At 40.0% G+C, this 58,231-nt stretch overlaps 2 protein-coding genes across 9 annotated transcripts; both read right to left on the minus strand.

Moving 5' to 3' along the window:
• Positions 1-5,936: 5,936 nt before the first annotated feature.
• uckl1b (uridine-cytidine kinase 1-like 1b) lies at positions 5,937-24,591 on the minus strand (the record flags this gene model as incomplete). Of its 4 annotated transcripts, none has more annotated exons than XM_083919463.1 (15): positions 5,937-7,597; positions 7,913-8,069; positions 8,161-8,268; positions 8,514-8,636; positions 8,760-8,822; positions 9,295-9,388; positions 9,510-9,608; positions 10,869-10,888; positions 12,986-13,047; positions 13,155-13,344; positions 14,695-14,766; positions 15,047-15,217; positions 16,887-16,993; positions 17,624-17,823; positions 24,518-24,591. In XM_083919463.1, 15 exons carry the CDS (start codon positions 24,589-24,591, stop codon positions 7,518-7,520), a joined length of 1,620 nt encoding a protein of 539 aa, XP_083775589.1. In that variant the 3' UTR covers positions 5,937-7,517. The 4 variants fall into 4 exon arrangements, with proteins under 4 accessions (XP_083775589.1, XP_083775590.1, XP_083775591.1 ...); XM_083919464.1 differs by lacking the exon at positions 10,869-10,888 and adding an exon at positions 12,059-12,075; XM_083919465.1 differs by lacking the exon at positions 24,518-24,591 and adding an exon at positions 21,320-21,663.
• A 663-nt stretch (positions 24,592-25,254) lies between these two features.
• znf512b (zinc finger protein 512B) lies at positions 25,255-53,959 on the minus strand. 5 transcript variants are annotated; one of them, XM_083920349.1, is made up of 18 exons: positions 53,942-53,959; positions 52,795-53,011; positions 51,169-51,303; positions 42,027-42,106; positions 41,742-41,870; positions 41,237-41,412; positions 40,859-41,136; positions 40,688-40,759; positions 39,061-39,195; positions 37,790-37,911; positions 36,642-36,734; positions 32,983-33,081; positions 32,209-32,481; positions 31,715-32,062; positions 31,288-31,389; positions 31,033-31,095; positions 30,287-30,385; positions 25,255-29,175 (listed from the first exon to the last, which is right to left on the minus strand). In XM_083920349.1, exons 3-18 carry the CDS (start codon positions 51,299-51,301, stop codon positions 28,957-28,959), a joined length of 2,421 nt encoding a protein of 806 aa, XP_083776475.1. In that variant the 5' UTR covers positions 51,302-51,303; positions 52,795-53,011; positions 53,942-53,959; the 3' UTR covers positions 25,255-28,956. The 5 variants fall into 5 exon arrangements, with proteins under 5 accessions (XP_083776475.1, XP_083776474.1, XP_083776473.1 ...); XM_083920348.1 differs by lacking the exon at positions 53,942-53,959 and adding an exon at positions 53,517-53,724; XM_083920347.1 differs by lacking the exon at positions 53,942-53,959 and adding an exon at positions 53,117-53,724.
• Between the last annotated feature and the right edge of the window lie 4,272 nt (positions 53,960-58,231).

Here is a 58,231-nt window from a genome sequence, read left to right on the forward strand (position 1 = left end):
GCTGCATATGCACAATTCTTCCTTATAACATCCTCCAAAACCTGACTGCTTTATAATAAGTGCCCCTTAAAGCAGCAGCAAAATATCTGATCAATTGTTTTTGCTTATAAACCAGCAATACTTTGACAAAGATATGATGTAATTGAGGTCTTTTAAGTCAAGCACCTTTGCCATTCCTCCTGGACAGAAGATGACCCGGACTTCCCCTCTGAGCCTCAGACTGCGCTGTATGCCAGCCGCCTTGGCTCACACTTAGCCACCGTGATGTGGCTTTTCATTCCACGCACATGTTCATTCAGCTCATTCATCTCGAGCCAACTGACCCCAGGCGACATGGCTCAAAACCCTTCAACCCGCGGTCGGCTGACTGACAAACAGAATGCTGTGGGGCAACAAAGGTTAAAGCTTGGAGAGCAAGCGTGAAAACACACAAACACACACACACATACACACACACACATGCATGCATGCACGCATGCACGCACGCACACACGCACGCATGCACACACACACGCATGCACACACGCATAGACACACACATACACTCAATGTACTAGTAAGTAATGCAAAAATGTATTATTAATTTAGGTAAACAGAGTAACATGTGAACACAGATGTTGAAAGGAAACCATTCCCTTCTTCACCCATAAGATATTAGTCAGTGTAATATAATATAACAGTCACCAATTTGACCCTGGTCATCCTGGTTGCACATGGTGTTACCTTGGTGACCGGGTATAATCTCTCCACAGAGAGCTGGATCCCAATCTGACCTTTAACCCAGATGAAAAGAAAGGTCACAGAGGGTCGCACACTCCTCTGGTTCATTTTCGACACGATCATTTTCCTCTGAAAGGGCGTTTGTATAATCAGTTTTCATGGGTAACAGAAAGCTAATGTGGTATTTGTTTCATTGAAACAAAGTTTTCCTGATACGATTACTGAAAACCAGACTAAAGATACTGTGAGTTCCAGGTGGGAGGGGCACACAAATAACAAAGATAGCGACACTCCATTGTCCTTTAAATATCGGCAGGGGTGTGACAGGGTGCACCTGCTGTCTCTGAGCTAAGACAATACCTGAAAACCAATACAAGCCAATATTACCAATGTCAGTTATAGCACACAATCAAACCAGGAGGACATGGCATACACCACAGCAACAGCTTACATCCAGTTAGTTTTTATTTCCACATCAATATTTACAGCATCTATAAAACTCATGAGATGCCTCATTTCTAATCCAGTCTTTGCAGAAAAAAAAATGAGTGGCGAAAGGCAAAATTGTCAGAGATGCCAAGTTGTATTGATCTTACTGTTACTTGTCTTTTTTTTCCTTTTCGTCCATCAACGGTATGCTTTTCTCATGTCTGAATATGGGCCATACATACTCTCTGAGGAGTAGCATAATCTGGAAATCGTAAAGTGCTTTCTTATCTTGTATGGAAGCAGTTGCAAGAATAGTTAGTGGAAAATAGATTTGATTGGATTTGATATGTTACCTCAAGGTTCCTCCATTTCATTTCGCACATAATTTTATACCTGTGATTTTTTTAGAGTGAATTATATATTTATCTCAGTGAGAGGTCAAAATGTAATTATTGCATTATATTCTGCTGAAAGAGGGTGCACAGGCCACTGTACAGATCGCACCTGTCCTTCCTGTGAATGAATGCTGTTTTGTTCAATTTCTTTGCACACAATATTTTCACAGAATTTTAGATTTTAATAAAAAACCAACCCACCCCCACCCAAAAAAAAAACCACGAGGTTGTAACAAGCGATGAATCTTACAGGCTGACAAAGCTGAGCGACCAGAAAAGTCTAGAAGTCGTGTTTCCGAGAGAAAAGGGAAACTGAAGTGCTACATCTGAGATGCGCTTCAATGCTTCTGACAGCATCATCTCTGGATTGTTTTAAGAAAAAAAAGGTTATACCTTTCTGTCTCTGACAGTATCTCAATGGAGTAAAATTGTCTTATTTTATCTTCATTTTAAATAGGGTTATATTCTATGCATCACATATTTTATACCCTTACTGCTAAGTTTTTTTTCTCATTTATAATTGCTGGTAATTATTAAATTACATTTGGAATTGCAAACTGCCAAAAACAACAGAAAAATAATTCAATTGATTTTCATTTTAAGATTTTTAATATTTGGGGCACTAACTGTATAATCTACAAGAGGAAATGACTGTATGTGTGCAGCACATATTAAAATCCGGAAACAGTGAACAGTTTCCTAAAACCAAATCAAATATAAAGTACTCTAAATGTGCAATCAAAATACTAGTTTTGTAATGTATGCAAAAAGTTCCACATAATTTGGCCAAATTAGATTACAAAGTAACAGAAAGAGTACAATATTGTGCAGTTAGCCTATATATATATATGCAAGCATGAATATACTTAATATATGCACCTGCACCTTCTAATTTCTTAGGCACATGAACATTATGATTATTAACAGAAATGGCTTCTGCGGATGTCAAATAAGAACAGCAGAACTAATTAACGGCTTTTTATTTAAATGAGATCAAACAACAGTCTTAGCATGGGTAAATACAGCATTACAAAAAAAACAATACTTTGTCTTAGTGTTTTAAAATAACATCCCATTTTGTGTCAGCGTGTGTGCGCCCGTTGTTACGATGTGAAAGCAGCATGTGAGATGACCTTCGACTATTTTCTGTAATGAAGGAGACGTTCTTAAAATCCTTGAACGGGTGATTACGATGATTTAGCTTTGAGATTAAAAATGTAAATTAAATTCCACAAGCAGCAACTGTCTCTGCTGTTTGGTTAGTGTGTACACTGCTCCCTCTACTGGGAAATAGGCAGTATTATGTTGGAGAGGGTTGCTCTCTGCATCTCAACATTAAAACTATAGTTCTATGTGAGGACGGGCTCATTTATTGTGTACATAGGCTTTATAATAAGTGGAATATGTCTGTTTCTGTATGTTTTTGCCCCCATAGCTCTGATGTGCAATATTGAACTTGTTTCAATATATCAGAGAGGAACTGGAAATTTATATTTTGCAGCTGAGCAAATTTTAGGAATGAAACTAAATATTTATAGATAGCACAGTTGATAAACTAGTTGTCAATCAGATGAGCAGATAAATCAAAACCTTGCTTTACTAGATATCAAAACATATTCCAGTGTAGTCCAGGCATGATTTCTGTGCTTGCGTGCATGCGTGCATGCGTGCATGCGTGCATGCGTGCGTGCGTGCGTGTGTGTGTCTGTGTGTCTGTGTTCCTCCTCATAATCTGCTGAGGTGAGATAGCTTTTCATGGGCTGACGAACCTGAGATTGAGCCTGAATTCACCATTCTCAGGTTGGACAGTCCTAGAAAGAACCACTCAAGAGTTACAGCAAGACTTCATGACTCCATGAGCCCCAGCACAGAGTGTCCACACAGAGTGCAACTCCTCTGACAAAAAAAACAACCAAAAAATCACTTGATTATAAACTAAAAACTTGATGTAACATCAGTTGTGTGTCTGAGAATGTGAACCTTCTGGTCGATACACTGGTGGGTGTTACTGTTTCCTGCATAATACAAATGCTGAGATGCACAAAGGTTCACTTTAGAGAGTCTTATAATAAGATAATACTGTTGGTCACACTGTGTCGGTTGCTCAAATAAAATGTAGTGTTTTTTTCCATTTTTTGACCAAAAGGAATTTAAATTTTGTTTTTTCTAACAAATGAAACTATAAATCCAGTTAATCCATCATTCACAATGTAATATACAATTGTGATTTTGGCACCAAAAAAACCCAACATCCGTTCAATTAGAAGAATTGAGAAAATGCCCTTTAATTAAAAAAAAGCCATTGATTAAAGCAACAATAATAATTTTTGTTTATTCTGGTTATATCATTTTTTTTTAAATGTCACTATGTCTTTATGTCCTCTTACCATGACATTTGCGAAGCTGTACAATGAAGTGTTTCCAAAATATCACATCTCATTTCACCAAAATGTAGCTTTGAATCTAATGGCAAACTCCTATAGCCCCAGTTAAATGCATAAAAACAGTATATTTGGCAAACATGTGCGCAAATATTTTCATTCAGAAAATTCAGAGTAAAATGTAAGAAGTTTAACACCACACTTTGCTCTCTGTTGTTAGCTAACCTGCACTGAAACCACTCAGAGAGCAATTAAACACTCCCACGGAGCCTAATGCAAAAACTGCATCTCATACTAAAAACATCTAAATCACCCGACCCTGACTTGATGAGGATAGTCCAGTCTATTAGAAATGTTACTCTTGTGATAAACTATGCAGATGGAGAGCACAGGATAACACACAGAGTGAAAAGAGGGAGAGAAAGGGAAAGACAATACTTTACCCTCTTCAACAGACTAATCCAAACCCTCTTCTCGTGATTCAGAATTACTTCACCTTCTGAATTATTTATCCTCAACTATCTGCATTAAGCCTCTGTGCTGGGTTGACCTACTCACACCATCACTTCAACATTTACAACCCAGGAACAATCACCGCCAGATAGCACATTAAAATCACACAAATAACAACCATAAATACATAGTTACTTCCCATGTTTCCTCACTTTCATCTCACAACTATCATTACAATAATGGAGTTTTGTGAAGTCTCCTTCCTTCTAAGAGCTTTTCAAAGTCTACGCTGCATACGTCTTACCCACACAGCAGACCCTCTGACTCCTCAGACCCAGTCGAGGCAGACAGGGAAACAATCTTCATCATTGTGAAGTCAGGACCAAAAGAAGGCACACAGGAAGAGAGCAGAGCAACCTGGAGACAAGCTAGTGACAGGAGGATGAAAAAGAAACACAGCTCGCTGAGTTAGAAAAGGCCACTCCTGCTGCTCTCTTTACTAAGCTGTGACCTCATCGTGCTTTGCGCACACACACACACACACACTCACACTCACACACACACACACACACACACACACACACACACACACACACACACACACACACACACACACACACACACACACACACACACACACACACACACACACACACACACACACACACACACACACACACTACCTTCCTGTTTGTCAGTGCTGATGGTAAACTTTCCACTCACATCTCCATTCAAAGGACCAATATGACATTTTAATGCATTTTGACATTGAAAATAGAGTACATCCGCATTGAATTGAAATACTCTATTGAGGCAAATGTTATCCTGCAGTGGAAGATATAACGTGTGTATGTGTGGGTGTGTGTGTGTGTGTGTGGGCAGGGAATAATACAAAAAGGCTGTGACTTAAAAATGTGCAGGCAAACTGAAAAATGTAAGGCAATACAGCAAATTAAAATGAAGTCATTATATCCATTTAATCAAAAGAAAAGTAAGTTTTTTTTAACTGTATGGCATCTGCGTATTGAATCCTGAACTCGAGCAGTACAAGAATAAAAACGCTGCTGCTGAGTTTTCTGATATTCTTAGCGCTTGCTTGTCTTTTTACTGTCCCTCTCAAGCCTTCTCCCTCTCTCCCTCCCTCCAAAAAAAATAAAAGATGCCTCGTGGGTCAATATCCGTCTAATAGCCTGCTTGTTTGTAATTGTCCATCAGACTCATCAAATGTGTGTCAATCATACCTTACCGTGGCTGGCGTCTTGACAGCTGTCAGAGTGATAATTATGGAAAGAGATGGAAGATGTCAAGCTTTTCTTTCCATGAAAAGAGGACAACCACAATATCCTTCCTGTTCATTTTCAAAGTGTGGGTAATGTCGTCTGCATTAAAGTGTTCAAAATAAAACATATGCAGGTAATGGTGACAAATTTACGTTATGTGCGTAGAGTTGTGTTTTAATAAGTATATTTTATAAATAAGACATGACCTTTTAACCGGTGTGAGCTTGCAGAACACTGGATCATACACTTCACATTTGAATAAAATACTACACCGTACGCCATTTATAAGCTTTACTGCACTTTTATTAAATATATAAAAAAAACATGCAGCAGCAGTGGTAAACACAAAACAGCACAGTCAAACATTGAGGCTGCAAACACAATCGGATTTTCAGTACGGAGTGACTCACTGACAGTTGTATTCAGCGTTAAGCACACAATATACCGCACAGTAGCAGGTGACTAAATGGAAAAGTAGTACAGTAAGTGTAGCTAATAAGGCTACAAGTTGCATTTTCAACATCTCACTTCATGTTTTTTTTCCCCTTCATATTGTACATTTTTTTCCAAATAACTTTTTTGTTTGTTTTTCAAATTAACCTTTGAAATCTGTAAAATATATATATATATATCTGTATAATTAATTAACTTAAATACAACATTCTTTGAATGAAACCACATTATCATACCAAAAATAAAAATGACACTCCTTTGCTTTTATCTCATTGCATCATTTCTAATAACTATATGGATGAACTGTGGATGAATTGTGGAGTCACACTCAACGTCCTACAAACTGTCAACATTCTTCTGAAAAGAACAAGGCAATTTATCAAATAGGCACCAACTTTAAGATCTCATTTGTTTCAATACTAACACCAAGTATAAAGATCTGTTGCTAGCAGGGCTTCATGAAAACATGTGCAGTGGATGCTCTGAGTTCATCATCCACTCAATAACCCCTTTTAAAAAAACAAAACAAAAAACCCATCTACTGTATGAAAAACATAGGCACAAATCAGGACGTGCGAGACTGATATAAACATGTAATCTGTGTTTGTTAAATGCAGATGCATGACTTGTCTGCTGACTGGCCAGGTCTATCCATAGAATAACATATGTAAATGTAGGACAGGCTGCATAAATATACATCACAAGTGTATACTTTTAGCTGTATAATGAAAAACAGTTTTTCAACACCCATTTCAACGGTTTCAACTGGTTAGGTCAGCATCCACAAAAAGGAAGAGTGAAACAGTGAGATAAAAAAAAAAAAGACAGATACACCCACGCGTTTTCCGATTGAATGGTCCTTCAGAAACTGCTCTTGGCGATGGAAGTTGAGCTGCACAAGTTCATGTTCCGATTTTACGGCTGTGAAAGTTCTGAGGAAGGTATGTGGTAAAAGAATAACCTTAAAAGCTTGATGTCTTTCTTTTTTACGGCACGTGCAGATTAACATTCAGTTGTGTCGTCCAAAGCACATGGCTTAAGGCTAGATATATCTTTTCAAAGCGTCATGCCGGCAAATTTCAGAGATTGTCACAGTTTAAACACTGAAATAAAAACATTTTGGACTTAATAACATACTGTACATATAAAAATATCTCATACTTCATAGGACAACTTTTCACAACATCATTTACATAAGATAAAATAATATATTTCAACAAGATGACTGTACATTAGCAATGCTTTGTCCTGTTTTCAGTTGATTTTTTTTTTTTGCAGTTGGCAGCTTGTTTGGCCCTTGAAGGACGCACGTTACGGCCAAACAGAGGCAAAGAGTTTGTCCTCATATTGTTCTCTGAGGGGCACAGTCCTGAATCAACCAAAAAGTTGCACTGCCAATTATTCAGTCAGTAACTGGGCTCATCCATCTCCTCGTCGCTCCAGTCAGGGGGTGCGTCTGTTCCAAAGTATCGATCCCCGAAGTTTCCTACAAGTACAAAAAACCATCAGCATCAGTTGAAACAGAAGAAAATCCTTGTTGACATCATGTATAGATCAAGCACACCATGTGGAGAAAAAAAAAAGTCAATATAATAAACTGTGTAAATGTTTATGTTTATTTCTGCTGTAAAATTGGGGATTTTATCATGGGGGTCAATAAGGAGTGACTCGCTTTTGGAACCAGCCTCAGGTGGTCATTCAAGGAACTGCAGCTTTTGGCACTATTGTGTTGGCTTCATTTTTCCGCACCGAAGGTTGCTGCTCGATAAATATAATGTTTCCTCTTTTTACCATTACTCACCTATGCCAGGTATGATGTGGAAAAGATCATTGACCTTCTTGTCAACAGCTGTGGTGATGATTTTGACCTGTGGGAACGCGTAGGCCACCGAATGGACTCCCATTTCTGCCATTAGCAAAGACACCAGCAGGATCTTGTCCTCCTGAACATCATGGTCCTGAAAGTGAAAACACAAAAAAAGATAGGTTCCATGAAGAATGCGATTTATTGCAGGCGACGTGGATCTTTGAACAATCACCAGCACTCACCAGGAGGACTCGAACAGCCATCATGGCAGCAGCTCCAGTGGACACAGTACAGTCCATCAAGATCACATGATCTTCACTGATGTCTTTCGGCAGACGCAGGTAATGAAGCTGAAAATGTGTGGGTTAATACAAACTTGCAATAAACATGACCAGTACCATCCTGTTGCTATATCATGGGCAGCATTCAGCAGAAATGCCCCAACCTGCCATTTTCCTATTAAGGACATGTAAATAAGCAAAAAGTATAAGAAAGAAAATCTCACATTTATTTCAAAGTGACAATAAAGATGTCTGTAGGGCAAAAATGTTTTACATAAATTCTATAACCCACAAGTCACAATTTCGATCTGTACCTCTGGTTCTCCTGTGTCCTGGTTGGTCTGGATTAGGATCTTGCCAATGCGGACGTCTTTGCAGACGGCCCTCAGAGCTGGCTCCATGGTTTCCCCGGCTCGGAGGATAGACACCCCTGTGATCTAAAGAAAAACAAAAAGAGGAGAAATAGATTAAACAGAGGTTAATTGCATCAGTTTAGGTAGAGACAAAACTCTTGTGAATGGTCTTTAAAATAAGGCAGGAAGTATAAGAAGTTCACTCACCCTCTTCCCGTGGAAAGTCCGGCCTTCATAATCCTCTCCCTGCGGCGTGTGGACTACATGGACCTGAGAGAATATTAAAAATAATAACTGTGAGTGCAATGCTGAGCAAACAGTGCTATAGTACTATAGGAATCAATAACTTCATTTTCAAATTTCAGTCACGTGTATTTGTGTCATGCAAACCTGTATCTTATGGTTAAGGTATGGAAACTTTCCATTGTGGTGACTCGATAAGTTTCCATGCTCCTGCTGCGTCTATCTGATTCTCTTTTTTAGCAAATACAAGCACTTATTCTTTTTCCATTCATCTTTATTTGTCCCCATTTCAAGGCTACATTATGTACTGCTCACTCACTCTCACTCTGTTGCTGTGTCTATCCATTGGTTATCTCACACTTTCTTTCTCCTACAAGTGACTCCTCTACAGCCTGGTATCTAATGGTTCAGAGTCAATCTCCTACTTAACACAAAAGATTACATGTAACCCCTACGCAGCGCTATGAATTAATTAACAGTGTGTCTCAGTGTTTGGCACCTGCGAGGGCAGGAAAGAGAGTGCTCGCTCGATCAACAGACGCATCAACCTCTTTGAGTAGAAGATGAACTCGTCACGGCTGGTTTCCTTGTTTCTAAATGTGGTGATTAGGAAAAGAAAGATGCACGATTTATTAATGATGCTAGCTGCTGTGTACATGCAGTTTCTCCATGGAAACAGAATGTAGTTGTTAATGTGGGTTTCTTAGCACATACCTGATGATGGTGTGCATGCCCCTGACCTGGGGTGTACTCTCCAGTACACTGAGGGTCTGGGGGAGGGGTTGGGCCTGGTGTGCAGAAGCCAGGGCTGCCCTGTAACCACGGCAACAAATAGTAGAGTGGGGGCGGTGCGGGTGAGAGGAGCGGAAAGAGGGAAGATGGACACATGAATACAATACACATAAATATGAATGCAATGCAACACTTCTCTACAAATGTGCAGGTTTACACACAAGCGTGCACACATGTATAGCCCGATCGATTCATTTGATCAGCTGATATTGGCCTATCACAGACATATTGCTATGTCTATTGGTATCTGCGTATATATTGTCCGATACAAACCCTGATGAAAATGATGCTTGCGAGGAATTAGAAATGGTGTCATAAAGCTTTCATTTTATTTGTATTTATTCTTTATTTAAAGGGTCAGCAATTGACTGATACTGAACACACAGTACTGGTGTTTATTTAGCTTTTTATGTAAAGTAGTGTCTTTACATAATTCTTTACTCTCTCAGTGTTGATTTCTAAAATTGGTTGACAATGTAATACATTGTACTTTGTGTATAATAATGAATATTAATGATATTCTTATTTTCTTAAGAAATCAGCCTTCTGAGATTGTTGGTGCACAATCCACACAAAAAAAGTCTGTTATCATTCCAGCTTAAAAATTCACGATATCAGCCACCATGTCGGTGGTCTTTGAATTTCTCTTCCCTAAAAATCAGCATCGGTCTCAAAAACTCCATATGGGTCGGGCTTTAACATGTACTGCATGGACACACAGAAAACACACACACTACACACACACAGAAGTGTTAAGTACATGCAAAAAACACAATACCTCAAAATGAATTTTTCAGTAGTAGTTAGAGAAAAACTGATAATGGTAGTGTGCAACCACTGTAATAGGATTGCTTGGGAAAAGGCAGATACACATAATTGCAAAGCACACAGGGCCAGTGTTGAGTATTTCAATGGAAAATTACAACAGCACAGAGACCATGATAATGGAAAATACATTAAAATAGATCAGTTTAAAAATGTAACAACATAACAACTAACACAATATACTGTAAATGAATTTGAAATCTCAGCATGTCATATAAATATATGCATGATGGATATTTTCCATGATAGGCCTCTACTACTTAGTAGTAATTCCTCAGGACTCCACACATGAACATTAGCTTTGAGTATCTAGTTAGCCTAGGTCTACCTCGGGCTCTAGAGAATCAGACACACTGTTACAAATACTCAGTGATGCAGTCATGTTGACACTACAGGTCTCTGAGATACACGTTATCCAGATGCATAGAAAAGAGAAATCATAGCAAATCTGCTCACATATCCCAGCGAAGTTTCCTCTATAGGGAGATTTTTTTTCGACGAAACCCAACAACACAGTCACAACAGAGGGGACACAGAAAGACGAAAACAACAGATAAGAGGAAGGAAAAATGAGAAGAGACAAAACATCAGGTGGATGAGAAGATGAGGGAATTATTACACACAGCGAAAAGTGTGACAGCCGAGACATGGAAATGTCAAATGTCTCAGACATGTGCTTAAAAAACACGTAGACTGCCATTTTAATTGAAATAAAATGCCCTGGTTATCAATAAGTGTATGTATCATGATTCAGGGAATAAATTAAGTAACAGGTCATGCTTTAAAAAGATCTTTACCGATACTAGGGTAAAAGAGAGAAGTTTCTGATCAGATGTTTGATATACACGTGCATCCATTGTGTGTGTGCGTGGGAGGCTCACAAGCTATCGTGCGGCTGTCACTTTTTCACCGTGTAGAACAGTAGAGGTTGGTATTTCAGCTCACAGGCCCCAGCACATCCTGTGTCTAAAGACAGGCACCAAGCTCACTTCCTCTCTCTCTGTCTCAGATGCTGTGGCCGACATTCAATGGAAAAACTCAGCACTTTGTAGTAGCGTATTGGAAACTTTCTCTGTGGCTGAGGTATGTGATAGTCAACAAAAGCTGTAGCAAGAGCTTCCTCTCTCTCGCTTTCTGTTATAGTCACTCTCTCTCCTATTCTTGCTGCCGCTGAAGGGAGAGGTCAGTGACTTGACTCATTGGTGTATTTTTAGACACAGAAGGCAGGAAGAGTGTAAGTTGTCATTTCTCTACAAGGTAGAGACAAGGAAAACCAACATCTTAACATTAAATGCTGGCTGCACCACACCACACCATAACTTTAGATCTTGGTTTGATATTCAAATGTCGGCTTTCATGCAGTTTTTATTCTGTATTTATTCCATGCCGGTGCGGACTAGGTCTTTACAATAATTTTGGCAGTCTCCTGCTCGTATGACTGATAACTAATTAGCCATATTTGCTCTACAGATACAACAGTGCCGCCTGGTGATGTGCCATGGCAGCCAGCAGATGAGTGGAAGGTAGTGGCTGGTTTTGCTGGCCTCTTTTCCTTTCTCTTCCAGAATGAAGTTGGAGCAGTTGGGGGAACTGGACAGTTCAGGATAGTGAGGAGAGAATGATAGACAGGATAAAGGCTACTCTACCTGACGCTGAGCTCGCGCTGTGAGCCATGGAGGGATTTGGGGTAGTGGAGTGAGAGAGGGTGAGAAAGCAGTCCATCATTCAGAAGTGTGTGTGTGTGTGTGTGTGTGTGTACAGTGGGGAGAAAACAAAGTAAAATGCATTGTGGTACAAGTACTCCACAAGAACAAAAATGTGCCTTTGGTGACAGTAAGCGCATGTGGCTCAACAAATCCAAAAGTCAAAGCAGCACACTCTAGTTCAGTATTAAAATTCTTAGTCTGAAGAGAATCAGAATAAACCATGGAGATTTCTATTAGTGCCATGCAATTAATGCCACCTCTTTATGTATCAGGATCAAAGTATTTAATGATAATAAATGTTATGTGATATTTTTAATGGAGCAGGTACAGCAGTCACCTAACTCTGTTCTGAATATTAAATATATATTATATTATATTTATGGACTATATTCACATTTATAACAGTTGGACATGTAGGACACATCAACTTAAGATGGAAAAGTCAAGAATAAGGTCTGTGTCCTTAGGACTGCAACTTAAAAAAAAGTTCAAACTTGGAAGATTAAAACCCCGATAAGACAGACAGCAAGATTGTAGACCAAACAGTTTCTACTTTGCAACCAATAATAATAATATTCTGATCAAAATTGCGTCTTTTGCTGAAACAAGAGTGACCACCAGAGGGAGTGATGGAGCTTGTAATTTCTGACAAAAAGATTTCAGGGCTGGTTGCAGCTATACCCTTTCTGATAGCCGATCTTCCCAACAGTATACTTGAAAAATAGTAAGATGCACTGGGTTAACCTCCCCCAAACAAATTAAATAACAAAACACCAGAAGGATGTAGGGTCCAAATGCTCCACTAACATGACACGTTCTATGTGTGAGTGTGTACGTATTTAGATGTGTAAGTTGGACCTCTCCTACCTCCTCTAGTTGACTGTGGACGTGCTGGACGATCAAATCGATAGCCACCATGTTGCCACCACCTGATGGGATGATAAACAGAAACACAAAGTGGAATATTTTCATATCACTGGTGTCATAGTAGCATTAACCTGTATAGTACATGTAAAAATGTAGTGTATGCACGCACCACGTGGCACCACAATATCAGCCAGGCGCATGGTGGGTTCAATGTACTGCTCAAACGCTGGCTTGACAAACTTGTTGTACTGTTTGATGACACCCTCAAGGTCTCGGCCCCTATCTGAAATATCTCTCCTCAACCGACGCACCAGCCGGATGTCAGAGTCTGTGTCCACAAATATCTTCATGTCCAGTAACTGACAGGAGAACATGAAACAGAGAGAAAAAGGTGAGGTGAACATGAAGCTTTGCATCACACCTTCAGAAAAAGATGACATGACTCTTAATTCTATTTGCAGCTTCTTTGATGTGTTTTAGGTAAAAGCATATTTGTGTTATGTGTTATGATATATAAATTATGTCAAGACATTTGTTTTTATGTTAAATTTTACCTTGCTTGAACTTGATATTTCTTATTTTCTTGGTAACAACTGTGAAATGCTCAGAAATAATATAATACAAAACTATAACCCACTAAGGTTTTCTTTTTAAGGGGCGGCAGTAGCTCAGTCCGTAGGTGACTCGGCTGTTGTCCAAGTCCCTGTGTGGACCATGAATGGAGCGTGGACTGGTGGCTGGAGAGGTGCCACTTCATCTCCTGGGCACTGCCGAGGTGCTATTGAGCAAGGCACCGAACCCCCAACCACTCGGGGCGCTGAGCCATTGGCAGCCCCCTCGCTCCTCTCCATTAATTGTATATAGGTCCTGTTTGTGCATGTGTGTATTTCGGGCCTGTGTGTGTGTAACCTGAATAATAATGACAGAGTGAAGAAATTGAATTCCCCTTGCGGGATTAATAAAGGAATTCTTCTTCTTCTTAAATAAAGGATCATACTTTATTTTTCATTATTTTTTTTTTTAATGTTTTCTGTTTATTTTTATCAGCCTGCATCTTATTACAAAAGGTGTGTCCAACCTAATTCTGTCCTGAAAGGAAGATTAAAGGGCAAATGTGTTTTTAAAACACATTGCAATAAATAGGTATATTCATATTAACAAGTGTAGTATGTCCAACATTAGGACTTTTGTGGTTTCACAGCACTGTTGATCCCCAACGTTTATAATCACCTTTGATATCAATAAATCTTTAATAACACCTGAAAACTATACATTTTTGCATTTGTATGTGTATTTAAAATTCCTCTCAATCAATTTAGAAATAATAGGTACGGATAAGTTAGAAATTGTTAATTGTTTACATTTTACAAAATAAAGAGTGCTCTTTGGTGAACAAATGATGCCACTTCAAACATATCTTTGGCATTTCTGAGATGCAATTTCTTTGCACTTATTAGCCAACATATATGCAGATATCATTTCCAATCCAGTGTTTTGAATTTGTTTACATTTTAATCATGGATTGTCCATTTATAACACTTGATAAGCTTATCTTTGCAAAGACACCTCTGGTTGGTGAATACAACTGAAAAAAGTTCCCTTCCTCATACGCACAGAAAGACACGTTTGACCACAGGCACAGATAAACATCTGATACCAGCATGAATGCTCTACAGACAAGAAGTTGGAGGACAATAATCTCAACCTACCTGCAAGAGCTTTTTATCTGTGAAGGCCATGATCCCCTCGAAGATGATAACACTGGCTCCATATACCGTTTTCTGTGGTGGACACAAGTGCATGTATTATTACACTACAATATGCATACACAGTACATGCCTATTGCACAGTCATAAGTGAACATAAAAACAAGAAATCACAATAATGGCTTGGCCATCTGTAATAGCAGATTTGCAATGTGACTCTAAACCTCTGGTGAGGGAGATTACAAACCTCTTAGGTAATCGAGAAACTGAGATTGTATGCAGTATCTCTGGCATGCTTACTCATTAACTCACAAAGTACTTTGCCATGTGGGTGGATGTGCAAATTCATCCTTACCCACTCCTTCTGTCTCCCATGAGTTGTAAAGTCATACACAGGGATTTTCACGCTCTTGCCCTGTTTGAGTTTGCGAAGGGTGTGTGTCAGCAAATCAAAGTCAAAGGCGTCGGGGTGGTCAAAGTTATAGTCGTTACTGGCAGCCAAAGTCTGCTGTTCTGGGGACAGGACCTGGGAATCACAACAATGCAGGATTTTTTTTTACAGCAAACTCGCCACAACAGTGATGCAAGGGATGACAAGAAATTATTTCCTGAAAAAAAAAAACATACTTCCTCTATCTGTTTCTGGCTTCTGCTACAACACACACATTAAAAGAGTAATTTCTGTATTCTTTCTTTTTTTTTTTAATGAATCCTATTTCCCTATGTATTTCTGTGTAAGTGACTAATGGCAACAACCCCTTTTTTTTTTTTTTAAATCGGTCCAGTATTGAGCATGAGTGCTGCAGCCTGGCTAAAATGCTTGTTTTTGCAACTGACAGGCTCAGGTTGTTATCATAAGTGTCTGACTGTATTATAGAAAGATGGTGAAGTCTTGTTCTCGAAGCCTGGATTTTTTACTTCAGAGAACGAGAGTACTGTGAAGCATAGCTTTGTGTCATCTAAACAATTTTTTTAATAAAATAATGCTTCCAACAATATGTGGAGCTTCACTTTACATAGCTTTCATAGATGAACCAGGCTGCAGAGCTCACTTACACAGAAAAGCATGTGGAAATAGGGTCCAGGTTGAAAATTACCAAAATTCACCTTTAATGTTGGAATATCAAGAATTAAAAAAAAAAAAAATCTTACCTAAAGGCAGTCTAATAAAACAATCACACATCCTCTAATAAGAGTTTGCTACATAATTTACATAAGCTTGTCCAAAAACACTTGCAGTTAAAGCAGTTGAAGTTAGGAGGCCTAAATTTAGGAGAACATCATGCGCCACTGTGACGTCTGTACCAGGTGGTTGGTGTATGTGTGTGTGGGTGTGTGTGTGTGTGTGTGTGTGTGTGTGTGTTTGCGAGCACCCTTAGGGTTGTTGAACATTAAAACCCCAGACCTGGTATTTGGCAGTTTCAGAAGAGCGACACCCCCTTCTCAAGTGAACTGATCACACACTTAGTATGATAAACTGGTGTTACAGGTTCTCTGGGGGCCTCAAGCAAAAATGGGAGTGCTTTTGTGTAGATATACACTTAAAAAGACACAAATTCTGGACTAAATGTTTTGAATGCCTTCCTCTGTTATTGCAGTGTGAAAACTGGCCCCTTGCTGAGGGCCACTAGTACATTCCTCCTACTCTGCACAGCCTGAACCACTGCTGTCAGATTGGGACAGGATTACATAACCCGAGAGTGGGTGGAGGTATAGAGGGGCAAGAACGATGGCTCTTGCTTGATTGCTCTTCACCACTCTTGTTCTCTCCCCAATTTCGCTCGCCCCTGTGCTTCTCTTTTGACTCATCCGCCTTCTACTATTGTATCCTTGCTTTCTATTTTTCTTTCCACTCTTATATTCATTTCCCCTCTGGGATTCAAGTGTGATCCTATTCTCTCTTTCCCTCTGTCTTCTGCACTCAGTCTCACTCTTTCCCTACCTTCAGGGGAAATTATAAGTAATAATAAAGGAAGGAGTGATTTATTGAACTTATCTGATGTCAAGATTCTAATCTGTAGAATCTGAAAGCATTTGGATCCATGTCTCAACATGTTAAATTCTGGTAAGCTCTGTTTTAAGTAATAGGCATTCAGTATTTTAACCTCACAATTCAACATTCGTAAACAGATGCGTGGCTGCGTGCAAATGGACCCACAATATCAATACATACAACCCACACTACACACACGCACCTTGTAAAAAGAGTCCATTGAGAGTAGTACAACCCATGGAACATCTAGAGCTTCAATGATTTTCCTGGCTACGGTTGTCTTTCCTGAAGCGCTGCCACCACACAGACCTGTGACAGAATATTAACAAAGACACATTAGGTAATGTTTAATAGTAAAGGTAATTATGAAATACCTTTGCTTGGTGAGAAGGCACTGTACTAGTGCTAGCTTGACAGGGCAGACGATTACGTGCATGTTAAGATCGCTTTAGGCTATTTTTTGCATGTAGACAGGCAGGCAGAAACAGATACCAGGGCTTTCTTCGAGGTAAACATCCCCAATAACAGATGAAGGTAGCAGAGCAGAGACACCTCTAACTCAGTAAAAATGTCAATAATGACACTGAATGATCTCGTCAATACACATTAGCAGTAAAGCGGTGACCGCTTATTTCTGCAAAATACACTTTACATTTGCTTATACAGGCTATCAGTTAATTTACTTTTCAACACATATATATTCCTGTGTTGAAAGTGTAATAGTTAGGTAGTCAATTCTTTAGATTTAGACTTTGGACTCAATTCTTGATCTAGTCAAGGGCTACCTTTTCCTTCAGTGTTGAGATCTCACTCTTAGACAAGAGTACAATACTGACACTATGTGTTTATATGTATTCTAATGTACAACTTTGCAACTTTATGGGAGAATGTAAATGAAACACAGATATAGCGTAGGGTAAGAAAACATCAGTGTCCTACCAATGACAAAGGCTTCTTTGGACTGTGCTCCGTGTTCGTTGTACCAGGGTGGGCGGCCAGCAGTGTAGATGGTTCGTTTGGAGGTGCGGAGGAGAGGTGGCTCAGATTTACACTGACTGGTAGTCCTTTTTCTGGGTGAAGGAAGGCCTGTGCCTACCGAGGGGAGAAGCCGGTCTAGTGATCCCTCACCACTACCACCACTGTAAAGCAACAAACACAGAACAAAGCATGCCATCACTATTTTAGTCCTTTTGTCGGGCTAGACCTTATCAAAGTGAATTATCTTATCATGTGAATAGCATCAGCTGACATGAAGGCAACAAGGACCATGGCTGTTGCCAAGCAATGGAATACCATTAAAAAGGTCAATATCTATAGAACTGGACATATAACTGGTTTCAGCTCAGCTGATACAGCTCTATACCTTTAAAAATAAGCAATTTCTTGACTGCTGTTTTTTTTGGGCAAGCATAAATCACCATCTTTATAAGAAATCTCATCAAATCATGTGCTATATAACACAACAGCTTGTGGTCACAGTATGCCAGGGATTTAATTTGCCCTAGTGTCAGTAGTTGCATTTGAACAGTGGTGAAAGTCGGTGTCACAACAGCCAGTACAGCATGGCAAGAACAATATAGCATGACAACCCAAATGTAATCTACAGGAACCTCTCCAAGAAAAGAAAAAGCTAACTTCCTGTGTCTCTCCAGTGACAAAACAAACACACAGTCATTTTGAGTGTGTAACTGTGGGATAGAAACGCTAATGGACTTACAATAGTGACCCAGTTAACTGACAATAAACAAGACTGGGGTAGTGTTGCCTCCTTGCATGGGTTAATGTTTAGTAGTATCTTCAACAAGTGAGCTTTGTCCAATCTTGTATAGTACGGCTGCAGGTACAAAAGTACAAATATGGTAGAAAAATGTTAACTCAATTACATGGCTACAGTCCTCTGATGGTTTGTGAAACTGGATTTTGCATGTTGTACATGCAATATATGTTACCAGTGACAAAGACCATTGTTGTTGTGCTTTGACAGATTGCAAAATAAAAAACTTCACATAAACAAATAACAGGAAGCTCATTCAAAACAGGTATGACACACTCATGGGAGCCAGGTACAGAGTGAATTTGCATGGACTCATCTCATATTCTGCGATCAAAATAAAAAGCACTGATGAATTTCCTCTAGGATGAACTAACTTCTTGTATTTCAACACCAACAAATTACATTTACAGACTTGTGTAAGAGTACAGGCAATATAGTTGGTAATTGCTCCACCCAGATTACAAGAGTTAATGTTGTGACATGACATTAACATTCAGATAATGGTTGTGACGAATTGCGATTCAGAGCAGAGAATGAAAATAGAACAAGCTGGTTTAACCCATTGCTGAGTAACCCGTCTAGAATTCAACTTCCCTGGGAAACCTGCTTCTCCTCTCTTACAAAAGAATTATCTGAAAAAGCCTGCGGCATTTGTGGTAAATTATCTATACAACTGCTAGTTGGACATTGTCAGTAAAGCAATCACCAAAACAAATGCTGCCTTAGTTGTTTTACAAACACAAGTTTCTATGCGTGATCAGTCTAACCAGGTAACAGTTGCTAGCAACACTTACTGCAGTATTCGAGACATCCACACTTCACCCAGTGAGGCTTGTAAAGAGCCAAATGCCATAACTTGAGTATGCTGTCTAAAAGAGCAGTCCTAGATGTACAGTACCTCTGTCTATTTCTCAGTTATTCAGTCAACTCTCAGCTTCCACATCTTTACCATACAACTCTCCAGGTGGGGTGTCAAGAGGTCAGATAAAAAGCAAACCAGAGAGAGCAAAGATATTTCGTATCGCACCAGGGTCACTGGAGCTATGACTGAGAGAACACATGGACCGTGAGGCACAGCACACCCCACAGGATTATCAGTTAAAGCCACACCAGGGTGCAATAAAAGATTAGCCTAGTCAACTGTGCTGAATCATACACTTGTGGAGTGAGTGTACAGTGAGAGGACAGTCAAAGTACTCAGTGCTCATAAACATTACATACACACATTTATAAATGCAACTTTGTGAAAAGAAAAGGTTCTCAAGAGGTGGGAAGACCAGACATGGGGACCTATCTGTCTGAGCCCCAAAGGTCTGCATTGGTCAATGATAATAATAGCAGTAAATAAGACAAAGTTAACTAATGGGGAAAGGTACTTTAAAAAGTTAAGTGTTAACAACCCAAAAATATGTTTTTATAGGCTGCTAAACTGAAAAACTGAACCTCTAGGAAGAAGAAAGTGGATACAGGCAATACGATGTGAGACACACAAGGTTCTAAGACAATCCACTGACATGAAAAACAGGATCACAGGAGCGCTACTGGTGTCCCTCAAACCAACGGTGCTCTTGCAAACGGTAACAGATAAGAAAAAAAAAGTGCAGGCACTCAGGTGGGTTTAAAAAAAGTTCAAAACCCTTTATTTTAGTGGGTATGATTTAAAAAAACACCAACAGCTTGTGCCTTCCCATACACCCTGAGGAAGGCGTAAGCCGACATGCTTTGGTGTTTTTGCTTTTTGTTTTGTTTATTTTAAATTGTACCCCCTGCATTTTTTTCCTTCTAATCCATTGACTGACATGCTTAAATCTAATGCTTTAGCTAGCTGCAGACTTTTGATAGTGTTTCAGCCATGGGTTGCATATTGTGGCACCAATTGTTTTCCCCTCCGTTTTTCCTTTGGCTCCGATCATGCAGTAGTTTGGGTAGTAGTGTTGGCTGCACATGTAATGGGAGGATGCACTGTGCATGCAGAAAGTTATCATTTTACTGAATTCCTATTTAATGGGATGCTGGCAAATGATCTGATATGTTTTGGAAGAGCACAATGCCAAATTAAAAAAAGTTCCGTATTTTTAAGGCCATGATTTACAAGATGGTTTTAACAAACCCTTTTGACAGAAACATACCATAAGACATAGTATTGCTTTTTATAAATATCTGACATTCCCAAGCTTAACATTCCGTGGAAATTGTCCAAGCTTTTGCAACCCTAGTCACAGTTTACTCTAGATGTTGTTTCTTTTTCCCTCGCTAGAAAACCCAGGACTCTTGGATTAAAAGGAGACACATGGCATTCATTTGACAAAACCAAACCTCAAATCTAAGGAGCATGACTACAGCTTCTCAGTTTGAAACAGTTGAAAACAATGTAACAGTATTTATAGGATTTCCCCCCCAATATTAATACAGATATGATGACATATTTCTGAACTAAATATAAAAAAGTAAAATGTTCTCATCTAAATGAACTGAACACATTCATCACACCTAAAACAAGACATAACCAACTCTTTACTTTGTTTGGCAAAACTGTGTCATATCATCACAATATTTCACCAAAATTTAGGGTATCGGCCACAGAGTACAGTCTATGGTAGCAGCAAAAAAGAACCATAACAGTCACTTGCACGTAATTGACAGATGCAAACTTTCCCAAAGCATGTCAACAAAAACCTGAGGGCTATATCAAAGAGACCTAGAGACTGCAGTTGTCTCTCCTGTTTAACCACTTTTTGAAAAGAGAGGCTATGGAAACTTACAGTAAAACACCCACAGTTGTTTAGTACACCTGATGATACTAGAATGAAAAAAAGCAAGTTTAAGTATATAAATAAAAAATAAAAATAAAATGCACTTACCTGCCATCAGATCTTAGAGTCCAACAGCCAGATATTCTAGCTCCTGAGTAAGATGGTTGATAGTTCATAACTGGTGAAAATATAAGGGAGTGTGTATACTCCGCAAGTTGTGTTTTAATATTGCTAGCTAACAGGTATATTCAGTGTATATACACTCTAAAACAGAATAAAGCACTTAACAGCACTGCCCTCTGGTACAATACATCCAGAGAGAGTGAGAGGATGGGCAATATAGAGGGGATTCAGATTAAATGAGAAACGAAACTTTAAACATCTGTTTAGCTTTCTGTTTCTTCCATTCAATGGAGCAATAGAGGGAGAGAGAAGGCACTGCAGATTGGTAGAGAGAGCGCACTCAGTGTGAAACTACAGCACAGCTTTTCCCTCCTCTTTACTCGTTCTCCACTCCTCCCCTCAGCCGTCCAGCCAACAAATGTAAGAGGATAACCTACCCAACAGATTATGTTCATTAGGTGGTATTAATAGCATCAGGTTAGAGCCAGACCTTCCAACTACTGGCACACACACACACACACACACACACGCACACGCACACGCACACGCATACGCACACGCACACGCACACGCACACGGCCAGCTTGGGTCATCTGTTTATGACAGTCAGTGTCGCAATATGTGGCTGGAGGTGAAAGAGGGACCAGAAGGGAGCGACAGAGACACGGATAAACAAACTGGGAAAAAAAAAACTCCTCCTCCTCGGCTTCAGGCTGTGTTGGGGAGGTGAAGAGAGGGAGAAATGGAGAGGGGGGGAGGGAGAGAGAGAGAGAGAGAGAGAGAAGACACGAAAGGGAAGGGCAAAAAGAAGAGGCAATGTGCTTTTTCCCCTGCAGGGACTTGTCTCTATGAGCCTTACACCAGAGTCTGGAGACGTCAGCAGACACACAGACACAGACACATACACACACAGCGAGGTCCCCTCCCTAACTTCACTCACAGCGACGGGTGGAGGAATAAACAGCATGATGAAACCCAACACTGCCTCTACTGCTCTATCAGCTGACAGAGGAACAGCCCATAGGCAATACCACACATAAACAACACACAAATGCACTCACACGCCTCCCAGTCCAGAACTTGCAAAGACAAACAAATCATTATTCTCAGAGATCAGAGGAGACAGACAAATTGTTTCCCAGTGCAACAAAAACAAACCCAAGAACGGAGCAGGCCACAGCTCAAGAATCACACCGCTTAGAGAAAGCTAGATTAGATTTAAACGGGTTTCCAAATATTTAAATTACGTTAAATCAGTGTTTTTCTCTAATTTTCACTGTAGTTTTGGTACTGTCACTGTTGCTTTAAAATGCAGTCAGATGACAGCTGCAAAGCAAGAAAGTCACATAGAAACAAGAAGCCTGAACTTGTCGCTATGCCAAACATTCAGCTCTCTCTAATGGCTACAGAGACGAGACACTCAGGAGGGCCACAGGCCCGGGCTTAAGTCAAATTTACTTATATTGTAAGTACAGCAAGAGAAATGTTAGACTATTTAATAGCAGCATATAATGTGGTACAAATCTGTTTGCGTGTCATTTATACTTTTATATTTACATTATCAAATAAACTGACTTAAATAGTGAATTGTCACATTTCACAGAGGCCATAAAGGTGCATGATATTTCAACATGATCCAAATTCCTATCTATTTTTTAAAACTAGGACAGAGTTATGAAAGCCATATGTCATATATGATGAATGGACTTGTACTTACACCTTTCTAGTCTTCTGACTTCTCAAGGCTCTTTCACACTTCTTGTCACATACACCCATTCACACAGACGGCAGTGGACATCTACATACCATCTAATCTAACAATTCACACACGCAGCACAGGTAGCAATTCAGGGTTCAGTGTCTTGCTCAAGGACACTTCGACATGTGGACCAGGGGAGCTGGGGATCGAACAGGCGATCTCTCGAATAGAGGACGACCCACTTGAGCACTATCATATATATATATATATATATATATATATATATATATATATATATACACACACACATACAGTCAGAAAGAGAGAGAGAGGCTACAGGACAAAACAACTAACCATAACTGTAAAGCTAAAGAAAATATTTGCAAAGCTTATAAGGTTTAATGTATCTTCTGAATGTGTCAGGAAGTTGTTGATTCATCCGGTAAGTCTTGAGACTATAGTTTGTAGTACTTTGAGTTTGGTTAGTTAACATTATTATCATCCACTTAAAGTGCTGTCTGTAAGTTATGTTCATAAATTTCTGCCAATTTCACACCAAAATATAGTTAGAAGCCTCTCGCAGCTCTCAATCAAGTTTATCTCACAGCTCCACCTTGAATATTGGTAGCAATATTACTGTCAACCAGGCTTTGCTATGTTAAACGGAGTAGTGTGACTATTACTTTAAAGCTTGTGAGGGCCGTTTATAGTCAGACGACCAAAACAGGAAGAAGCCCTCAGTGGATAAGACCAATACAACAAGGCCCTCTTGTGGCGAAGTAGCGTACCAAGTCCAAGGCTTGTTTTTACTGTAGAGGGGTACAGATAGCTGTCTAACTGGGTCAATATCGAGTATTGTTGAGCTACAGTATTAGTCACCTAAAGCATAATCTTTTCTGTAGCATGTCCCCTGAGAGGAGGACATTTCTCACGAGTACTTCACACATGATGCAGTACTAGCAGACATACCCTGCTTCTTCTTCTCTGTCCTCAATTAAAGCTGTATTTTACTGCTTTATTCGGGCTTTTCATTTATCTATAGCTACACGTTAACACAGAGCATTTAAGGTGCCGTTTGGTGTTTTTTTTTAAATATTCTTGTGTTTTTCTGGTTAGAGAAGATGACTGAAGTTATATCAGGAGGGAACCTCGTGTAAAACATGTCAACTGGAACCCAGTAAAAGAGTGGGCAAAACGACGGGAAAAAAAATTAAACCTGCGTTAATATTACATCTGTCATAAACTAACAATTGCGCTGTTACCTTGTGGGTGCCATTACAGCGACATGGTACTTTTATTTTCAGGCTAACGGTTACAGTAAGTTACAGTGACTGCTACCCATGAAGGCACACAGGGTGACAGCTCGTGTTTCCGTTGAGATGCTTTAAACCAGCTGACTGCAAGTTAATGTTTTATAGCAAATGTCGGCCACAAAATGAAGTCAATGTTTTCCCGAAAAACACCGAACATTTTCACTGTTTTACCTGTTTGACACAGAGGAAGTTCTCTCTTCGGTCTCCATCTTTGAGAGCCTTTCTTCCCTGCTAACGGCAGACATTGCTACTGTGTTGACAGTCAGGTGTGGGAAGTACAGTTAACGCTGAGGCATCATGGGGCTTGTAGGCGTGTTGCATTTCCTAATCGAAAGGCATTGACTGCGTTCTTCCCCTTGATGGACTTCAAGCCCCAGAATGCATCTGTTCAGTTCTTTCATGTTTAAGCTCTTCACATCCAATAGCATGTCCCACAGCTGTTAACTGGGCGAGGTTCAACCATTAGGCCACGTGTGAAATTTTAGATCAGTTTATTCAATCCAAATACTAACTTTTATAATTTTGGTGCATACATAGACATATTTTATTATACTTTTGTGGGGAAGGGGTTCAATTATATCATAATCATAAATATATATATATTTCTTTAACTAAACTATTGTAAAATTATACAGTAATCTTAATTAAAAGTTAGTTACTAACTAAAGTAGGTTAATACATGTAATAGATCATACATTAGAATGATGAAAGTCAGCATCAAATTGTGAAATACCTTACACAATCATAACACTCTCAAAAACCCTTCTATATATAATGAAAAATAATCATTTTATTGCTCCCTTCCATTAATTAGTGGGAGTGAGCCAGCATTCACAAAGCACAAAGACGTACTGCCTTTATTATTCGTATAGGCACACCTTTGTTTGACAACTCAAGATGTCCACGGTGAGTAAAGTATTTACATTCATTGTAGCCTATGTATAACAGACATCAATACCTGCTTAAAAGTTGATACAGTTGACACAATTTTAGTCAACAAACTTTTATTAATTAGTTGAGAGATACTAATGCACAGGTAATACAACAAGTCTGGGAGAAAAATTGTAACAGTTCAGACTCAAAGGAGGTGTTGATGCCTCCTATGTTAGGTTCTATACAGCTTAATTTCAGATATGGAAATCTTTAATACATCATTAGCCTCATTTCGTCTGTTACCTATATATCATACCAGTTATGAGCTACAACATCATCTCTTAAAACTGTCAACAGTTTCATCACAATGGAGGCAGATGCCATTTTCTGCTTCTGAAGTAGGCCTAGGTAGCATACAAAACGAACAACTGTTGTCCAAATAAAAGGGTAAAATTCTCAGGCTGTCTAAGGGGATTTCTAAGGATTAACTTTGATTTTGGAAATAACATTGCTGACAAAGGGAAGACGCTTGAGCCTGCTGTTTCCCCAGGTACAAAAGTCACACCACACACAGTCAGGGTAACTAGAAAGCTCCAACAACACTCCTATTTCAAGCCTATTTCATGGTATAGTAAGTGCACTAAATACAGAAACAAAACACACATACATATGCCTTGTTGTCCCATATTGAATAGATAATAATAAAGGACTCTCTCAATGTGTTTGTTATCGTGTACTGAAAAAGCTCAATTTATGTGCATCATCAAAATGGATAAAATAACAGTGTATGCCAACACATTGGCCTACAATGTTCTTTGTGGTCTACAAATTTTTTCAACTTTTTTTTTCTTTTTTCTTTTCAATTTCATAATATGTAAAAAGAATTTTCAAAGCAAACAAAAAAAGTAGGGGGAGTGAAAAAAGCCATACAATTTTGAGAAGACATCAATATCAAAATATCAGCAAGCCAACAAAACCAGCTAAATATTGTGTATTGCTGTACTCTCTAAAGATGTTGCAGTTAGCTCACACTGCGGGATAGATATGTTTTCCACATCATAGGAAGACAGATAGTAAAGGGTGTGATAAAATATAAAATACCCACTGTTAAAAGCAGTGCCTAACTATCATATTGCAACACCAAAGCTTGTCAGGTAAACACAGTCAATGTGACGTTATTAATGAAACGAGTAACAAGCGACTGATGAACTGATTCTGTGCCACAGCATAACACTCAACGAAAGGTGTCCTGACATCCAGTCATTACAAAGGTGCTAACTGTTTTGTACACACACACACACACACACACACACGCACGCACACACACGCACACACACGCACACACATACACACAAGGTCTGGACAACTTATATCGAAAAGGTCAGAGGACCGATCAGTGCTTGTCTAACTTATCCTCTCTGTCAGTTAAAACCTGGATAGAAGATAAAGGTCCATCCCACTAATAGAGACGGACGCATGCATAATCATCCCCACCTGAATAAACTCCATCAGTTGATTAATAATCGAGGAATTCAGCTCAAAACTTTGCTTTACAATATAAAAGGTCACGTCGTAGGGATGACACCACCTGGGACACATACATTTCAAATTCAATCTTTTTTTTTTTGAAAATGTTCTGCTGACATCAGTGCTTGATTTACATGACGACATTGACGTTTGTTGGTGCAAATTTCAGAAGACTTGCCACTAAGGAGAAAATGGTAGGATGGATGAGTGGACTCGCTGAGTTCAGGTCCTTAAGGTAGAGTGGCAAGTAAAGCACCCTTATTATCTCACCATAATAATCCCCACATCACAACTTAATCCAAAATTATCAGATTGCTATTTGGGTAATACACACAAGAGAATATAAAATAGATTTATGATCTGTCTGTTTTTTTTTGTAAGCAAGCAATTCATTATTTTTATGGACAAAGACTCCAAATATAAATCAAATATCAATGGAGTTTAAATCGTTAATATAACTGTGGTTCAAGTATCTACTTTAAACGTGTTAAAGTGAAAATATTCTCTGATTGCACACATTTTAGATTTGAAAAGTAATTTAATAATAATGGATTATTCCTTTTTAATCTGAAGCTAAATTAACTTTAAGTGGTAGAGCAGCCTTAAACTTCAACAAGACCTGTTATGGCTTTGTGTGTTGAGTCATAATTATTACAGATACTATCTAGAAAGAGTTAACCACACTGCTCAATACCCATGTAAAGACGAACTTTACTTTTCTCTATTTTTCATCAGAGTAAAATATTCCTGCTCCTGTGCTAAACAGCCACTAGGTTAGGTTGAATACTCCTGGAGTGCAAAAATACAAGAGGGGAGCGAGAGGGGTTAAGGGTTAAAGTGCAAGGCAATAACTTTTGAGCATCCAGGAATTAATTCATATACATCATTATAAGTGAATCTTCATTTGCATTTTTTTCTGTTTCATAAAAGATTATTTCCCTCAACCTCTCTATAAAAGATATTTGTTTTCTCTCCTCAGCTCTTTGATTCAAGCTAAAGCCTTTAAAATGGTGTCACATCATTTGATTGTGCTGCAATGGTGCAACAAGCTTCACATAAAGTTCATCCCTCTGTCCAACATTTAGCTCTGCCAGTCCTATTTTTGACATAATGCTTCAAGTTTTTTTTTTGTTTAAAATCAATTAAACGATGCCATATTAAGTTTTAACTTATACCTTACAGATGTAACTCAAACCATCACTTTTTTTTAGGTATTCTGCTTGTTAACTTCAGTGTAAAAGAATTGTGGAAATAATCTTTTGACACTTAATTATGGTCGTCAAAGCAGTCGTCTTTCACCGCCATGTGATGCGGATAAAATAAAAAACAACTGTCATTGAAGTGATAGCCACATAGCTGTAGGAAAAACCAAGTAGAACATGATAAACAACTGACCAACATTTTAGCTTATATGACATTTGCCTACTTGAAAAATGAAAAGTAAAAAAACAAGAACAAACAAAAAGAAATGTAAAGAAAAGTTCAAGACAGTTCACTACAGGACACACTGCAAAAATTCTGACTGCTCATGATCCAATTGGATGTGTCTGGCTTTAAAATGACAGATGGCATCATTGCTTTGAGTATATAGATATATAGATATAGATATTGTTTATGTACACAGTACAGTATATCTGTGGAAAAAATGTGAAAACACTAGCTATCATTAAATGACTTCACCATGCTAATAGAATATCCTTTTTAAAACCTCTCAAACACAACATGAATATTGTAGAGAGAATTACTCTGCATTTGTTTGGAATACTACCTCTGTTTAGAAAATGCTATCCATGTAGAAGTCTCAATTATATCTTGGATTACTACTGACACCTCTGCTGTGAGTACAGAAACTGAAATGTGTGCCTTAAAAGGGAGACAAAAGTGGAATGGAGAAATAAAACATTGCTGTTACGTGAGCGTTGCTTATAACAGTAGAACTCTGGGATTTAAAAAATCTGTACTAAATGTTTTACTTCTCAAAGGTTGATTTAACTTTCTTCTCAGAGCCAAGTCCTTGTTGAGTTAGAAAGGTCCTTTAGCTTCCTGGCACAAAATTTACAGTGAGCATCCTCTCTGGCTCCTGGGTCTACAAAAGCAGAGTTACTCTGACAATGATAGACTTTTGGGTTTTCTTCGTCCGGCGGTGGAGGGGATGGGCTGTTTTGGCCTGAATTAGCACTGTCCGCTGGGTCAGGGATCAGGGTCGGGGACTATGAAGGGGTCACGGCAGGGGTTGAGTTTTGAGTAGTGGTTGGTGGTTCAGTGTTTGTCTGGAGAGGCACAACCACATGGGGGCGCTCTTTAGGCTTGCGGCCCCTCTTCTTACCAGGGGTGGCACCGTTCCTCACCTCAGCTTTGATCCCAATGTTGTCCGGAACTTTACCCTTGCTACTGGAGACCACTTCAGTGGCTGCTGCACGAAACCAGTTCTAAGGCGATAAAACACACTGTCAAGAACATGCATATGAATAAATACATAGAGTAAATATAAATAAAGTGATATTAATATTTATTTTAGTGATAAAATACAGTATGCAGACCCAGAAGTCAAATGTCAGGGATAATGTAGCGAGCGGTTCATTATTGTGAATTGAACACCGATGAAGATGATGCAGGACCTTTGAATCACTCTGATGGGGTTTAATTCGCAATGACTGAATATACTGACACAAAATATATTTTATTGTTTAAAAAATGATCTTCCAGAATCTATGATCAGAACTGCGTCGATGTAATGAAATATGGTAATCATCAGAGTTAAACCTTGTGGGACCGCACTTTTATAGTGTGGGAAAAAGTTATTTTCTGGCAACAAAATGTATTTAGCAACCAAACAAATGTGTTACACATCCTGCATTTGAGGGAACAAGCACATCATGATGTGCTGATTTGTATAAACTTATTCCCGGAAGTTAAGTACGTTTTTGCACAACATAAGCATAACACCTTGTTATCACAAGATCTATACGGCCAGGGTTCCTTCCCACTCTTTTTTTGACAACACAGGATAGCACTTGCCCACTAAAAGTCACAATATTTAACGGTAGGCCCAAAATAGACACATTTAAATGGCTTGCTTAATATAAACTTAATTCCGAAAAGAGCGCTGCAAGTCTGTTCCGCGACTAACTTGGGAGCTGAAATGAAAAGGTTGCGTTCAGCTTCCCGTCTCGTAAGCTTGCTTGGAAGTGTTATACCATGAAACTTATCCTACAAACAAGTCGAGTGTCACACAAAATACACACAGAGGATTACGCAGGTGATCTGAGTAAGGGGTTAAAATATAATTAAAATTTAAAACATACATCATTTCCACGATATTTGGTCATTTTAATCAATTTCCAGGTGTTTCCATGACTGGAAATTTAGACTCTAAATTTCACGCTTTTCCAGGATGCATGTACTGTACTCTAAGTTCTGCAACTCAGCTGATTTTTACTGTATGTTAACAGAAATGAAAAAGCTAAGTATGAGAGAGTGTACTTTAAGTAGTAATAAATAATATAGTGGTCTGTGAATTTCACACTGGGTCTGACCCACCTGTGAGTGTGTCTTGCTGATGTGGTACTTCACACCGCTCTCTGAGCTAAATTCCTTCTGACAGATGAGACAAGTGTACTTTCCCAGTTCTCCACCACCCTGCAACACACGCACACACGCATACAGTATATAATATTTATTATACAGCTGAAAACAACGTCTATAGTAATAGATATGTGGTGATTCTGCATCCATTATCGTTAACATCTCTATGGCACTTGTTACATACCAGATTACAATCTGTAGGTATCAACAACATTTTCCTCATACCCTTTAGGTTGCACTGCACAGCAATTTTTCAACATATTGTTTTTTTCCAAATCAGGTTAGCAAAGTCTATAACATCCTTTATGGCTTTTATAAATTATTATATTTTTTTATAATTTTACCATCAAATTTCATCATACTTAGTATTCTTTTAAATGTCATTTTGGTTGTTCATATTAATTGTTGTGCTGTATTGTTTTAAGCCATTTTCTCTTTCAGAGATACAAGCAGGTTGCAGAGGCAAAGTGATTCACAAACAAACTAACAAACAAGAAGACTGATTAAATAAAAAAATAGAGGTTATGATGAGAGTATAAACAATCCTGACCTGGCTATAAAGTCAAGCATGAATATGGGTTTAAATTCTGTGGGCGTTCTGTGTGTGTGTGTGTGTGTGTGCATGTGTATTTGTTTATTACAGTATCCAGAGAGACAAACGTAATCAGGCTGGTGGCTATGCTCCAAGTAAATGTTCATACCTGGCTGCAGTTGGCAAGGTGGGCTTTTAGTCCTGATACACTGGAATAGACCGCTTCACAGTTCTGAGACAAAACCAAAATAAACACAGAGGGAACAAACTCACTCGATCCATATTTCTGTGAAATCAACAGCCTAACTGTTACAATACAGTGCTCAATATTAAGACAAATCTCTGAATCAATGTTTTGTTTATTTCAAATATGGAAAGTCCCTTTTTATATAAGGTGTCACATTAGACCAGTCAATGATCTTACTTCATTGGTACAGCAGATGAAGCCCTTCTCCTTGACTTGGTTCTTCCAGGTCTCTAATAGTTCTTGACTGAAGTTGGGGAGGCCAGGACGGGTGTAGTTTAACTACACACAAAAGAGAACATTTATATTCATTTGTATTCCAGATACTGTTGTGTATTAAAAGAGAGACTGGGGAACATATTTATGTGCTTTTCATGGAAATGTTGGCTTTGATGTGTAGCAGTGTGTCACTCTACACATGTGCTTGTGCTCCAGTCTATGAGTGTGTGTTGATTGGTGCGGATATGTCTTCTTGCAGTACAGAATGCTGCTCTGGTGGCCCCTGTGCATGTGTGTGAGATGAGTATGCATGCATTTATGTGTACTATATTTATTGAAGTTAGAATGTGGATTGTGTGTGCTTAATGCATCCACTCTTTGCACTCACCCTCTTGCTATCGGGCACTAGGTCATCCTTGATGCGGCGCTTGGTACCCCAGTCTTTGGCCAGCTCATCCTCTGCTATCTCTTGCAGGTGGAAAACTGCCACCTGAGCTGACCGGCGTCTCACTCTTCCACTGGGTGTCCGTTCAAAGTCATCCCCCTGGCTCACAGTCTGTGCTGCTTTTTCTTTGACTCGCTCCCTCTCCTTTTCCTTTTCCTTTCCCCTGTCCTTTTCCTTGGCTTCTCTTTCCTTCTCTTTAGGCAGGCCGGGTGGTGCTTTCTCCTGCCAATCCTTCTTCTCCGACTGGCTTTGCTCCTTCTTGCCTAATGATGGAGACTCCTCGGAGGCCACCTGAGGGAGCAGTAGGACACTTTTTTGGGTGGAAATGTGGGTAAACTTCGGCTAGTTACTGCAGTAAGATATACAAAAAACACTTCTAAACAGTGGGGTATAGAAAAAGGCCAATTTACTATAATAACATGTGTCTTCCATCTTACCCTCTCTTTGCCTGTGTTATTGTTGGTGTCAGTGATAATGTCCCTGTTGTTGTTGTTGTTGTTGGTGGTGGTGGTGGTGGTGGCTGTCATGATGGTGGTGACCGTTGGAGCGTGTTCAGTATGCACATGGTAGTCTCTGCCAGCCTTGGAGCGGTATGTTTTTCCACAGTGCTGGCAGAGAAACACAGGCTTCTCATCGTCAGAGCAATCTCTTCCACAACGTTTCTGGTGGTACTGGTAGCCCATCAGGCTGGAAAAGTGGGCTGAACAGCCCTGTACATGTATATTGTGTAAGGTCAGTGACAGAATGGAGACAGAATGAAAACTGGGTTAGGTTTAATGGAAGAATATTACTGCAATTGGTTAATATTACACAGTAGAGAACAGGAGGACAACAGAAGGAAACCACTCATTTTTTATTGTGAGGACATGTCACAGTAGAGTCTATTTTTTCCAGCTCTTTCTTTTCCTCTCTCAGCCTTTTGCACTCTAGTGTGAGTAATGGGAAGCAGAGTGTTGATGTAGTTTTGGGCAACATGTCAAGAACAAGCCATAGAGAAAAAAGGAGGGATAGAGGTAAGAGGAGGCAGACACGAAAAGAAGAGCCTGAGGAAAAGGGAGAAACAAAATTGAAACTGGCAGACAAGGAGAGAGGAAAATGTGAAATGAAAGACAAAAAAGTTGGACAAATGAAGGGCACAAGAAAGCATGAGCAGCAAAGAATGAGAGAAAGGAAAAGAGAAAGAGACATAGAAGGAAAGATGGAGTGCATACCTCACTAGGACACTTGATTCGTCCCATCTGTTTGAGCACTCGGCGTAGCCTTTCTCTCTCCTCGTGCTTGTCGCCCGTATGGCCTTTGCTCCCAGAGGGCTGAGGGGGATAAAACACAATGTTGCATGAGCGTGTCCCATCACAACACCTCCCCCTCGCTTCTGACTTTTTTTAAAAATGGCAAGGAAAATGTGTTTTCCATCTGAGGTTTGGTGTTCACACTGTGCCCGGATCATTAAATGATTTCATGGTGTGGCTGTTACCCAAGGCATGTTTACGACAACTGTCAAACTGGTGATTTCACTTGAGTTTTGGCTGGTGCCAAACCTGAGCCAAGACCTGAACAACAGATGGCAGGGCTGCCATGGAGAAGTGCAGGGGACTGGAGAGTCTGGATTTACTAAGGAGTCCCAATGAAGTGGACTTCATGTGTTAACACACAGAGAAGGAATGAGATAACCGAGACACAACCTGAGCTTTCATTTCAGGTAAGAAGGAGATGAGATACCGCCAGACTACTTCACTACTTCAGATAAATAAAGTTCAAGCCGCAGGTAAGAGAACAGAACCCAGCTCAGCCATTGATTTGCACTGGCAGGAGAAGAATCCATGAAACCACATCAGCATGTATTCTTAATGCCTCTCTAGGAGACAGAGAGAGCAAAAGAGCAAGCACGGAAGAAAGAGGAGTGAGAGTAGAAGCAGCAGTATCACAGCAGCAGCAACATCAAGGTCAAACTCAGTAGGTGACCCCTGTCCTTCTGTCAGCCCTCTGTGTTTTCCCAAACTGCACTGGGGCTTTGCCACGTGATCTGACTGACAACACAGTGGACTCGGGTTAGTGCAAACGCCAAATTAAATTAAACATCACAGCACCGTTTATGGAAGACTGAAGTGCAAACTGCTTCACATAGAAATGAGAGAAAATACAAAAGAGATTCAACACAAATAGTAATACAACCAGCAACATTAACAAAAACCACACTAATAACAAAAATAGTAGAAAAAGAAAGAAGAAAAAAAACAGTAAAATATCTTTTTGCTGTTCCAATTATATAAACATATTTCTATACCTATATAAAGATAATGTACCAACTGATTGGAATACAATATCTCAATGAATTTACATAAACAGCACCTCCGTATATAAGTATGTCCTCAGATGACCAAGCCTTTCAGTGCATGCTGTGTACTGTGGCTGCATAAAGGACACCTAGCATAACAGTCTATACAAAGAAAAAACTTTTTTGTCCTGTCAAAGAAATAAAGGAACTAGGAATTGGTAGCTCAGTCCATGTGGACTTGGCTTAGTAACCGGCGGGTTGCCAGATCAAGTCCGTGTATGGAGTGTGGACTAGTAGCTGGAGAGGTGCCAGTGGCGTGTATGTGTGTGTGTGTGTGTGTAATGTATGAAATGAAAAAAAGACGTTAAAAATATAATAAAATAATTATAAATAGAATATGACTTCATCTTCTTTCTTTTTGTTACATTTGAATGGCATTAACAATACTTTACATAGGAATATAAAAAATGTATCATCAACAACAATAAATAGCCTGATTGGTAACTAAATACATCATAGTTGAAAAGCACATAACTTGCTGCAAAACAATAAACACATTTCAACCTAAATGCTCAGGGGGCTAAGAGCATGTCTTGGTTGGATTCTGAGATTATGAGTAAAGAGCAATCTCTGTCTTGTCTTTGATTTTTGAGTTTGCTGCTGTTTAATGTTGTCTTGTAGAAAGAAAAGAGAAAAGAAAACAGAACAACACAAGTCAAATCTGCAAATGATGAAAGCTTCTTTAATCAGCAGCTACTTGAGTCTAGAACACAATCACAGACGGCAGAGCTAGTCACAAAAGTCTTAATTAACTCATCTGAAAAATGTTGAAGAAAAGTAGTTTGCTGCAGAAGAGTACCGGATGAAATCTTTGCATATCTTAGTTTTTACACGCACATACGCACGCACGCACGCACGCACGCACGCACGCACGCACGCACGCACGCACGCACACACACACACACACACACACACACACACACACACACACACACACACACACACACACACACACACACACACACACACACACACACACACACACACACACACACACACACACACACACACACACACACACACACACACACACACACACACACACACACACACACACACACACACACACACACACACACACACACACACACACACACACACACACACACACACACACACACACACACACACACACACACACACACACACACACACACACACACACACACACACACTCTCTGCTGGACTGGAATGCAGCCAATAAGGTCAGGCACAACAGGTCCAGACTGAAGATAAATGGCACTATCAAACTGTTTAACTTGGCTGACACAGATGGCACAGCCATCTATCATCCCTATTATATCCTATCGGAAAGTGGGCTCACACAAGAAGACAAACATACATGCTACAAGGGTTAGTGCACATGCATTCATTAATCTTTTATGATACTTTTTGAAACAGGCGGTGTTGAATTATTCAGCAAACTTCATAGCAGTACCATTGCTCTAATGCAGAGGTGTCATGATAATATCTTAATGAACTCTCTGCTGTCAGAGTTAAGACGGCTGCAGAAGAAAATGTGAGCACTTCAAGGACAAGAATACCAATCATCATCACCAGTTTAAATGTATGATCGCTTAGATTTTTAGAGAGAGGCATAAAAGCTGACAATGAATATACGGTATATGCGACAGATAAAATATATATCATGGTAAAGACGTGTTTTTGTCAACTGTGGATGCATACCCACAAGTGTAGATATGGACATGCAGGACATCCAACACAGTGAAAGCTGACACTAGCAGTACTGTATGGTGAATTTCCATACATAGGTCACAAGTGTAAGTCTGCGTTTGAATGTGTGTAGTACTTTGTTGTGGTGTCTGATAACTAACTACCCTGTTCAGTATGTTAAAGTGGGCATCACCAAATGGTGGTCAATGGTGGACCAATTTCTGATGAATTAATGCAAATAAATACTAATCCTGGCAGCTAAGAGAGATGTGACAGAGGTGATAGTATGCTACCTTCTGGCTACAGACTGTCTACGACTGTATTCCAAGGTCTAACCAAAGTAGCACAACACACTTGAACATGTTGATTTACAGCTGTGAGGAAGCTTTCTTCTCTATGAACATTATTAAAACCAAGTATCTTTCCAGGCTTATCAATGGGCACCTACACATGCGCATGAGAATGACACAAATTCAAATCCAAGCCAAGATTAAAACTACTAGCAGTACTGTCACAGGCCCTTTCTCTCACTAGGAAACTAAGTAGAAAACATGTTAAACAATAAAGACAAAATGGGCTGCTCAAAGCTCTGTTTGCACTTTTTCTAAAGGAGGCACTTTTAATTCATTTTATTTCGAAGGTTCTGTCTCGTATTCTTTTACTTCAATGTGTTCAATTTGACATCATGTTAAAAGTATCCTACTTTGAAAATTGACGATAAATATTGTTGAAGCGATATGGAAATACACGTCAACTACCAACTCAACCTCTTTGAATATTATTGAATAACTCTGGTCTAAAGTAAGCTTTTAGAATGACATGATCATATGTGTGTACATGTGTGTGCCTCTGTGGATGTACCTTGGTGCTGTGTTCAGCCATGGTGTGGTAGTTGAGGCCGGCCTTGGACCTGAACTGTTTGTGGCACTGCTGGCACTTCATGGCATCCTGGAGCTACAGGGGTAAAGGCCATACAGAGGATCAAATAACATTTCTATGAAAGGAAACTATCAAGTAACCCATTGTGGCAGGCCCATACTCTTTATTGGATGTATCAATATAGCAACATTTCATCTGTAACCTAATAGAGATTGTTATTAGTGCACAATTTTGGTCACACAAAGGAATAAAATGTTCACTTTAATAGATTACTCTCTTCGCCTCAGTATTGATTTGGAGACAGAGGTGTTTTGATGGTGAGTGACCCACTGTTAATGTTGTGATTCTGTTATTGCTTTACGGTAGACTGTCACTTTAATAGAGTCACACGGGCCACTGGGCCAAGGAACTATTAAAATGGTTGTAGGAACATGTCTCTCTGAGGGTCTACTGCATCACTCCAGCTGGTTTGTCCTCAGGAAAACTCAATATAATGTATTTGGATGAACTTCTTCCGTGCTTCCCCCTTACCTTGTTTATAACTGCTATTGACCACAATTGTGTGCAATGTAAACAAACCGCAGGAGGGCACAGTGCTCTTTCCCTTGATCCATTTTCAACTGATATTAGCTTATATATCAGAGTACATGAGAAAATGGGTTGACATTACTGTACTGAGATACTGCCTGATGTTATTCCGACAGCCTTCCAATTAATATCATTACTGTAAAGGCTCCCTGGACTCTGCACAATGGAGTCCTCAGGGAGAAGTATCTAATAACAATGCAGTCAAAGTTTTAATCTAATGTGGAATTTACAGATCTTACAGAGCTTTATTTCATACTCAGAAAGAAAAAAATAACGTGTGGTTCACAAAAGGTTTGACAATACTGTATGTAAACTGTGTTTTGTTGATATAATTTATAGATTCCACAGGCACTGACTCTATGGCAGCAGACAGGCTCCTCCAGAAGCAAATGTAAAAGCAAGCTTGTACTGTAATGTTTGTCTTGGAATTGACTTGTCTGATAGGAAAATATTTAATTTTGTTTTACAGCAAGCTCTATCAGAAGCTGTGAGAGAACACCCACCCGCTCCCTGTCTGATGGACAGCTGTATTTCCTACTGACCTTCTGGCAAATCTCCATGTGTTTCTTGAGGCCATGGATTGTTTTCCTGGTGACGATGGAGCAAGTGGGACACACCACTTCACCTCGCTCGTGGATTGCTCGCTGCCATTGGGTGTCAGCACCTTAGAAACATGTGGAAACAGTATTACTCTGTCAGATAGCCAATCAAATTTTACTGGCATGGTCTCCTTATGGGTATTCCATTTCCATTTGAGTACTTAGAATTCTTTATTAGTATTAGTATTGTTTTCTTGTCTTACAGTTTCATTGTTAGCAAGTGATAATATATAATGATATAAAATAATTGCTGATGGGGTGATTTCCGAACGCTTAACCTAAAAAGAAGTTCTTGATAATGTGAAATGTTTTTTTTTGTAGTCAGAACCAGGACACTGCATATCATATGTATAAAATTCAGTGAGGGAAATTCACGGTGACCAAGACGGCCATGGCTGTGAGGTAAGCACTCGGCCATTTTATGACTCTCCCTGTAGTTTACAATCTATCTCAGTTTGGCCCAAGATGTCAGCATTTGAACCATAAACCCCACCAGGGCATCCAGTAGGTATTAGATGTCATCTTTAATTATACGTTATTATACTTCAGAATGTGCGCATTGGCCATTTAAAACTGTACAGAATGGTACAGAAATCGGTGCTAGAGGCTTTCGTCATTCTTAGGATGAATATCACAGAAGTGCTGTAACAATTAGTTGATTAATCCATTAGCTGATTGGCAGAACATAGAACTAGAACTATTTAAATGACAAATTAATAATTTAAGTGATTTAAAACATTAATTGGCCCTAATTCTCAAACGTCAGGATTTGTTGTTCGGTTTTATACCACTGTTATTGCATATATTTGGAGTTTGGACTGTTTGACAAAACAACAACAATAATTTGAAGACATCACATCGTGTTCCAAGGAAAATTGTGGAAGACACTTTTTCACTATTTTCTGACATTTTATATACTTTTACATGGTCGATTAATGAGTTGACAAAAAAAGTAATATTAATCAAAAATGAAAATAAGCATGGGCTTGTAGTCCAATATCACTATTTTATGATGTTTATTATGTATTCTATTTAGATAGAGGATCTAAAAAGTTGCCCCCTGACCCTGAGCTTTTGTTGTTTTAAAGAAAAACAACAATATTGTTGTTGTCATATTTGCACTGGTAACATTTTTGAATGATACCAAGATCTATAGCTCTACATTTCTATGGGTGAATTCATTGATTATTAAAAAAAATGATATAGGTGTTCACCAGAGCTGGTTGTAGCTGGATCTTTCTTGGAGGACTGACTTGAAGTAGGTCTTCTCTGGGGCTCCTCACCAAACCCACTCCCTTCTGATCTCTTTGCACGACCCGCCTTCAGCTTCTCTTCCACCTTAGTCATACCTAGAATACGCACACGTAGACATACAGCCGTGGTAGTAATTAATACTCCCATTGAACGTATTCGAGGTAAAGTGAGAGATATAAGCAGAGAGGGACAGACCGAGGACAACGCTGAACAAGAGAAATGCTAATAAAAGGAAAATTGATACTGGTTATAAAAAAAATGATAAAGAAAAAAAAGGAGGCTGTTTTAAGTTATACTGGATCAGTGACACGTGGACTGAAAGAGAGCAAGAGAGAGCAGTCCTGCAAACAGTGGATGGATTGTTTGATAAGTAATGATAAGTGTCTTCTGCCCTGTTTCTGCTATATGAGTCACAGAACATTTTCAGCATATGAATGAGACAGAAAGAGAGAGAGATACTGGAAAAGCTGCGTGCGTATGATGTGTGCTTGGTGTTTCAGTAAATGATTCAGTAAGTCGGTTGGAAACACCTCTACAGTTGTCACATTAGCACTGTTGAAAGACCAGCACTATTGATTGGCAGCAGTAGGGATGATTCATAATCACTCACAGAGCCAATCGAACAATGTTTTAAAGTTCTTTTGAACTAGCTCGTAACCCAAAATACTCATAACTTTCTTCAAACAGTGGTAAATACTGTATGTTTCCATTTTTCAGTGAAACATCAACCTGCAGCCTGCTGTGTTGTCAGTAATAAGTGATACATCAACCAGCTCATAGAAACAATCTCTTCTCAGCAACGTCATTTATTACTTACTAGAGGGGAATTTCTGTATTTTTAAACCTGGACCCTATTTCCACATGTATTTGTATCAGTGACTAATAGGAACGATTTTTGAAAATGGTCCAGCATAAGCGAGAGTGCTGCAGCTGCGAACCTGGCTGCAATGTAATTGCACGGGGCAATAATAACTGCCAACGTACGTCCACTAAATGTGCTTGTTTTTGCCACTGACGGACTCAGGTTGTTATAATAAGTGTTGGAAAGATGGACTGCAAGGCACAGTGTATCTAGAGTACTAGGATCCATTTGTAGCACAACTAGCTAAAGCTTCAGCCTATCCGTATCCAGAGGTAACGTTAGTCTATGAAGGCTGCATAAAATGTAGCTTGACATTCTGTTGTCAAAATTTGGAAATGCACAAACACAAGTCATTATTTTTTATTAAAAACCCTGCAAGATTTTAAAGTGAGATTTCATAATGACACATAATGTAGTCAGACACTTAGGATAATCTGAGCAGTCAATGTCAGTGGAAAAAAAAAAAGACTTTTAGTGGACGCATATTGATGGTGCGCAGTTGCCTCGTCTAATTTTTTTGCAGCCTGTTTCGCAGCAGCTGGACTGCAATGCTCTCTCTCAATTCTGGACTTATTTCAAAAAACGTTGTTTCCATCATTCACTTAGACACAATATAGCCCCTTTAATATCACACACACAGGAGATTACTCCACAAACCTGTTTGATTCTTATGGGCCAGTGCGAATGAAGTGGAGAGGTGAAGTGAGATACATTTTGACATTTACCTTTCAATCCAAATGTTCCAGATATAGAAGGCTGCTCTCCAGTAAATTTCTTAGGTGTTTTCTGCTTCCGTCCTGGCTCAAGAGAAAATCACAGAGCAAGAACTGGTCATACAAAGACAAGCATATAATGATAACATGCAAGCCATTACAAAAGATTTGTTGTAATCTTACTGTGCCTCATTCGCTCTGGGTCTTCATCAGGGAAAGAAGGGGGAAGGCTGTCCCCGTCACTTTCACTGTCCTCCGCATTAGACGACGTGCTGTGGGAGTGATGGGACTGAGGCTGGACTGGCTGGGACTGGTGGATCTGCTGTGAAGGCTGGCTGTGACTGTGCTGTTTCCTCTCACTCTTCTGGTGGGCCAGCTCCCCGTTCTGAGAGGGCGCGGACACCTCCTGGGTCTTTTTCACTTTGAAGAACATCGGAGAGGGGGGACTGTTCTCCATGGGCCTGAATTCATAGACAGTTTTGGGCAGTCAGCATTATGACGATACTAACACCATTATGTGGGTCAGTGCGGGTGGGAGTTTGAGCTTTAAATCCCAGTCACCTTTTCTTGGTGTTGGACTTGACAGAGGCCTTTTGAAGCTTAGGATGCTCTTCCTTGGGCTCCATACTAACCCTGTCTGGGTGGTTCCACAGCTTGTGCTTCTGCAGGCGCACCTTTGTTGCAAACACTGCCTCACAGTAGGGACAGCCATGACTCAGCTTCTCAGCTACAGTGGCCTGGTACAAACACAGACATGAGGATAGGGGATTTAGAGTGATCTCCCTCTCTCTGCGCAGAATAAAATGACAGTGGGTTGCTGTGATAGAAGCATTCAGGTGACTAATCACAGGTTCTTGAAACAGCCATGTATGGTCATAATCGCTAAATATTTAAGGTGTGAGCATTACAAATTATCTGGAAGTTTCCACTCTGATTTAAACTAGCTTTGCGGTAATTACCATAAACTGTGATTGTCCTTCCTTTGAAATCTTTCTGCAATCCACTGTTAAAGACTACTCTGAAGCATTAGCCGCATAACAGGAAAGAACAGAGGTTAGTGACTCACCCCCTGGCAGCGTTGATAGTGGTACTTGACGCCATAGATGCTGGGAAACTCTAACCAGCAGCCTGAACATGGACACTTAACCCTGGAGCGGCGCTTAAACTCTTCCTTCCATTGTACTATCATATGGGCCTGCTCAGGGGTGAGGAAGAGAGAGTTCAATACATGTAAGGATTATCGCTATACTGTACTGTATATCGTGCATATTCATGGCGAGCTGCCTTCTCTGTGTAGGGAAAAAATAAAGCCCACTTCAAACACCCACTCTGTTCAAAGAGAGATACTCACAGGGATGCTCCTTAGTTCCTGAACTTCTGCTTTAGGGCGACCTTTCCTCTTCCCCTCTGCTGGCTCATCACATACCGGACCTGGTAAAATGAGAGAGAAAACCATTTCTGAGATAGCACGGAGTACAGCAAGTGCTACATTAATTACACCTTAATATTAACACCTCTTTCACTTGAGTAAAATGCATTTTTCAAACCTCCCAAATCCCTGAATCCACTCGCGTTAAAACCAAATATGGACATGAACAAATACAGACAAATACAGCTATGGTGATGGGTTTGAATACGGAAAAGGGTTAAGATGTTTGGTATGATTGTCAGATAAACAAAAGAGAGAGAGAGAGAGAGAGAGAGAGAGAGAGGGCAGTGTGGGTAAAGGCCTTCTGTTGAGCCAAAAAGATCAGCTATAAATCGCTAGCGCTTGTGTGAACCTCTGACACAGCACACGGCTAATCGACTGCCTCAGCTCTATCTCTGCTCCCCATTGCTCCCTTCCTCCATCTCTCATACTGCCGCTTCTCTCTTTTATCACTTCATATCTCACTTTTCCTCCGCAAACCCTTCCCGATTTTTCTCCTTGCGAACTTCCGAGGACAGGCGGTGAACTGGTTTGTTACTGCTCTCTCTCCTCTCTGCATTATCATACACACACTCTATTTCCTTCATACAGTGCTACTTGCTCGAGAGAGGGAGGGAAGATGGAGAGAGGCGAGAGTGAGCATAAGCATGTGGAGGTTGGGGGGTGGGGGGTGCTGAGGGAGAGAGGAGAGAATTGCAGAGGCAGACTTCTTCCTCTGACCAAGCAGAATACTGAATGACAGTGCTGCAGGTAGGAGCTGAGGCGGTACTCTGCTCTTCAGAATGATATATCTTTTACAAGTGCTCTCAACTCCCCTGCATTGATCTGGAAAGACCGGACAGTGGCAGCAGAAACAAGTCAAGCAGGAGACAGAGGTGCTGGTCGAGCCAATTGAGTCATATCAGATCTCGAAAATGTCAAAGGGAAACTACTTAAAGTAGAGATGATATTTATCTGTTGTGAAGTGGAATGCAGCACTGGTCTTCGTTGACTCCCTTTTGAATCTGTTTCACATCCCCATGCTGGGGAACATGACAATGTGTCTGCTAACTGCTTTCTTCTCGTGCAAACTCATAGACAAGCAGCGACGGGATGCACACATGCCTAGTGCAGCTCATTTGTAGCAGATCCCAAACTGGATCAGAGGACTCTGTGTGCCTACCAGGATTATAGAAATGGTTGGAGGATTTTTCATCAAATAAATTAAATGGCTTCCTGCCATCATTGCTCATACAATAAACAGCTCATGTCAGCAAAAAGATGGCCTTAAAACCAAAAAACATCTCCCTATTTTAGTGATGTTAATGTGTATAAAAACACAACCTACCATGACGTCCCCTTCTCATTTCACTGTTCTATTACACAATATCAACTTTCGCCTGTTCCCTCATTTGTCTTCTTTTTGTTTCTCACTCTTTCGCACAGGCACAAACACAGGCTGTCGGATTATATGTAATCTTTTACTTCAGACTCACAATAATAAGGTAGAAAGAAAATAAGGTAAGGCTGAATGAGATTGAATGAAAAGTAGCACAACATTGCTGGCTGTGTTTTAGAAGTTCATGACACAAGGTGCAAACACACTCACACTAATGCACACAAACAAGTACACAAAACCATTACCAGTGTGTGTGAGTGTGAAGTGTGTGCATAGATATGAGTGTATTAATATTCTCCAGGCAACAGAGCATTTCTCTATTAGCTGTCTGGGTAGCAGCTGGGGAGGTGATGCAGTCGGCGGTGCAGCTCTTTTGCTGAGGAGGAAATTGAGCATGCATTCTAATTCCTGTCTTAGAAAATAAAGGTCTTGTAAAAGAAAGGCATAATTAATGAATTCTGCTCTTGGGAAAGATATGTTCTGGTTGCTATGGGATTACGATCCACTTGTCTTAGTTACCGCTATCAGAGGCCTCTTTCCAGCAAGTAGAACAATTGGCCCACATACATAGGGCTCCAATGGCATGTATGTACACAACGAGCCAACAAGGAACCGCAGGTGCAAACTTAACTGTAAAAACGATACAACAGCAGACTCCTTGGGTGAAATATGGAACAAAATAAAATGTGTTCACTATATTTTTCTTTTCTTCGCTTTGCTTGAGTACGGGTTGCATGCTCTGGTGCTCAGCAATCACAACCATTGTCTTGGTATGGAACAAAGCAGGACCATTGTGTCAAATCTAAATCCCAGTTCTCAGGCACAGGCCACAGGGATAAAACAGCTGTTCAACTAATGTCAGAGTATGACTCGCTCCCAGCTGTCTGCAACTGTTGCTCCACTCTGGTTAACCCTGACGGTAGATAGAAGAAGAGAAGAGAAGAGAAGAGAAGAGAAGAGAAGAGAAGAGAAGAGAAGAAAGGAGAAGAGAAGAGAAGAGAAGAGAAGAGAAGAGAAGAGAAGAGAAGAGAAGAGAAGAGAAGAGAAGAGAAGAGAAGAGAAGAGAACAGAAGAGAACAGAAGAGAAGAGAACAGAAGAGAACAGAAGAGAAGAGAAGAGCCAGGACCCAGGAGTGCTGGCAGCTGCCTAATGATCTCAAATAACCTCTGAGTTCTCCTAGCTACGCCGGCAACTGCTCCCCCTGAGTGCAAGGGTGCACACATTACCCACAAACACACACAGGCGCGCACACAGAACAGTCATTTGTTTTCCTCGAAAAACGCTCACACAGGAGCCTTTGTCTGTGTCTGCACAGTAGGGTTTAGACATACTGTAGTTTGGAGAAAGACAATACACACAAATACAAACACTATTCACCACTGACACAACTCCATGGAAAGAGGACACAGAATCACCACTTCCTCAAGTTCAACAGACAATAGATGGAGAAATAGATACACCTGGACACAGTGCAAGGTAAACACACCGACCTTAATGTGTAAGCTATCCAAGTTTACAGTGAATGCAACCATTGGACCTTACTGCTGTCTTTGGTTTAAAGTTTATCCATTTACTTTTACTTCTTCATAGCTTTCCCCTCTCTCACATATTCTCTGCTTAGTGGCACATCAGTACTTTCTCACACACCTCCTACTACTTCCTATTTTCTTAAGTATGTGATTTTTCCTCCTGTACTCACATTCATTTTCTCACATTCTCTCACTCAAACAAACACACACACACAAACACACACACACAGAGTAAAAACCTTCCCACACAGAGTAAAAACCTTCCTATCCTATACGCACCTCTCTTTGAAGACATCCCCATAACTCCCTCCCAGTCGTCAGAACAGATTCCAGACTAACTGAAAGAAAACCAGACCCTCTTAAAGATTCTGGCTATCACTTTCTGTTCTCTCTCTCTCTCACTCTCTCACTCTCTCACTCTCTCTCTCTCTCTCTCTCTCTCTCTCTCTCTCTCTCTCTCTCTCTCTCTCTCTCTCTCTCTCTCTCTCTCTCTCTCTCTCTCTCTCTCTCTCTCTCTCTCTCTCTCTCTCTCTCACTCTCTCTCTCTCTCTCTCTCTCACTCTCTCTCTCACTCTCTCTCTCACTCTCTCTCTCACTCTCTCTCTCTCACTCTCTCTCACGGGATAACTGTGTGTATAGATGCTCTTAAACAGATAGACTTGTTGACGGCAACACACAAACATGGTTGGATAAAGAAATACCAATTTGTCATTATACTTTGTCTAATAATAAAATAAAATCGCTCTGAAAGTGTGACTGGACGCCCCACATCTAAAAATAGCTTAGTTTTAGGGGGCCATCAGCAAAAACCGAAGACAAAAATGTGAGCTATTTACACTATATGATTTTATGATATTTAATGGTTCTGTGAGATTGATAATTAAACAATGGGTTAGACATAATGGACAGTAAATGTACTAGGTACGAACAGTCTTTCATTGATCTATTTTCTCACTTAACGTCGAACTGAAATCACATTAAGTCATCCTTTTTTTTTTTTTAAATGTATTGTTCAGGAAGAGGGATCTCTCTTCCAGGTTGAACATGCAATCGATGCCATGTGTATAGAATAGACCGACTTAGCAAAATTACAGTGTAGCCTCTGCTGAGCAAGTAATCTAGCCAGTAGGCATGCTAATTTCAGTAGCTATCTCTGCAACACAGTACAGTACATAGACGTGGTTCGTTTTTTTATGTTTTAAACTAAAACAACTGGTCAAATCTTACATATTGCACCTTTGGCTAAGGACATAATTTATTCATAGTTCAGCTAGTTAGTACTACTCTATGACTAACTGATAACCAGACTTGGAGCGGGAGATTTTACTAAACAACTAATAATTAATGCCCAGCCAAAGAAGAATGATTGTCAAAAGCAAAAACTATTTTCACTGCCCTCAGCGGTCTGAACTACTGTATCGGGTATCACTTGTGTAGAAGCTAGGAATCACTACACAGACCTGTGGTAGGCTCAGTTTACTAGCACCACTAAACCACACTTAAAGCAGCCAAATCAAAGAAAAGACCTCGGGCATGAGTTTCCTGCTACATAGTATGGTGACTAAAAGTACCTCGACAGCCTCTTCAGACCTGCATTGATTTTACAGCCTTCTACATCAGCTAGATGCTTCATATTATTGGAAACCTAATCTATTGTCTGATGCCCATTTGGCCCATGGCCAATAGTATGTTTAGTGACATCCAATCACAACAGCTTTGGATGACTAGCCAGTGAATTCCTGGGAGGTGATGTCAACAGGTCAACAGGCAGCGAAGCAAAAGAAAAGCATTTTTAAATTAAGAAATTTTGAAAAAATAGATAGATCAAAGTGGAATCTGCAATTGTGCATGTTGTGGTTTGTACACAGCATGAAAAATGTGTCTATGCAACAGCACATATAGTATATAAGAGCCAGACAGACAATGTCTGCTCCAGACTGTTTGCAGTGCCCTCCTTATGGACAGTGACTCACCAACTCATTCCCTGTACTCATTCTCATCTTCCATTCTTGAGCCTGCCAAATAAAGGTGTGACAAATATGACAAAGGACTCTCCTCAAAACGAGATGCAGCATCGGGCTGAGGAAAGCATGCAATAATTCAACTTCATCTCAAAACAAACATTCTCCAATCTATAGCTCTTCATTGATTTTAGCTTTTGGTATTTTACCAATTTCTGAGACTGAAAGCATCAGCAGGCAAGAACTACAAAATAAGAAATATGAGACGTGAGAAGAGTGATTGGGAGTAGGGTGAGCAAGCGAGTAGGGATAGAATGGAAGGTATCATAGATAGTGAGGCTAGAGGCCCGGGAATTCACTGCTGCTGATGATACTGCCTAATAAGAGAGACCAAAGAAAGATGAGGGGTTTGAGGGAGAATGAAATGGGAAAGAGTGTCAGTTATGTGTGGAGAAAGGGACAACAAACGAGCGAGGGAAAGTGTAAGGCAATAGATATAGAAGGAGGGGGCGAGAAATTGCTGTTGAGGCAAACATGCAGGGTCAGCACATGGCGTCTGTGTGGGCCTTAAATGAAGGTCTTGCAGTCAGAGTAGTGGACTGTCATTTGAGAACACTCATGGCTGTGAAGTGTGCACTAACATACAGACATGTAAACAAAAAAAAAAACAGCACAAGCTAGCACATTTAACATACACACATAGCTACAAGCATATCAACCTATGCAGACTTTCCCCACACTGATAGAGAGAGCTCCTCCCAACTCTGAACACATACCTCCCTTTACACACACACACAGCCAGCCCAGTTGAAAAATTGCATCCTGGGATCATGTAAGGTACTGCACCACTCTCCATTAAAGGTGGATGGTCACACATGCACACACACACACACACACACACACACACACACACACACACACACACACACACACACACACACACACACACACACACACACACACACACACACACACACACACACACACACACACACACACACACACACACACACACACACACACACACACACACACACACACACACACACACACCTAGACTCCACTCTTTTATACTTACATTAAAGTTTGCAGAAAGGAGCGTAATTTCAGGGCGTACCCAGAGCATTTGGCAGAAAAAAATTAGTTCTGTCCAAATACTCTCAGTGTAGGTTGTTTAACAGCTTAGACCGCTGATGGAGGGAAAAAAAGACAAAACTAGGGCTCTAAGAGGATGTTAATGTGAAAAAAATGTGAGAGCAAAAAAGAAAAGAGAGGGACAAAGAGAGAGCAAGTCACCCTCAAGGACCACATCCTTTCCTAAAAGTTGTCTGGTGTGGCAAGGTGACAGCTCAACCACACCCCTCTAGGAAAGCAAACAAACCTAATTCGCAGTCTTTGTTTCCATCTAGAAAATCATAGACGGATTTCAGGAAACCAGTGCAAAAAAACTGCCTCGTCATACAGGATTTCTTCATCGTTATATCATGCAAAGTCTCTGACAAGGACATTTATTGATCAGCATGGGAAGAAATAATACATCAAGGTGGAACAGTCCGAACTTGGACATGGAATGAAAAATGAGAAACACTTAGGGGGAAGAGGGCACATAACGTGGTACCTGGTTGTCTGAAGAGCACACTGTGTACAATGGACAAAGACTGAGCACTGAAAATCCTCCACAGGGAGTTAGATATTAGATATTAATGCCTTTGTTTCACCAAACCGAGACACACCGTCCCTTGGGATAGAAACACTAGCGCCAGGCTCATTATGATTAGCACTGTAGCATTTCTCCTCATCATTAGGAGATTTAAGGAGATGGTTTGTTGTTTGATAAGGTAAAGCAGAACTGGCGGAACTAAAGTCAATGAATTTGTTCTTTGCTTTAGCCTCAACTACATCTGAGTGAATCATAACACACAGCAGTCATGGTTAGCTGGTTAGGGAATACAAGTGCTTAGGTAATCGAGATAATTTTTGAGAACAAAATATAAAATTCCTCAGTAATTTCTTATGCTCTGTTTGTGTCCAGTAGCTTTGTGTTTCCTAAGGTTGCTGGATGTTCTTAGTGAATCTTCAAACCTTATAATCACATAAATCCCAGCCCACTGGCAATGTTACCAACTAAGCCTCTCCCAGGGCTAGGGAAACCCCTGGTAATGTTTCCAGCCAAACAAGTCAATTCTTCAACTACAACATAGTAGAATAGATTTGTATCTTGGCCAATCAAATTGTCCTGGAAGCTGTCCTTAGCACAGACTTGTACTATCAAAAACACTGATATAATTACTGGGAAGCTCTACTTTAATGAGAGTCAAAGCAGATAAACTGTTGAAAAAGAAAACGAAACAGACAAGCAGAAGTCTTAAGTTACCAGAAAAAGTCCCAGAAAGGCCATTACCTGTGTAAGCATTATCCACACACACACACACACACACACACACACACACACACACACACACACACACACACACACACACACACACACACACACACACACACACACACACACACACACACACACACACACACACACACACACACACACACACACACACACACACACACACACACACACACACACACACACACACACACACACACACACACACACACTTATCGGCGGTAGGCTACTCATTACTAAACCTCAGTCAAGTGTGCTTCTCTCAATTCTAGTCTTCAGTCTCAAAACAATCAGTGCAGAGCCCACTACAAACTTTCCCGATTGATTTAAAATACATATTGTTTACTGAGTAAGTGTTGAAAAATAAAAATAAAACATAACACTCTGAGAGGCTGCTAAGAACAACCTGCCATTCAAATGCAATGTGTTCTGCTACAGTACATTCTTCAAGAGCAAAGCAGCAGATCACTCGGAAACCTGTAAAAAAAAGAGTTGTAAACATGCGACCCTGTGCTATCCTGCCAACTATCAAAAGATTAAGCCGATAAAGACATAGAATTAAAAAAGTTTGGAGAGGACATATTATGCTAATTTAAAGATTCTTATTTGTATTTTGGTTTTCTACTCTCATGTTCAAAAAAGATTTTTCTCATACTATCTGTCTGAATATACCTGTATTCACCCTCTGTCGCTCTGCAGTCAATGACTGTGACGGCACTGTAGCGGGACTTTCGACCTATATATGGTACAGTTGTGACATGACATCATAACCATACAGAAGTCCTTAAGGCTCATTTAAAGGAACAGTTTCTGAATACTGGCTACTGGGCTCAAAAATCAAAAAAGACATGTAAATATCACTTATCACTTCCAACTTTTGAACTTAAATTAATGGCACTTTGTGAGAAAAATACCAATGTTTTCCTATTCTCAAAGTTCAGTCTTACAAAAAAGGCTTTGTATTTCTGTCCACAGCAAGCAAGCGCACCCACACAAGCATGCAAATCCAGCCTACAGGGCTGAATATTAACATGGAAAGAAAACAAATTGAAGCACCTAGTCTAGTGTTGGTGCTCTGTGTGTCTGGGAATGAGGGGCTATTTTGTAGTAACCAAAACAACTGGGTCATAGTAGAACAGCTCCAGTTTTCCAAGTCTGCCTGATTCTATTAACAAAGTCATGATGATCTGCTGGTTATTGGATTGAAACATAATTCCCCAGCCCGGCTCTCTCACTTTCGAAAATCTTCCATCCCCGTCCAGATGGCTTAGGATTTTGCTAATGTCAGTGCTTGGCAATACTTGTTTGTTTGGTTTTCTCACTGTAAGCTTTATGAGGAAAACTGTTGTAGTTTCCAGGCCCTTCTGTGGTGAGAGGGGTAAATTTACATTGAGGCTGGGGAACCACTGATTCTTAGTAAAATATTCAAAAGAGCGACGGAGAAGAGAAACGAGTTGTATTCATGATATCAAATCCTCAAGAAACAACACCAAAGCTCTGAACAGCCAGACTAGTCTATTATAAGCTACAAAACATGTACAAATGTCCAGCAAATTGAAAGGCAATGGGATATAGAGACCAATTTGCAATAATATAATAGCAACCATCACATATGTGTTAGTGTGTCATGTATGCAAATGAGTGCTGTTCTTTCAGTCCGAGAGCAAACCAGGGTCACACAAACAAAAGCTTTTCTAGTTCCCATATTTCAGACCATCTGTGAACAAACACTGCATACTGTAGATCTTCAGTGTGTGTATAGATTGTTTTTTCTGGTGGCTCTTCACTCACTGTGTTTGTTGTTGTTTTCAGGGCCTGCCGTGGTTCTGACAGGCTGCTGGGGATGTCCATGTTTGGGGGTCCGGCCCCTTGGCAGCCCTGATGAGGACAGCTTCCCGAGCCTGGGGCCACTTGGGCTCTCCATGCCTGCAATAGATGTTGAGGGGGTACAAAAACACACAGGAGAGATTGATAGCTTAAGGCGATATTGGGATGCTCATTAATCCTGTTCCATTGCTTGTCAAAACATTATTAGCAATGTCCATTGTGATGATGCTTTCCTCTTGTTCTACAATGCACTTCATGTCAGCCATCAGTGCTATTGGACTGAAGGTTATCTGAGTGGAGGCACACACATCATCTGCAGCGGTAATGAGGGTGTGACCTTCCATGTTTAATTTCAAAATCAATATTCTCACTTACACACTAACTCCATGCTCTGCCCATTAGACAAAAGGTGAGTCAAAGACGGAGAGAGAAGGGGGTGCAAAGCTACTTTCCTACCTTCTTTCTTTATAAAAAAAAACCAAGTGATGCATCTCTTGATCAGCTCACATGGTCAGAGGCTACGTTATTTTACTTTAAGTGACAGCTAAAATTAATTTGTTGACTGCTAAATAGATACATAGAATAGATTACACAGCATAGTCCACCAATTCATTATAAATGTCATACCAGCCCCCATCATCCATAGTAAGCCTATATGTCAGTTTTGGGCTCTGTGTGCTGGACCCCCATTCCCTACCAGCATGGGACAGTCTAACGGATGAAGGCTGACAATCGCTAATTATGCTAAGTGGGACGGATTAAGATCCAGCATGCTTTCTCTTTGCCCACATTCATGTCACTCTCCTAATGAATTACAACAGCGCACAAAGGGTCACTCAGTGGGGGCCACTCATTGTCTGTTTACACGCAATGCTGGTCACTATACTTTGAGCGATGATGGCTCATCTGTCACAACGACAATATGCTCACAGTTATGTTATAAGTTGTTGATAAATTTGACTTTAGGAGGCATGGTGAGTGAGTAAGCTGCACGATGCAAGTTGCAGAAATATTGCACACACTGACACTAGACACCTTCCTGTTCCTGTATGATGAGTGTGAAGAGAACTACAGATGAGCATTTAACTTAAAATAAACAGATGTGGCGGTTAAAGACAGTATGATAGAGTGCTCAATTACTCAATTATTGTATTTAGTTGTAAACTTCGACAGTGACCTCTGTACTTGTTTTGTACACAGTTCATTTTTGTTTCCTATGTTGGGCATTCCTATAATATTCTTTAGGAAATAACACTTTTCTAGTTTTGCTCTGGTATTTGTCAGCAATATTTTTTAGAATAACACCGCAGCTGTTGTTTTCATAAAAGATTATTTCTACATGTAAACGGCAGCCCTACATCACCATACATTTAGCTAGACAAAACAAAACCTGGTGACACCCACTCATATCTCCTCACACAATCTGCTGACAAACCAACCTGAAAATAAGTATTTTAGCTCCACACGTGGCACACTGCCATGCTGTGTGTGTGTGTGTGTGTGTGTGTCAGCTGCAACAAGATTACAGAGTTGCCTATTTGTGTGGTTTAAAAACAAAAAGAGTACTCCACACTCGCCGGCCACACCTACCTGAACTGTCGGGCAGTCACCCAGCACTAGGGGCCGGGTGGCCCCGGGTCACCCACGTGAGGGAGGAGGGGGGGGGTCAGGAGACAGACAGCGAAGTGGGCGTTTTTTTCCACCAATGTTATGTTACATGGCAATCACACCTGCTGTGCGTCAAAGACCGGTCAGTCTGGGTTTGTTGTGGGGGCCTGATAGGAAGTGGACAGTCGTCACCGTCGTCCTGTTTCCCCCCGACGACGACGAGGTGGAAGAAAAAAACAGCAGGGCAGAGGAAGAGAAATTACAATTTCTTCTGTACATGAAAAGATATCCTGGGTAGTTTCACCTTATTCCCCAGTTTCCAATTGCCTTCCCCCCTCCTTCTTCCATGCATTAATATGTCAACCACGAGGCACACTTCTTCGACCTCTGTCTTCTCGTCAAACACTCCAGATATATTATAAATAAGCCAGGAAATAGGTAGGTCCTCGACTCCTTGAGGAAAAATATTAGAATACGGGATGGTTTATATAGGCAGTGAAGCAAAATGGCGACTTTATTACGAAGGAGGAGTAAAAAAAAAATCCTTGCGCTGGCTGGAGCTGAAGGGAGGCACAAAAATATATTGAGTGCAGTAATTTCGACGGCGGCGAGACACTTGGTTAGAGTAAAAGAAAACGAAGCGAAGGAAAATGAGCAGAGACGCTATATCCCCGTCGGTTTTGGTACACTCCGCGGTTCCTTACCTCGGGATTATTTCGGTTTTTTATACGGATATTATCTCGGCGGTCGTGTACAGTATTACAGTAATGTGTGTTGGGTCATGCGCGTATCCACTCCACCTTTGACAGTTGCAACTACAGTCTTGAAGCAACTTGCAAACTCTCGCGTTATTATTATCGATATCGAGCAGATTAATATTGGGGGTTTCTGTCTTAATAAACTCGCTCGCGGCTGCAATATCGGCTCGTGCTGCTCTTCCGACGTAACGACGCGCGTCCCTGACGAAAAAAAGGGTCAGGGCTTAAATTCCTTAAATCAACCTTCGCCAAGTATTTTAATCTAGTTGCTGCTATTTGTTCTCTCCGTGCGTCCTCCAGCCTGTAGCAGCCACAGAAGCAGACAAGTAAAAATGCTTAATAGTCCATACTAGTAGTAGGGTAGCCATTACCTTAGTGTAGGTTTAGTCAGTCACTGCAAGTAGCCCTCTCCAAAAAACGCTGGAATAACAAATAGGCATGCTTTCTAAACCTAATGTGTTTAAAAAGCTCCACACAAAGGCTGTGTTCAGCATTATAAACCAGACCATACAATCCCCAAATTCAAGGTCAATATTAAGGTATGATGTATTAATCCTATTGGTGTTAATAGCACCTAACATCGCATGGTCCTACAGTCAATGCAATATAGGATTTTTAAGTGCTGTAAGATGACTACAGGCTATGTTCACACTCCTGGCATTTCCCATGTAAGTCAGCTAATAATATTTGGTTAACAAGCTCACTAAATGGCATGGCATCATTGCCACTTCACCTGGTTTCAGTAAAATAACAGAGGGTCTCTATTAGTGTTTGATTGGTGCCGGCCAACATGACCTAATATTTCCTATTAGTGGAAATAATCTGAAACCATGATGTAATGTAAGTGTAAAATTGTTTTCAGCATTGCCAGTGGAGGGCAGAAGAGCCTCATTTTTGGACCAAGTTTACTGTGACGTATTAACCCACAGTATCAGTGTTTAAATAACTTACTTTTTTTTTTTTTTTGTTCAATGTATATCAGTTTTAAATTGAAGAGGTGTGCACACTTTGTCACACAATTACACTAAAATCCCAAAGAATAAGATGTTATAAGTACAATACAAGGTGTAAAATTATTTTTTCATATTAATATTCACAAAATAATAATAATCAGAAAGATGAGAGAACAAAGTATTACTGATTTAAATGACTTGGCGGTATGCTATTAATAATAATATATAAATTAATATATTTCTGTAAAGTTAAAGTCAGGTTGTTGCTGACTGCTGTATCGTTTGTATACTGGCTAAGAAAAAATGTCCTATCATGCCACTCATTCTTGTTGAATAACAATATAAGCCCATATATTAACATACATTGAAGTGTTGTTTATTGTTGATTTTGTAATGTGGTCAACATTTGTCTGCATTAGTCTTCCACTAGGGGGCACTGCTGTCTTGTGATTTGTCAGGAGCAGCTCTTAAACCATATGGAAACATGGCCCCTGTAGCATCTTTGGCACTTTTAACTGTAAATTCTCATGGTAATGTCATGTGTGTTACTTTGACCTCAGGAGACTTCGGGGCATGATCAGCTGGTGCATGACAGACAGCTTGATGTGTATTTCACTCTAGACTGAGTTACAGCTGACATACAGTATTTCTGCACAGTCTGTCCAGCTGAGTTACCTCTTCCTCCTGTTCTCTTAAATGGCCACTGATGAATAGTTCACACGGGGCCTTGTTTGACCCGTGATTAATCCTTTTACCGTGGCAGTGATTTATATACCTCTGCTGAGTGAGCAAAAGGCTACTTAATGGTTTTTAAAACTGGCCAGGTGGAGTGGTCCATGCCCTAAAAGGCTCACTTGAGGAGTCCATCCAGCAATAGATGGCATTATTTATCTTTTGACCATTCCAGTGAAAGTTGAGTGAGCACACATGCACTTTTTGCACATACAGATTTGCTTTGTAGTGGTATCTTGGATATTACTTGGGCACTGGCCAGAAAAATGAGTCTTCAGCTGTTTGCGTCACAGAGCAACTCCACTGGAGCAGCTGCTTAAGGGCTGCTCAACAGTAGCTGATGAGAGAGGACAGAGTGTTTCTCTTTCTATTTCAGTGCTGTCAGAGGACTGAGATCCAGCTGATCAAAGCCACGGGCAGATAATGATAAACAAGCTGGATGGAGAGCTTCGCCATTAGGGTGTTTTGGAGAATGATGACGAAAGACAAGCTTTCAAAAAGAAAAGACACTTAATAGTAAACAGTCACCAATTAATTGCACCATCCAACCATCTGCTCCGCGGATTTATTCTCTGTCAGGGTTGAGAAGGCCACTGTTCACTGAATCTGTTTATCATACATGTTCCTTGTTATCAACTGGTGAGATGCTTCATGTCTCTCAGTAATTGGATCCCAGTGTGTGCGGTGAGCTACATAGAGACAGAGACTATGTGTGTCAAGCAGCACTGTTTTGCATCCACAGATCTGGAGATGTTGCTCCAGGGCCCTGAATGACAGGTCAGAGCACAGGTGCAACTTTGAGATATACCCCCATCTCACCCTGTAATACATGTAATGCTCAGTATATATTTAATATTCAGCTTCAGCTGCACTTTCTCTTCAAACAGATTGTTTCTTTCTTTATGCAGGACATTCTTACTGACATTCAAGGTAATAACTAATGAGTTAATGTATTCATTAATGGAGGAATCAATCCAGATACAAACAGCAGCATTTCATGGTTATGGCCAGAATATATCTAGGAAACTTTGGGGATTTGAGGAGAGGGCCATTGACGTGAATCCCTTTGAACCACTTGTATTATGTGGGTGTGGGTGTAAAAAAAAGGAGGGGGGGGGGGCAAAGGAAAAGGGTAATCATGGTGCTTCTGTATGCTAAGTTAGAAGTAAAACATTGTATTTTGATTTTTTTTTACAAAAACTCTACTGAAGTATTTCTTCACTCAGTTTTTGAATGCTGTGACAGATGCAACACTAAAGAAGGAATCCTGCTACATTCATTATGGAATTTTATATCTGATGTTTTTGAATTTTCAAAGTACATAAAAAAACTATATTTCCCTAAAGAGACTTGGCTATTTTTTCATGCCCAGAGGAAAACTTCTCTCATATATACAATCAACTTTGATGATGGGAGCTTCGCTAGCCAAACAACTAATTCTCAAAGACTTTTCAAAAGATTCTCAAAAGGACAACAAATGCATTTAGTTTAGTATGATTACAAGAACTGATTTCTGTCATATGACTGTTTTTTTCACTGCATATCTGCCTTGTTGAACAGAGATAACTGTTAATTATAAGCCACAACAGTGATGCTGGTTTTGTTTTCACCTTGTGAGTCTGTGTTTGTGTGTCATTGTGGTAAAACATGGTCCCCAGAGATACCTACTTTAGCGGAAACTCACACAGCTGCAGCTTTGAGTATTTTGAGACAAACACTCAGACAGCAAACTGGACAGATTCTGTCAATGCGATAGCATCACAACCAGGCCAGATGCAGTATGTAGTTGATATCAAAGTTAAGGCTGAGGTCAAGGATGTGCAATTACCCCCCCCCCCCCCCTCACTTCAGTGCTACTTTTGTATCAAACATGTCCCTGTGTTTCAGTGTTTGCTGACCTATATTAAAAACTCAAGAATAAAAACAATACAAGTACATTAGCAATACAACATGAAAACAGGACCATCACTGAATCTCAATTAGTTTATTCTAAAAAGACAGCTTTCGTCATCTTCCATATGTCTTCATATCTGTAGAGCAGATACATATTTTTCCTTTTTCACATTTCAAACCCCTCATCAATCATCTGATATAGTAAACCAAAAGTGTTTTATATATTTACAGTACATCCAGTAACCCAAAAATAATACAGTGTGTTTTCTACCTTTTTAACAGTCAAACACTTATATTACCCAAAGACTCCTTGTCAAAAGACGAGTGTAATCACGTTGAAAGTGGAGGTTTTGTTTGTTGGAAGTCTTTTTATTTATTGAATTTATTTATTTATGCGACTTAAACAGCTTCATTATAAAGAGCTTTCTGCTGCTGCCTAGAGTGACATTAAAGGTGCTTGCTTGAGTTGCTCTGGGAATCTTGCATCTGACTCATAATATTTTGATTTCTGATCATTTGAAGTCACAGTGTCACACCAGGGACAGAAAGTGGGTAAAATACAACAGAGGCATGTCCTTTATTCTTAGTATTTGTGTGCGAGAGATGACATACAGTATACAGTAGCACACACAAAGGACAGAAGCTATGAGGCTTGCAAATTTTGCCACTGTAACAGGCAAAATGTATATTTCCCTCAGCAAACACTCATACTTGCATCTCAGATAATTTATCCCATACAATGCTACAGCTCTTCAACTTTTATCATTTAAATTATTGCTTAATAAAGCATAGACAATCAGTGATTGTCACACACATTGTCCTCTGGATCCATTGCATTAATAAAAGACTAAGGTACTGTATATGCAGATTAAATTGTATTTTATTCTACAACGCTCAGTATTTATATGTACTTCTAATTTCTCGCTGACTTACTGCAGACCAATACAAAAAGACTGATTGTTGGAATGACATTCGACTTAAAGTGTTATTGTTGATCCTCCAAACCTACGATTTCAAAACTAAAGTCCTGAGAGGAAAATGTGACTGTGACCTGTGGGTGAGGAATTTATTATATGTGTATTG

Source organism: Echiichthys vipera (genome assembly GCF_963691815.1).
Source record: "Echiichthys vipera genome assembly, chromosome: 9".
In the NCBI taxonomy this organism is placed as follows: Eukaryota; Metazoa; Chordata; class Actinopteri; order Perciformes; family Trachinidae; genus Echiichthys; species Echiichthys vipera.

Bases quoted from the DNA above. Each gene is read 5' to 3' on its own strand.
- znf512b (XM_083920349.1), bottom strand. From the start codon at position 51,301: ATGGAGAGCCCAAGTGGCCCCAGGCTCGGGAAGCTGTCCTCATCAGGG. The intron at 41,413-41,741 runs GTGAGTCACTAA...TGTTTGTACCAG, and splicing joins ACTATCAACGCTGCCAGGGG to GCCACTGTAGCTGAGAAGCT. The intron at 29,176-30,286 runs GTGGGTCAGACC...TTATCGCCTTAG, and splicing joins TCAGCAAGACACACTCACAG to AACTGGTTTCGTGCAGCAGC.